Source organism: Ochotona curzoniae, unplaced genomic scaffold (assembly GCF_017591425.1).
Source record: "Ochotona curzoniae isolate NIBS_2020 unplaced genomic scaffold, NIBS_Ocur_1.0 scaffold_3223, whole genome shotgun sequence".
Lineage (NCBI taxonomy): Eukaryota > Metazoa > Chordata > Mammalia > Lagomorpha > Ochotonidae > Ochotona > Ochotona curzoniae.
Genome location: NW_024467108.1, coordinates 10254031 through 10326119, shown reverse-complemented (window position 1 = coordinate 10326119; position 72089 = coordinate 10254031).

The following is a 72089-nucleotide window of genomic DNA, read 5'->3' as shown; positions in this document are numbered from 1 at the left end:
TTTTGTGTACTTTTGAACCTAGACGTTATCCTACCAACTGAACCAGCAATCACATTCCTGTGTATTTATTTAACTGAATTGAATCATATTCAGACAAAATAATACAATGAAATGTAATAGTAAGTTCATAATTGAATGTCTCTTTGGTTCTTCCATTCAATGAAATGAGAGCAAATAAAGGATGGGCCTTAAATTCTACGTTGCTAAGCAAAAAAAAAAAAAAAAAAAAAAACAAGTCTGGAAGACATGAGATTATACCATGCAATTCATATGACATCTTAGAATGGGTTAAAGTGCAGAAATATTAAATGGATTAGTTTTTTGCTGTGATATACGGGATAAAATAAGCATTCAAAAGCTTTATGGTATAGTGTCAGAAATTGGAGCTTGAAATGAAATTCATGTACTGTGTTGTGGGGCACAGGTACCAAAACTGCTGAGCTAAATACTGGCCCCTCATACTCCCACATGATTCACCAATGAAACACTTCTTTTTAAAAATATTTTTCTTTAATTAACAGATGGTAAAAAGGAAGAAAGTAAAAGGGTGGACGGTGGGAGACTGAGAATCCTTGTTCCAGCGGTTCACTCCCCAGATGACTGGGACAAGGCCAGGCTGAAGCCAAGAGCCAAATGAGTGGATTCTGCAGAATTGAAAGGGATTAGTCATCAGCATTGCACTCTGCCAAATTTTATCCATGGATTACAATCTGTAACTATTATATATATAAAACTCAGAATTAGACAACTAAATTATGGTGAATATTGAACACTTTCTCATGGGGGGGAGTGACAATTTTACATGAGCAAAGGGAGGAAGTCAGAATGAACCACAACAGAATGTGTTATAATTGTAGGTACTGGTAAGGAACTACATTTAACTAAATGTAGATAGAGAATAATGCAAAGAAATATTAATGAGCTTATGACTATAAGCTGTGCACATACACACATACATTTCCTGTCTTCAGACCAGGGCCACTAAAAACAATGACATCTCAGAAAAAGTGAACATGCACAGTATCCAGATCTTCTTTTCTCATACCATCCTTCAGTAGAAAGAACTGGGCTTGCTGGAGAAGTGGTTATTTTTAGGACCAGGTCCAGCAAAAATACAAAAGGATTCCTGAGCACCTTGCCGTGCAAATGCAAGGAAATACTCAGAAGAAAACAAAGCTCACACTGATGCTGGATTCCAAAGGTATACAGAAGCCAAGTGAAATAGTTCATGTTGTCCACAAGTGGAACATTGAAGCAACAATAGTGTAATATTAGACCATGACCTAAAGAGTAAAGTACATGCTGATATAAATAGATGGTTGATGAATGTGCAAATAAAAGTGAGAAAAAAATCTATTCAGGGATACATTAATAATTAGAAAAATATTCTGCTATTCTGCAGACTCCTTTTATGTGTGTTGCAGAATTACTTTCTTCCAAAGTATATATGAGAAACTGTTGTTGGAGGAATGTCTTTGCAATGCAGAAACCTGCACACTACCACCTCAGGTTAACATCAGGTCGTAAATCATGTTGACAATGTGTAACCTTGATGCTGTATAATGACAGTTCATCTCTGTGATCTTTATTCTGAAATGCATAGCTACAATCTTAAGATATACATAAGATGGATATCAGTTGAGGGATCTTCTGCAAATTACCTGACCTGACAGCTTGTGAAGGTGACCAAGCACAGGAAAAGCCTGAGAAAGCATCATGGTCATGAATATCCTAAGTAGACACACTAACTACATGCAATGTGGCGTCTTGGATGCAATCCTGGGAAACAAAAGACAACAGTTTAAAACTAAGGAGATTCATCAAATACTTCATGATCTTAGATCAACTTGTGCTCATTAATTGTGACAAACACCCTGTATGAATGAAAGATATTAATAATTCGGGAGGGTGCAGTTTAGGACACAGAAATAGTACAGTCCTCACAACTTCCCCACCATTCCAAACTACCATAAAATTTAGTGGAAAAAAGGCACATTTGTAAGTCTAGTAATATTATTACCTAACCATTTTGCAATTTGCATTACTACTAGTAATATGTGAATATAATTGGTTCATGATGGCTTCACCAATAGTGACTATTGTTGCATAAATATATTTAAGCCTTATCAGTCTGATAAGAAGTGGTATCTGTGTGTAATGTTACTGTCGTATTAATAATTACTGTAAATATTAAAATTCAGTTTTATACTTTCTGAGTGTTTAAAACATGATTTGACCTTATTTCCCCTGACTCACCTGTTAGTAGTATTAGCCTTTGAATGTGTTATATATGTTGGAAAATTTTCTTCTGGTTTGCCAAATTATGTGTTTAATTCTATTTTTAAGATACAGAATGTTTTATTTGTTAATTTTTATTATCTAAAGTTTTAATGTTTTATTTTATAACATCTGTATTTCAATTTCAGAAAGTTTAGCTTAACTGGACCAAGTGCTCTTTGTTAGATAGAAACAAATTAACTCCCTCCAGAGTTGTGAGTTTTTTCTATGAATTTGTTACAACAGGTTTTTGAAACTTTATGCCCTTATTTACTTGGATGGCCATGTCACTTGCAATTAAAACATTACTTATTTATTTCTAAATATGTGCATTGTTTCTTTGACTTGCAAGGAGGTCCAACACGAAATGAATCAGAAACTTTGAGAGTGCCTCTTCCTGCCTTACATATCTAGCTTATGGAGGCTGCCTTCCATTTTCTCATTGAGTGTGAAGCCAGCTGTCCAGTTTTTGTCAACATTATTTATTATGTTGAGGAAGCTTGTGGTTCATGTATGAGAAGAATCCCAGAAATTGAGGCAACTTTTCTAGGTGTTTCATCCACTGTCCATCTCATTTATGGAAATTTTGTGGGGACCATGAAAAGGAAGTGTATCTGGGACTCTATGGTTTTCATGTATCTCACAATTTTCCTCTAAGAACTCCTTAAAATTTCATTTTTCCTACTAGTCCCTTTGTGACTTCTGTATTTTCCTCTAATGTTAAGGAAAAATCAGTCAGTGAGTACAATCTCATCTCAAAAATGCTTGTTATATTTTGCAATTTAATTCAACTTGTTTTCTTAAGACCTTATCTCCGTTTATTCTTAAAAAGGGACAATGGCTTTGTAGGTTATTTGACTCTTCTCATTGCTAGTTTGAAAGTGGAAGAACTGACAGCAATTATTTATTCCCCATACAGTTTTCATTTTCAACTCTGTGCTGATTGAGATGCTCTGGTCCTGATAGAATTAAGACTCCTATAGGAATAAAAAATTTTGGATCGGGTTTCAGTTCTACATCTTTTCATACTGTCTAGGGAATCTGAACTAGCCATATAGTCAGCCCGTGTCTCCCTTTGTTTCGCCACAAAACAATGCTCATTTTTTGTGTATATAAAAATGAAACACATATATGTAAAATGACTTTGCTAGTAACTCCTTCATTTGTGAAACTATTAAAATTATATTTACAATTTTCTTTGTACTTTAACGCTACATGGTCTGAAAATTGTTATCATCATCACAGCAACAACAAAGCATTAAAGTTAGTAAAGAATTATAAATTATTTTGAAGCTTCTCTAGTCAGTAACAAGAATCATATCTTGGATTCCGAGAAACACTTTGGAAATGGTGAAATTGAAGTGAAATTACCCTGTCCTTGTGCATTATTTATATATTGGACACAAATGGAAAAAGGACTGCACAAATGAAACAAAGGTAATGGGATTTTCCACCTGACACAAATCCTCCTGAAAATATCAAAACAGGTAGTATAAAGATTTATTGCACAGAGTTGCTTGATGATAAACATAATTTAAAAGCAAAAGGAGACCTTTAGGAAAGAACATATTTCTAAAGGCAAGAAACAGAGAGCCCAGAGAATTTAAATGTTATATTCAAGATTTCGCAGTAAAATTGCTATATAATAGATATAACTTCTCAACTATTTAGATAACTGGTCTTGTGATCTTGTCACTGCATTACATTGTACTTCTGTAACAAGACATATTTTGTTGTCTTACTATTTCAAATCAATTTTTATGTGAGTTAAAATTTCAAGACTAGTATATACATACATATATATAGTCACGATTTCACTGTGTATTAATATATTGCATTAGATTACTGATAATGTTAATATACTATATATTTGCTTAAAAGTAATAGAAGTGATTCAGAATGTCTTCTTCATGAATAAAGAATCAATGTTTGAGGCTATGGATAAATTTATCCTAATTAACCATTACACTACATATACAAATGTTTTGGCATCTTGGCAACCTATCAAGTAAGTAATTTCTGTATAAGTTAAAAATTTTTAGAAAATTAGAAAATTAAGCTGATTTCTGTATTATAATTAAATACTGAAATTTATTAATATTTCTTTAAATTTCATCTCATATCTTGATTATACTGTACTTAGATCTCCCACTGGAGCCCACATTATACTTAATTACAATGTCATAGAAACCCGTTGGCTGTGACAATTTTATGACTCCTAAATTTATAGTATAATGATTTAGAATTTTGCAGATACAGATCAGGTAGCTTGATGTGCAGCTCATTAAAATAGGAAACTGGTTAGGAGGACACCTCCCCCCCACAGAAAGCCCCATTGCTATCATCTCATATCAGGGATATACACTAACAGTCTGATTTATAGCTCTTGAATTTAGCTTTAAAATTAGAGACATTTAGTGTTGACTAAGAGTTTTTACTGTAAACAGTAGCTTTCTTTCTAATTTCCATACTTTGATGAGAAAGTCCCTATGTGTGGCCCACACTAAACTAAAGGAGAGTGATGTTACAGTTTGGAAAGATTGGAATATCTTCCTTACTTATTTGGAGTCATTCTTCATGGGAAACTGATTTCTTCTCCCCTCTCTCTTACATATTCATTCATTCATTTATTTTTATCAATATTGATGTGTAGGTATTTTATGTTATATTTTATAATCCAATATTACTTACTTATTATTCAAATTGTTTCAAACTTGCTCATTGAAAACTTGTCAATCATTTCCCGAGTCTCATTGACGACATACTTACTCTGTGTGTGTGTGTGAACGCTTTCAAACTTTTTCACAAGATTCTTCAGGTTCATCATTTCTGCTGTGATTCTAAAACCACCATTTCTCTAATTATCTTTTTTATTGCAGATTGATATTAGAAAACAAATCAACACATGGTTTAATGGTAATTAAAGAATTTGTTAAAGTTTAGAATAAATATCTAGTAGTATCAGAACCATTAACATGTAATGTGCCTAGAAATTAATTGTATCAGAGTGTTAACTTGTTATTGACCTTTTTTGTGTTTGTTTATTTGTTTTACTCTTTTTTTTTTAAAGATTTATTTTATTTTTATTGGAAAGGCAGATATACAGAGAGGAGAGACAGAGAGGAAGATCTTCCGTCCGATGATTCACTCCCCAAGTGAGCGCAACGGGCCAATGCTATGCCGATCCGAAGCCAGGAACCTCTTCCGGGTCTCCCACGCGGGTGCAGGGTCCCAAAGCTTTGGGCCGTCCTTGACTGCTTTCCCAGGCCAATAATAACAATATTATTAATATTGTTATTTTTTCCATAGGTACTTATCCTTAACCAGATTCTTCACCTTGCCATTCTTTCCACTGAAATGCACAGTTGTTACCCTTGAATCCTTGTTATGTGATGACAAAATATGGGAGAGGAGTGGAGATCTATGATTTTTCATGATGTAATTATTATCTTTTAATTAGCTTGTGTACAAGGGCATGGACTTGCAAATATAGTTTATCAATTTATCCCCTCTCCTCTCCAGCCTGGCAAGAGGTGTTCGAAATGAAAATCAGGATTCTCCCCTCTGACATGGACACAGTTATTGGTAGTGCATCTTTCTCTTGCAACGTAGACATTTGTATAGAAAATGTGCTGAAGGTAAGTAATAAGGATTGCTCCTTCTTTTCCTTTGTCAAAACCAAGAATAAATATTTATTGTGGGCATCTGGTCAAAGCACTGAAGGTGATGACCATCCAAGTACGAGGCCCTTCTAAGACTAAAGACCTCTAAGATTTCTCATTCTCAGGTTAGTTCCTGCTCAGGATCTATCAGTGTGCTATCATTGTGTAAGTTCTTGCCTACTTTGTATCCAGTGACTTCCTCTATGGGAAAGCAAATCGTGGATGTAGTTCCTGACCTTTTTATTTCTCTAGAGTTCATTGTGCTGGTTTTCCTTACATTGTTAATTTTATGATACTTTCATAAAAATAATTTTCATTTTATTCTGCTTTTAGTGTTCTAAGAATGGAAGTGATGGCATTAGGCTCTAGTTGGAAGCGTAAAGCTTGGACTATCGTTGCCTTTTCCCACTGATAAAGAACACCTTAGAAATGCCTTCTATTACTAACTGCTGTGCATTTCAACTTTTTTTTTGCTTGTTCTAGTAACATTAGTTTAAAAGCTGTTCATCCTGGGGACGGAGTGTTGATATATCATGCTAATCCTCCACCTGCAGCACCAGCATCCTAAATGGGCTCCATTTCACGTTCTGACTGTTCCACTTCCGATCTAGCTTCCTGGCAGTAGCCTGCGTAAGCAGCAGAGCATGGTCCATGGTGTTGGGACCCTGCTCCCACGTGGAAGACCCGGAACAGGCTCGTGGCGACCAAAAAAGCTCTGGCCACTGCACCTGTTTAGGAACTGAACCAGAGGGTGGCAGAGCTTTTTCTCTGTCACTCTCCTTATTCTCTGTAATTGTGTCTTTCAATAATGTTAAAAAAAATCTTTAAAGAAAATGTCCACTTTGATGATTCACACAATTATTATATAAAGGTGAGAGAATATGTTAATGATCTCTTACATGATTCTGAGTAAAATGTGGCCATGTATACCATTTTATCACACTTCTCTTTCTCTCATGCATTTCTTTTTTCTGCTTGCTTTCATTCTCTGTCACATAGACTTAGACAACCCTCTAGGTTATGAACCTAAAAACTCCTTATTTTTTGGCTGTCCCTGGAACATTGCAATTCCATGTCTATTATGAGCAGTTTTGAAGAAGGCAAAGACAAGAAGATATGGAGGGCTTATATTTTTATTAACAGAATGAAGTATAGAAAATATTTAAGACCAAAATGCTGATAAAGTATGAAGCCACAAAAGATTTCAACTAAAGTGGAACACGACAAAATGTAAACTAAATATTTTAATTTGGTTGTTCTGTGCTGAGTCTGCTTTTGAAAAAGAGGTAAGCCCAAGAAGATTGCAAGCCATTTAAGAACTAAAAAAACAAAAGGTTTGGAGTGTTAATATGTTATTCCCTTGTGCATATTTGCATATCAAATATTATAATTTTCTAAAATAAAATTGACATATTTTTAAGTTTACATAATTATTACTTAAACAACTACCCTTCTTACATAACAATTTTCTGATTCCTATAACTAAGTATTATTTATTAAAAGAAAGATTGAAATAGCTTTCTAGCTCGGTAAATATAGTAATTTTTAAACCTTTAAACTTTAGCACATAAAAGATCTACAGTTGTCACTAGCATGAATGAGATTTATTACCAAGTGTTTTAAATTTTTTAAAAATGCATTTTTTCAAAGAATATTAATGATTCTTCTTTTCATGGAAGAAACATGGTTTATAAAAGGCAGCCTCTTGTGAGATGCTCTTATAGTTGAAACTTTATTACTCTTTAGAGCAAGATGTGGTTTGATGGGCGTCAGAAATTAAAATCTAGGTTAGTGTTTTATAGTTGCGCACTCAAAAAGTAAAACAGACTTCATATAATGACAAATGGGATGGGTAACAGAACAGAAATGATCATCTTCAGAGGTCAGTTATGACCCACATAGAAAACACTGGCTTAGAGTGTGGAGACTTGGCTTATGAAGCAAGTTGTGGTGGACAAGATGCTCAGCCAGGAATCGGTAGTGCACTACCTTGGTTACATGTCATCAAATATAAAATAGAGTTGAACGATATAACATTTTATAATCATCAGGAGGTATCAACTAAGAATATTGTCTCTGGAAAAACGTTGTTTCCACTCTCATAGCAAGAAAAAAAAATTGCACAAAATCCTATTTTTTTAGAGTCCATTAGAGACCTGCGATGGCAAGGTAATGTAAGGACATATATCCACGTGAACTATTTCCTCTAGGAAAGGACAGTAAAAGAGGGCAATAGCATATAGAAATGAATGAGAAAAAATAAATACATTTTCAACAAATTCTTAAAGGTCAAATGTGATGCTTGTGACAATTTGGAATCCCACTGGAACTCCAGATGAAACAGAACTTTGTACCAGCTTAGCATGAAAAAGATTTAGACAGGTCATTAAATATGACAAACTCTTTATTAACTGCAGGAGAGCCAGCCTTTCTAAAATTTGAGGAAAATCAAAATGAACCTATCTGTAGTGGTCTCTCTTTCACTCTGTAAATCTCTAAAAATATATTTATATATTAATATAATGTATTATATATTTACATATTAAAATATATAATATATTATATATATGCAACAAGCTGACCATCTATATTTAGGGAAGCAGCAGAAAAATCTGTTTTCCTTCTGTACTCTGGACCAGACATTGTGTAGAAGACAGTATTCCTGGAAAAGGAATGCACTCTGAAGACTCCACAGCATGCGAGTCAAAAGTCTGTCCACTAGTGGAAAATGGGCAAGAATGCACAGGGAATCCACCTACAGAGGTAAAGGCACATGGCACTTGACAAAATATAATATCACACAGAAAATTAGCAGCTGGATTCCAAATCCCTGTTAATTAGGACATCAAGCTCTTACACCATGAACCAAGAAAGCAACATCTTCTTGTGAAGAAGATGTGTTAGACTGGAAAGTCCTTTTCTGCAGCACAGGCCAACAGGGCCTGTTGACATCTTAGAATAGAGTGGATCTGTGAGAAAGCCTTCAGTGCTACAGGTTTCATACTAAATAGCCTACCGTAAGTAGCTAAATAAAACTATGGCAAAAATCAACAGGACAGTTAACTGGTGTTCGTTTCTTCTACCAGAGAATCATTCTTGATTTCCCATTTCTTACATTCGTGCTTCCTTTACATTTATGCTGTTGCTCCACTCAGCTTACATGCACACTGGTGATCGCAGTTGCTGGGTCAGTTATGTCTCCAGCCACGTCCTCTAACTCTAAGCAAGCCGATGCGTGTTGCAGCCCAGCCCGGTCCCACTCGCTACACATTTGGCCACATAAACCAGTGGGAGCTGCAGCCTACTATTTTGATCAGAAATGTTTTTTGTACCAACATAACCTTCTAAATTTTGTTGATGATTTTTACATGCTTCGAGGGCTCCGCTCAAGTGGTTCTGACAATTCAACAGTTCTAAATTGCTCCTGATCTCGCCACGCCAAGCATGATGAAATCTTTCTAGAATCCACTGGTTGACATAGTCCACCTTAGAGTCTCTGTTTGCCCCGATTTTCACTGCTAACACTTTGCCAGGGTAGTTGATCAATTTGTTCTGTCCTCCATCCTCTATTTTGCTACCAGAAGTCCTCTGCAGCTTCTAATGTACCAACATCTCCTTTACGTACAAATGCCCATGCAGGGTAGGGGGCTGGTCTGGTGTGAGTTATTGGGAGTCACCCCAACTAGGCTGCAGTTCCCACTGGTTTATTAACAGCATCATGCTTTTAAAGACTGAGGGTCATGCATGCATGACGGAGGAGGGTTTAAGTGATAACAGCAAGAGGGAGTTCACTTGAGACTATGGCTGTTTCCACACCCCTGCCTGAGAGATGAAGCACCATTTTTTGATCCATTATCTAAACCTGGAGATTAGGGAGTTCCTGGTCTGCATTCCCATATCAACTGCTCCCAGAGCATTTCTGACAGGATTGCACCTGTCCATTGCTCTACACTGGCAAGGCTTCCCAATGTCCTCTCTGAATCTGTTATCTTCCTAAAGATCTGATCAATTGTCCTCTTATACAGAGGAATTAAGGCACTTCTCGTGAGATAGTCAGTTATTTATTATGAGAACATGTTGTTATGAGAGGAAGGCTGATCCCTTGATTACTGTGTGTGATCTCCTGATATGACCTGTTTTCTCTGCTACAATTATCATGAGGTAGCAGATCCTTATCAGTAGCCAGACCAGATGGGGCTAACAGTCTTTGAATTTCTGGCTGCAAAGTAAACTAAGCAGACCACTGTCCTTCCTGAGTACTCAAATTCAAGGCACAGAAAACTGCTGTCCAAGAGTGGAGATACAATTAATAATGCATACTTCAAGTGTGGAAGTGTCTCTGGAGATGAATGACAGGCACAGGTTCTACAAGTTTGGAGGAGTTAGCTAGGAAATCATAGAACATTATAGTGTCTAACGTGATGGGAACTAGCGTCAGATGGAAATGATGAGTCAATTAAAGATTGAGGATATTTTTCTGGCTATGGAATGAGTATCATAAGGTACTTTCATTCATATTTAAAATGAGATTCAGAAGTAAAACGAAACAGAATGTAAAGATGAAAATGTTTCAATAGTACCAGAAAAAGAGGGCAAAGGTAAGCAACAGTGCCTTTGAGCTACCAAGCTAAGCAGATTAGCTTGGAAGGATACATGTGAGCCGCTTTGATCAACACAACAGGGGAAAAAGTCTCTAGAGCATCACAATAATCTTTGAGGCCAGGCTTCTCATTGCAGGCTCAGAGAACGTTCAAGTTATTTCAGGAAACACCTACATTGTAACCATCGTGGCATTCCATTTCCCACAGGTTCAGAGTCTTAGCAGACGTTCCTCAACAGGCAATACCTAGTGACAGGGACCCCAGAAAAGTTGAGCTATGAGCAGAATGAACATCCCACGAGGAAAAGAGCACACATCAGAATGCCGCCCATGAAAGTAGAGAAGCAAACCAATAAAGACATGTGCTGCATTGTCCGAAGGATGAACCTTGGGAAGCAGAAGCAGGATAGGATGGTTTGGATATCTTTTGTCTCCCAATGGTTCATGAATTTGAGGCTTGATCCTTAATGTGGCAGTGCGAGGTGGTGAGGACATCTCAGAGCCTTCTACGACTTCTGATATTACAATGTGATTTCTCATCATTGCATGCTATCATATCATATTAAGCCATGCTGTTAGCTCCCCACTAGAGCTGAGCTGATGACAGAAACATACCTTTGAACCTCTAGACACAAGAGCTAAATGAAGATCTTTTATTAGTATTTACTCAGCCTCAGGTGTTTCATTACGTTAATATGGAACACCATTTAAGGTATTCATTCAAATATTGCAGGACTTGCATACTGGTAATCATTAAGGGCATTTCATTCTGCATACTATGAAATGTACAAGCACTGGAAAACTTATTATAATGCTCTTAAAATGTTAAGAATTTGGGGCCAGCATTTTGGCACAGTAAAGACAATGCATGTGCATTCCATAGGAATATTGGTTGATGTCCCAGCTGCTCCACTTTTGATCTGGCTCCCTACCAATATGTTTGGGAAATAATTGGTGGATGATTTAAATACTTTAGTCCCTGACAGCTACACGGGAGATGCAGGTGGAGTTCCAGGCTCATGTCGTCAAACAGCCCAGCCCTGGCTGCTATGGCCACTTGGAAATGACCATCTGTGTCTCTGCCTTTCTCTGACTCCCTCACTCCCTCCGTCAGTGCAATGCTGCCTTTCAAATAAGTAAAATAAAATCATTTTTAAAAGTTAACAATTAATTTGCCTTACTACCCAGAAATTCTACATATATAATCATTGAAAGAGTAGTATATGTGGAAAAGAAATCTTGTTCAAGTTTATGAATACAAACTTGAAAGAGTTCAAATGTCCAGCAATATGAAAAAAAGACAAAAATAACAGTATCCCATTCTGGAGGAAAAAAGACATTTCTGACAAATGGGAAATAAATAAGAGATGAAACTTCAAAATATCATGTTAAGAAGCAGAATACATTGATAAATATATGCTACTTTATTCCATTTATAGTAAATTGAGTAACAGGCAAAATTAGCCTCTGGTGTAGAAAATTAACTGGGAGGGGGCTTAACTAGAAAGATTCATTAGTGGTGTTGTCCTAAAATCATCAAAATTGATTAGGTGGTTCAGCTAAGATGTGAACATTTCCATGTATGATATTATCTGAAAAAAGGTCATCTCCAGCAGTTGTTTACACATGTGGTTAAAATGCTCAGGTTCCATAGCGGAGTAATAGAGTTCCATTGCTGACACTGGCTGCTTACTTCAGCTTTCTTTCATTGCGGACCTTGGCAAGCAGTGATGATGGTAGAAGTAACTGGATTCCTGCAAGCCACATGAAAAAATTTACTGTGCTCCTGGCTCATGGTAGAACCTGAAACTAACCCTGTCCATTAAAGAGGTTTGTCTCTCTTTCTCTCCCACTCAAAATAACTGAATAATTAAAAAAATATAAAAGCTTTAAGACTAAGTTCTTCCAAGCTCCATTTGTCCTGCAAAGGATAATTTATTTTACTTTAAAGATAATAAAGTTGTTAGTGTAATTTATATTTATAAAATATTATCATTTTGAAGCAAGATAACCAGAATAAATCTTTATCCAAAAGTTATATGTAATAATTTAGAGATTTTTTATTTGTATCATTGTAATAACCAAAATGATAATTGGTGAATGTTTATGAGGACAAAAACACTCATTTTGATGTAGGGTATTTTCCACTAAACAATCCAGATTAAGAAATGAGATCACAATTCACTCACAGCTGTTGATATCACTGGCAATCTCAACATTAATAGGAATCAGAGAGATGCTTTTGACTTTATGCATGTATTTTTGTCCCAAAATTGTTAGAAATAAGACAGCAGAATGCTGTGGTAAGTTAGGAGTAGGAGGCAAACAGGGAAGAGGGAGAGGAATTCAGCTTTCTCTTTACAAACATTCCACAGTAGAACATGATCTAGAGATAATTCATAGCCTAGAAACTAGCACCAGATGAATCACACATTTGGATCTAGCAAGAGAAAACTGAGTCATTTCTGCGGCATAATGAATCTGGCAGTAATTTCCTCAAAGCAGGCTGCTTAATTACACAAGAAGACCTCTCATCCAGTGTAATTAAGCTCATATTTGTCTATTAACTGAAACTATTGGATAAATGAAAAATCATATAATATAATCCATATCACATTTAACTTAAAATAATTGCACATTTGTTCACTAATCTTTTCCTATATAGACAATATTTCATTGAACATGGATCACACAATTACAATTTGGTGTTTTTGTTTAGTTGATCTTGTGTAAAATGTTTAACTTTTTAAATGAAATATATCAAGAAATAAAATTTTAAATGATTTCTTTCTAGAATTATATATAGTCACAACCAATTTCCAGTATGTTTAATTATTTAACTCCATTTAGTTTCTCTAAGTAATCTATTAGCATAAAAGTGGTATTACAATGTATGCACCTACATTTTAAATATTACTTTCTTTTTTAAGATTTATTTATTGTTATTGGAGAGGTAAATATAAAGAGAGAAAGATCTGTCTGCGGATTCACACTCCAAGTGGCTGCAACATCCAAAGTTGAGCTGATCCGATGCCAGAAGCCAAGAGCTTTCTCCAAATCTCCCATGTGGGGACAGAGTCCCAAGGCTTTGGGCCACCCTCTACTTCTTTCCCAGGCCACAAGCAGGGAGCTGGGTGGGAAATGGGGCAGCTGGGACATGAACTGGCACCCATATGGGTTTGCCAGTAGGCTATTATGCAGGTCCCAATGTGTTACTTTCCAGTAATAAGTACTAAGCACTAGAAACCAATGACTAAGCTTGTCTGGTGGGAGAATTAGGAATATACTCTATAACACTATCCCATTTTTACATAGTTCAGCACAGTATTTGTGCCTGTGATTGTTTGGTACAACAAGGAGAATGATATTTTTGCTATCTTTGTTAATAATTTTATTAAGATAATTTATTCTAAAATAATAATCAAATAATCAACTCATGTACCAACAATATTCACAAATACTTAAGTCCAAACTCAATTTTTTCTGAACCCATGATCTTTCCTGAATCATTATATTTAAAGATGTCTTTTAACTTTCAACAATTCAAATCAGAAGTAGGAACTTCCTGTAACTTCTGTGTTTTCACACTTTTAGAATCAATCATAAAATGAGACCTGATAGTTTTTCCATTTGTATCTCAGCCCAGAGTCTAATCAATTGTCTTCCCGAAAAATCATAGACCCACAGGTGCATACACATGCAAAGAACGGCTCAAAAAATATCTCTATTCAATATCTATTTATTTCTTTGAAAGGCAGAGTTACATAGAGAAAGGGAGAGGCAAAGAGGAGAGAGAAAATATTCCATCTGCTGGCTCATTTCCCACATGGTAGCAATGGCCAGAGCTGAGCCAATCTGAAACCAGGAGCCAGGAGTCTCTATAAAGTCTCCCACGTGGATGCAGAGGTTCAGGATTTGAATAATCCTGTGTTGCTTTCTTTGCCAAAGGCAGAAACCTGGATCAGAGATGGAGCATCTTGAATATGCTATCCATTTGGGATGCAGAATTCTTTTTTTATAATTTACTGATTTCATTGAAAATCAGGAAGAAAAGAGAGAGAGAGAGAGATATCTTCCACCCACTGGTGTACTCTAAATGCTTGCACTTGCCAAACCTGAGCCAAGCTGAAGCAGGAACCAGGTACAATGCGTCCAAGAGTCCATGTGCTTGAGTCATCGGGTACTGCCTTCCCAGGAACATTGCCAGGGAGCTGAATCAAGAGCAGAATAATTAGGAGTCCTATTTGGACTCTGATATGGGCCATGCATTCTAAGCAAGAACTTATCTTGCCATGTCACAACACCTGCTCAAGAATAGCAATTTTGTGAGTCCACTACCAGTCAAATGTAAAGCAAAGCTATACATTACAGCCTTCTGCCCATGGTAGAGACCATGTTCAGATGTAGCTGTTGTTGTGAATTGAAAAGGGAATTGCAGGTAAAGAATAGAATACAAAAAAGTGTAAGAATGAAACTTCACATTTTCTGACTTGATTATTGTGTATAGCCCTTGTTTATATTTCTGTATTCTTTTCTACTTTTCATTTGTTGAACCTATGGTTGTTGGTGTATTAAATCTGTGATTATGAAATTGAATTATATAAATATTTAAATTGAAATACTGTCATTACAAAAATTAAATGAAAGATACCAGAAGGAGAGGTGATTGAGAGAGGAAAGGAAGGAGAGAAGTAAGGCTATCGTTTTAGAATTTTATCTATGATATGCATAAAGGCTATTTTCTTTACCATAGTAAACATTTTTTTAAAAATCCTATAATCCATGATAAAGTAGCCATAAACTAAGAAAACAGTTAAAGGTTACCTTTGAAAAAAAATACTTAAAATGCAAAGCAATGAAACTGCTATTATCCATAGCAGATAGTTGGTATGAATGAGGTTTGGCAGAAGCCCACTGGCAGATGAACAGTGCACTGTTGTTCACCACCTGAATTATAGCTGAGTTACAGAAGTACAGGAACATTTAGTGACCAAAAATTCATGAGTTACAAGATTTAAAATGGATTCATTTTATTTTACTTAAATCATAGACTAAGACTGGGCTAGGCTAGAACTTAGGGAACACCTCTGCTATGCTACAGCTCCAACTGGTGAGATCGAGTGCCAGGGCTGGGAACAAGCCAGAGCAGAGTGGGCTGTAGCACCCATTGGCGTATCTGTGAGCCTGATTGGAGAGTCAGTCCACAACACACACCGGCACAATTGAAAGCCAGGATGGGGTGCAGGCCACGCTGAGTTGGACAATACTGGCCGTTCATACAGGAGACTGGGACTGAAAGTGGGCCAGGTTGAGATAGGCTGTTGCACCTTCTGGGAACAGCTGGAGTAGGAGGTGGGTTGCACTGAGTCAGAATGCTGCCAAATGCTAAAACTGGGGGTAGGTCATCTCAGAGTGTTCTGGAACACACAAGACCCAGGGTTGGGAATAGGCCTAGTAGGAGAACCTTGGGAACTTCCCTGCTGGGCCAATACATCCAAGGGAGAGCATGAGAACTGGGAATAGTGGCAAGCTAGTCTGGGCTAGGCTGTCACACCTACTGCTATGAGAAAGAGCCAGAATAGATACAGGCCAGCCAGGCTATCCTGTAACACCAGCTAGCAAATGCTGGAAATGGGTGTGAGTCATGTCACATGGGACCACAGTACCCCTTGGCAGGTACAAGATACAGCGTGGGGAGTGGACCTGGTAGGGGAAATGTGGATATTCCTCTGCTAGGCTATAGTTACCACTGATAAACATGAGAACCAGGGTTGGGCGCAGATCAGGCTGCACAAGTAGTGCTACTTGTGAGCACATGTGAGGGTTAGATCTGGTGGCAGTTTGGGCTTAGTTAAGCTGAGGCTCCCATGGGCATGCATGAGAGTTGGGTAGGATTTGGACTGGGCTTGGTTAGGCTACAGCAGAGGCTGGCATGCACAAAACCAGTGCTGAGGGAGGGCCTTGTGAGGCCCCCATACCAAATGGTATGCATGAAAACTGAGTCTGTGGTGGTGCCTGGGCTGGGCTATAGCACTTGTTGGTTTGCATGAGATATGAGACGGGGGCAGAACTGAGCTGGCACCTGCATTTACCAGTATGTGTGTTGGTTGGTGCAGGGAACAGACTGAACTTGACCCTGCATCGACTGCTGTATGTAACAGTCAAGTCTGAAGTCACCCCACATAGGTGCTGATTTGTGTCCATGGCTATTCCAACTTCTGAATCAACTCTGTGGAACTGTGCCTGGGAAAACAGTAGAAAATGGCCCAAGTGTGGGTCCTGCACACTTGCACAAGACCAGGAAGGCATTCCAGGCCCAGTCCTGACTTCTGTGGCCACTTGGTAAATACACTGGTGAATCAAAGGTCTCTGACTCTGCAGCCCCTTCTCTCTGTACAAATAAGCCTTTCCAATAAAATAAACATAGAAAAATTAAATAACTCAAGCAAGCATGAAATAAAAGTAAACTTAGAAAAAGAACAATAGTGCTAGGCATAATAAAATCCAAATGTGGACTCCAAAAATTAAACGACTGAAAAAAACCAAAACACAATGATCATTGTCTGTTCCCTTTCACCCTGACTTGATATCATTTGCTTCATCATGAGGGACTCCTGGCAACCATAGCCAGAAAAATGCACAATTGCTGCCGAGTTTACATGAAACTTTACTGGGTTAAGAAAAGAAATGATCAAGATTTTTCCCCTATCAAATTTTAATATAATATTTTAATGAAGCCATATAATATTGATAAACTCTACATAATGATACTTAGCTTTAATCTTGCACAATTTAAACAAGAGTATGCTGTTTTCTGCAAGATAATTATATAAAACATCACCACTTCCTTTGAAAAACATATCTAAATTACACTCAGAGGAACAGCAAATATTGGGACAATACAGTATATAGATATGAATGAACTCATATGTGTGTTTTATAAATTTTCGTTAGTCTAAGAATATAACACAAAATGGATCAATATGGTTAAAAAGTTTGGATTTATGTGTTTACTTTTTAAGTTTAAATGCACTTTATTTTTGGAAGCCGGTGTGACAAAATTCTTGCTCCTTAAAAACAATGTCTTCACTTCTTCAAGTAAATCAGGTTGAAATAAATGAAGAGCTCAAGATAACACGAGGCCCATTTCTTGTAAATCTTGATGTCATTTGGATGACACGCAGCAGCTGATTATCATGGGCAGTAATAGATCCAAATTGCCAATTTTGTTAACATTTTTCACACCGTCATTAAGGAAACCTATAAATGGGATCACACGTCATTTTCAAGGTGGACTGGCAGAGCCACCATGCCATCTGGATTCCTGTTTTTCCCAACACAGAACTGATAGTTTTTGAAATGAGCCAAATGTGCCCATTTTGTTCTGTAAGCCCCTGTCATCAAAGCTTTTACTCCATCTGGTCTCTGTTCCTCAGGTTTTCCTTTCACGGTTTAAAGCAATCTATGACATGTTTCTTAAAAGCTATTTTGGGGGATGTTGGTCTCGGGCAGGTGACGGTTCATGGCAGTGTCAACACCAGAGATTACTCAGCTTTAGACACTTTCTCCTGCCAATCATGAGTGCTTCCCTCTATCAACCATCTTCCTTTCCACATCTAAGCACAGCCTACCCAAGAACTCCAAGATCTTGTGCCTATTAGAGGACGAAGATCTGATAACGATTGAAGAATCCCAGCTGGAAGGAGACCATAAGGGTGCTGGATTTACAGGAGCTTGGATGCTGGAGCCAGTGCAGTACCCTCAGAGTGGTCCTCATGACGAGGGGACAGTGGGTGAAGAATGGATTTAGTTTCAAATTCAAAATTTGTCTGGTTTTTCTCTATTGAGTGCTTCAGAGGTAAAGAGGTTTTGAGAAAGTTTATTTTCCTGTTCTTACAAGAATTTATCTTTCAAAAGATTGATTTTTTTAAATTGTGAAACTCAAGAGTTACAGGAAGAGGGAGAGAATGACAGATCTGATAATTAACTCCTCAGATGGCTACAATAGCCAGAGCTGGGCCAGACTGAGGCCAGGAGCCAACAGCTCCACTGACTCTCCCACATGGGTGGAAGATGGCCAAGCACTTGGGCCGTCTTCCACTGTTTTTCCCAGGCCATTAGCAGAAAATTATGTTGAAAGTGAAGTAACCAGTACCTTAACCATGCCCACATGTCATGGCCCCCATATGAGATACTGCTGCTGCTGGCAGCATCTTTATCTAATGCCCACAATGCCTGGCCCTGAGATGTTGTTTTGTGATGGCTTCTTTCTTTTCCAAACTACTCATCAAAATATCCTGTGATACAAGTGAGAAGTTTAATTCTAATCTTTGCACATGTGAATCTTGTTTTTTATTAGTATTAAAATCATCAGCTTGCCTCCCAGGAAGAAGAATCAAATGTATATTTTCTGTAAATAAATTGATTCCTAATTCATCTTATTTCATCATGCTTTGCTCAAATTAATTAAGGACACAGAGAACCTTCTTTTAGGCTGCTCTTGCTTTTCCAAATATTTACAAAGTGTTATTATCCCATTCACTTGTGGGTCTCTGACGGTGTAGTCTCTGGTGGTCTAGGCTGTTCTAAAGGCTCTCTATAGCCCTGCTGTGAGATACTACTGACAGAATCATATGCTGTAAGACTTTGAGAAAGACTATATTTCCTGTGAATGACTGAACAGATTTAACAGGTATTCAGTTATGGAAAACCCAGCATCAAACATTATTATATCAATGTCCTTTTTTGTTGCCTTGGCATGTTTCTGTTTAATTCCCACTCTTTGCTTTACTATATGAGAGATGGGCAGTTCCTGGTTGCCATTCTTCTACTGTTTTCCAATTTTGATCCATTGTTAGACCTGACATAAATATTTTCTAAAATATATTTTGTTCATAGTATTAATGTTGTTTTGCCACAAGATTTCTTATTCACTATTGCTATTCTGTGCTTTATCTGAAAACTAGCATATTCCAAAAATCTGTGCAGAACTGCTCGGGGAGTTTTGTTTTCACGCTAATACACTATCGTCTGACAGTCCAAACTGCTTGGATCTTTCCTAAAGAGTCTTCTTTTCCTGTTGCTGTATGGATTAGATCCTCAGCATTAGAATGTCTGGTTCAAGCCCTCCATCCCACTCAAGGCAGTTTGAAGTTTATTTCTCAATTTCCAACTGACTGCAGTATGGCATACCACACTGTGGCTTGGTCCAAGGTTGTTAATGTGAGGATTACCAACTGCTGGGAAATCTGTATCATGACAGCAAACCATAACATGAAGTTCCATGAAAAATAATCTGTGACTTCTCAGAAGATTACAATTTATCAGCAGGTTTGTATGAACTTAACAGGTTGTCCAGCTTCCCAGAACATTAAACAAAAGGAGTGAATGAGCGTGTTGAATCACATTGCCCTTGAGGGAAAGAAAAGTCAATAAATTTGGAGAGTGGATAACAGGGGAGTTATGGCAGAAGATCAGCAACACTGCCATTTCCCCATCAGTGTCACATGGCCACCATGGTCACAGACACTGTGCCAGGCTCTGTGTCTCAGAAACCCCAAATGTATTGCAATGCTTACCACTTCATCCTACCAAGCAATGTATAAGTAGAGAAGAATCCTGCCCTAGAAAGGCTCTCCATTCTGCATGCAGAAGGGAGATAGACAGTAGAGCAAAAAGGATATCTTAAACGGATTAAAAGCCACATTCCCTAAACAAACCTGCAAGCACACACCTCTTTTGAGAGGAAAAAGAACATTCAAAAAAAAGATTTCTGAATCTGTGTTGTAAATGTGGTCATCTAAAACTAACCAAAAACCCGCATGTGGTTGCTTAACAGGAACGGAGTAAAATTACATGTTGCATATTCTCCTGTGTTTGACTTACTACACCTAACGTAATAGGTTCCAGGTCCACTTACGTTATAGCCAAGTTGCATTAACTCACAATTTATAAGGATGAATAATATTCCTCCTGTTGTGGGTGTGATCATTTCTTTATGTATTCGTCTGTAGATGGACATTTTGGTTGATTTTATCTTGTGGCTATTGCAAATAGTGCTATAATAAACACACAGTGCAGAAGTCTCTGGCATACTGACTTCATTTTCTGTAGATTCACTTGCTGTACTAGGAGTATTGAATTCTATGGTAGCTCTATTTTTTTCAATATTCCGAGGAAACTCCACACAAGTTTTCATGATAAAAGTTGAGCATAAAACAGTAGCTACTGGAAGCTGGTAAGAGTAGTGAGAGTGGGAGATATAAAAAGTTTGGTTAACAGATAAAATGTTACAGTTAGGTAGGAGGAGTAAGATTGGTCTTCTGTCCCAAAACAGCATAACTGGAGCTGACAATAATGCATTATGTATTTCAAATATCTAGACAAAACATTTGAATAAGTCAACATAAAGAAATGATGAAGAATGACGGTAGAAAATATGCTAATTATCCTGATTTGATCATTATGCAAATTACACATGAATAAAAACATCATATTGTGCTCTATAAAGATGAGTTTTCAGGAAAAGATGTAATTCAGACACATTGTATTGGCCCATTTTTGGTTTACCATGGTTTTTCATAGTCCCCATTTTCCACAAAATTTTCAGGATATCTTTTATTGCAATTATTATATGGTAATGAAATGTGTTATATTTTAATAACTTATATGTCAATAAAACTTATGTGTTAAGAAAAATTGCAGAATAGAGAAAGAGCAGATTCATTTTTGTGACACAGTGACAAGTTGTGTCAGAACTTGCATTGATAACAAGTCACAAGTCCTAAGATTTTTTCCTTTGATGCATTCTCATGACGTTTATCCTCCAGTTCTAATATGATTCTTGTATCAATAAACAGTCGATCCATTGTTAACTATGAGCAAGAAAAGAAGGCAAAGAATGAGAGGAGCATGGCAGATAAGTTCTTTGTTTTTCTTTTTTATTCCTTTGTTTTATTTTCTAAGAGACACAGAGGGAGTGTGTGTGTGTGTGTGTGTGTGTGTGTGTGTGTGTGTGTGTGTGTGTGGTGAAAGAGAGACAGAGAGGGAGAAAGGGAGAGAGAGAGGGACCTTCCATGGACTGATTTGCTTTCCAAATGGCCACAATGTCTGGGGCCAGGCTAGGCTAAAGCCAGGAGGCAAGAGTTTCATGGAGGTCTCCCAAGTGAATTAAGGGACCCAGGGACTTGGGTCATGCTCCACTGTTTTTGCAGGTACATTGACAGGTTGATGAAACGGAAGTGGAGCAGCGCATACTAGAACTGGAGTCTGATGTGTCAGTGTCACAGTCTCTGGCTTAACCTACTGTACCACAGTGGCAGCTTTTTGTTGTTGTTCCTCTAAAGTAAATTTATTTATTTATTTGAAAGGCAAAGTTAGGCAAAGAGAAAGAGATCTTGTATCTGCTCTTTCACTCTTCAAAAAGCCACAACAGCCTGTGTAGACCCAAGCCAGGAGCCTAGAGCTCCAATCAAATCTCACATTTGGTGGCAGGGGTTGGTTAAAGTTCTCAGGACATCTTCTGCTGTCTTTGCAGGTACATTGCAGAAAGCTGGAGCAGAAGTGAATCATCTGAAACTATAAATGACCCTTGCACAGAAAACTGTAATCACAGGCCACAGCGTAAATTGCTGTGCCACAACTTCCAAGTTTGTTCATTTCTAAAAAGTACCTGATCACTCCCAGATTCAGTAATATCTACTTTTATTTTATTTGTCAGAGCAGAGCCTCTTGGCCACCATTAAATGTGAGAGATTCCAGGAAGGTAAATAATTCAGTTGGTTATATTGCAAAATTTAATATTGCAATAAGTACCCTGTAGGAAAGAGGCTATGTGCTAGATAAGTAGTTAGAAGTTGCTGTCATTCTAGTTAGTAAGTTGCAAAGATTTACTGTAGAAGATTTTGATCACTATTAAAAATCAAGTGGGGAAAAACAAACTAATGAGACTAATCAAGAAAATCAAGTAAAAGTCCCATTTGAATACACAGAGTAAACACACAAAGAGAAATCATAAGCACAAATATGTGAGGCTTAAGAATATGCAGAGGCATTATCAGTGATTCATAGTATTATACAAAAAGACAATAAGTAAATTCATAACCAAGAAATATCTTTATGAGTTGAAGAAATATATTATTTTGAGACCAAAATCATTCATCTATTACTTAGCAATAATCCAAGCAGAGAGAACATATTACTTACGTAAGAGAAATATGTATGTGCTAAAATTATTCAGTTAAAATGAAAAACCCTTTCAGAAAAGGGGAACAAAATAAGAGGCCAATTGAAAACTATGTGAATAAATCTTGATATTAGGCTAAAAGAGAATATCATATATTCTTGCTGGTAAAATGAAATTGCTTAGTACAAATACTTTCAGGATGAACAATGAAAGCTGTTCTTGAAGAAAAATATCTGGTTCCAATTGCCTTCATTGTAAACAAAGAAGAAAAACATAAGTAGACAACATAAGACGTTGGAAAATAAGTGATAGGAAAAGATCTAATAAAAATATGAAGAGAGAGTAAGCAGGGGTAAAACCTGAAGTTACTGCCATGGAACTAATTCCATATACAGTAATAAACAAATTTATATCCCCGAAGTAATAGACTAACAAATCAATAATAAAAATATTCCATGTCAACAATTGCAAAATTTGTAAATAACTGAAGATAATGTAACATTATGCACATGTAATAGGTGAATAATGTTATAAAATAGTGTTGCATAGAGCAAGACTTCAACAAATGGAAATGCATGTTGTACATTGAATTAGAATATAAAATGTTGCCAACTATCAAACATGCATTCTGGTAACTCCTACCTTAACTAAATATATATACAATACTTTATCCTGAAATCCTTTTTCTTGAGTTGGATTTCAAATTTAAGCATAGGGCTCTCTGCAGTAGCCTAGTGGCTAAAGTCCTCACTTTGCATGCAGGTGTCAGCTCGTGTCCAGGCTGCTTCATTTCCCACCCAGCTTTCTGGGAGAGCAGTAGAGGGTGGCCCAAAGCCTTGGGACCCTGCACCCCTGAGGGAGACCCAGAAGAATCTCCTGGTTGCTGGCTTCAGATCAGCTAAGCTCTGGCCATTGTGTCCACTTGGGGAGTGATCCAGTGGACAGAAGATCTTTCTCTCTGTCTCTCTGTAAAACTGTTGCCAATAAAAATAAATAAATATTTTTTTAAATTAAGTGCAAATGTTAACATCTATAACATAATGCCTGGCTTATGTGTAGTGGCAAAATGTTAGAAATAAACAGAATCCCCATCATTAAGGAATCATAATATTGTAATACATAGTAAAATGGCATGTTAACATTGAAATAGTTAAGTAGCATTATGTTATATGATAACACAAATAATTTAGATTAACCATTATTAATCATTCCTTGAGTAAGATATCAAGCAAAATGAAATGTGATAGTGAAACAAACCAAGCACAAAAAGGCAGTGAAAAATTACGTAAACATATATTAAAATATAACAATTTGCAATTGTGACAAGTTGGACATATCTGTTAGTAAATGTTAAGACATATTAAGTGCTTTATCTTACAATAACATGGCAGGATCTTTAAAAGATCTTTCATAACTAAATGATATATAAAAGCTCACAATATGAAAACACACATGATATTTCATAAAGAAAAAGATTTATTTTTTTGAAAGAAAACCATGTAATTGTATCCAATTGCCTTTTTAAGCCAAGGCAAAATAAATTTTTTCATTCGGAATTTATTTTATCTTAGAAGGAACACTAAGCCTGAATATATAACAATACTTCTTGACATCGAAGTTATATTTATAGATTAATATGGTTCCATGGAGATTGTTTGACACTTAAAACCATTCTTTGCATAATCAACTACTAATGTTAAGACATTAAATTGGTGATTAGAAGATACTCTGAAATGACAATATTGAGAACTAAAGATAGCTATCCAGTTAATTTTACATTGAAAATAGAAAGAAGAACTTGGTATATTAAAGAATGGATGGTAAATATGATGGGGTGCCACTGTCAGGATTACTTCATTCTCTCGCAGTGGAAACATTTCTAGAGACAACACTGCTCTCATCTACGTGGGCTCTGGCTGGGAGGTGGGTTCTCTGCTCCTGGGAGGCTAGTGTTGCCCAAACGTCCAACTTTCTGTAGTTCTCAGTGCCAGCTAGGGAAGGGGTGAATCAGAAATAAATGGGTACCAAGTAAGACGAATGAGAAAAAAGAAGAAATCATACGCTGCTTCCTCGCCCGATAACTTTACTAAACTTTATGTAGTTACTAAGTAGGAGTAAACCATACAATGAATGAAAACAAGCAGGACAAGCAAACAAGCAAATTGCTAAAATGTCACCTGGATTATTATTTATCTGCAAAAAAAGGTAAAGCAAGGAGACATAATAAGTATATGAAATGTATGTAGCAACTGACATTTCAATATTTATCTTTAGAAACAATAATTTCACAACTCAAGATAAAATATCATGTCCATCAAAACAGCAAATATGGCAGATTCTTTTTGTTGACATCAATATTTGCCCCCAAATATTCTGTATAATACAAAAAGTTAAAACAGAAGAAGCAATGCACATAATCCAGAAAAACAAAGTACATAAAGTTATACAATAAGACTAATTAATTGACAATAAAATATAATAAAATATGATGTCCTAATTTTTGAAATTTTAAAATTTACAAAAAGAAATATGTATTTTATATAAAGTTATTTTAAAAATTTATTTTATTTTTATTGGAAAGTCAGATATACAGAGAGGAAGAGAGACAGAGAGGAAGATTTTCCATCTTTTCCATCCAATGATTCACTCCCCAAGTGACCATAACGACTGGTGCTGTGCCAATCTAAAACCAGAAGCCAGGAGCTTCGTCAAGGTCTCCTATGTGATGCAGGATCCCAAGGCTTTGGGCCATCCTCCACTGCTTTCCCAGGCCACAAGCAGGGAGTTGGCTGGGAACTGGAGCCACCAGGATTAGAACTGGCGCCTACATGGGAGCCCGGTGCATTCAAGGTGAGAACTTAGCTGCTAGGCCACCACCCTGGGCCCTAATGGCTATTTTTTGTGAGAAAACTTTTACCTAATGAAATATTCTATAAACCACTCTTGCATATAATGAAAAAGAAAAACATTGTTTTTAACTGAGAAAACACAATAAAGCTGATATTGTAATAATGTAATCTTAGGGGACTGCACTGTGGCAGTATAAGCTCAGACTATACCTGTAGCACCAACACCCCAATGGGTGCTGGTTGGTTTCTCAGCTGTTCCACTTCCATTCCATCTCCCTGGTTATGACCTGGGTAAAACAGCTGCAAATGTGGTAAGTCTTTTTGGAAATGAACCCATACGGGAAGTTTGGAAGAAGCTCCTGGCTTCTGGCTCTAGATTGACTCAGCTCTGGCCATCGCAGCCATTTGGGAAGCAGCCCAATGGATAAAAGATCTGTCTCTCTAAATAAAAATAAAATAAATTTTAAAAACCATGAAGTTGTACTGTTTGGAGATGAATGCATTTCTGATATCTGTAAGTATTAGGGCCATTTTGAACAACCAAGAAAAGAGACACTGAATTTCTCCATCAAGCCAGAAGTACTGGAGATACCAAACAAGGCATAAAGTAAAAGTTAAGGAGATAAACTTTATTTTCATTGATCACTCATTATATAGACAGGAAATAAAGAGCAGAAAACTATCTAGGACAACTTGTCACATATCTGCCTTGGAATATATACATGCTGCCTTTATGAGAGTCTGAGAATTAAATAAAAGCTGATATGCTAAGGAAAGAACAGTGTGTTTTTATATGAGAATTTTAACACGTGGTGCTTTAAAAAGTTTGCTATTCCTTCTAGGAAATAGTATATTGATTCTGGATCTAAATAGAGAGATCAACTCTAAATATACGAATTTCAAAACCATGTAAGTATGCTCAATGTATAGAAAGCCAAGAGATTGATAATGACATGTTGGGAAAGAACCAGAAACGAAAGGAATGTTAAGATAATAAGGACCCAATCAAAATGTTCTATTTCCCTTGTGTTAATTTGTTACAACTTCTTATGACTCATGGATTGAGTTGCACTCAATTCCAGATACTCTTCTTGGCTAATCCCGCTTATTCAGAAGCTCTTATATTCCTGTGGAATAATTTAATTTTCTAGTATTCTAGCAACATAAAATCCTAATTAGATTCCCACAACACAGGGAATGTTATTATAGAATGCCTGAGGTATAATGCTGATTTGGAGGGACAGAGGAAGAAAGCAATGGTGAAAAGCAGACAAAGTGGCAACGCTGAAGCAATTTAGTAAAAGTCTAGAGTGAAGGAAAACAGAGAATATGTACACAAGAAAACATCAGAAAGTTTTCAAGAAATGAGAATAAAGGTAAGTTTATTTAGTGCAAAATATTTTGAAATTCCTCAGTATTTTTCTTGTAACACTCATTTTCTATGACGTGATGAAAACCATTTGCATGGTATAAAATCAGTACAATATAATGAAATGAAGATTCTATGGTAAATTATTGTCCTCTGTAACTGTCAGCAAAATTCAGTCATAAGCCCTCGTCTAACTGCAAAGATGTGGTGTTCAACATTAAAACTTAAGCATAAAGAGTTTTGTTAATTTCATTTTTTAAAATTCTATTTTTAAAGATTAATTTATTTTTATCTGATAGGCAGATTTACAGAAATAGAACAAGAGACAGAGAAAAGAACTTCCATCTGTTGATTCACTCCTCAGATATCTGCAGCAGCCACAACTGATGCAGAACCACGATCTAGAAGCTCCCTCCAGGTCTCATGAGTAGGTTCAGCGTCCTTCGTTGCTTTCTCAGGCCACAGGAAAGGAGCTGGATTGGAAGTGGAGCAGCTTGGACTGGAACCAACACTCATGAGATGCCAGCAGTGCAGGTAGAGGATTATCTTGCTAAGCCACTTCCTTGGCCCCAACAGTTAATTTCTCAAAAACTAAACAGAGCAAGCAATGGAGGATAATGCAAGGTATTGTATGTTTTATATGTAAAAACCTACTTCAAAAGAGCTTAATTTTTTCTTAATGGATCAAAGAAGAAATAAGATGGTTGCAGCAGCTATTATGCACTGATAGATATGGTCAAAGGAAGAACACATACTAGAGACTAGGAGAGTAAGAAGTTACTATTAATTATAATTGCAGCATTGCCTGAGCTATCTTTAGTTATATGTCATACGGAGGTGAGATTTCAACATGTGGAAATAACAAGTGAATACATTCCCAGAGAGATGCATCCTTCAAGCCGGGGGTTTCATCCTCCAGGTAGGGGATCTTACTGTTTGTAAAGCTACTGTGTATGGACACTGAGTTAATTGGATAGCTTTCCCCTCCCTTTATCTTCTCGAAGTTGGGTGAGAGGAACTGTCTGAACATCATAAATCTCTATCGTTTCTTATACTGTGCTAGATGTTTAATTGCAAGTAGGTAGCATATGAGTTGTAATGATTTATAGTTTTAATCTTTTCTACAAATTAGTGTGGAGGCTAAGCAATGGGATGCTATTTACAATGAAAACAGCAGATAAATAAATAAATAGTTAAAATATAGACACACAGATAATCATAATAACTTTGATATTAAGATGTCATGTTACAAGACAACTGAGGTTGAATAAATGGGCTTTAAAACCATTCACCTGAATGGCTAGTAAACTATTATTTCAGAATCCACAAATATTTATGAGCAAAGGATTGGAAAGATACAGGGATTTTTTTTAAATCCCTGTTGCACGGCATTTGAGCATAGCCTCTATCTAAGTGCCTAGCACACTATTTCTAATGGATTAAAATATTAGAAGAAAGGCTTGTATCTCAAAAGATACTTTGGGTACATTGGATAATACTGACAGAAAAGATGTTAAAGTAAATCAGGTAGACAATGTTGGTTGAAAAAGTCTTCTACACCAGATTAATTTGAGAGTAAAGCCTAAACTCAGAAGCTACTGGCCAATGTAATGTCTTCTGTGTCATATATTGTGTTAAGACTCAAAATAATATCCTTGAGAATTTTATATGAGTACTATCTTTCAAAGTAAGTGTTTTCAACACAATTTGGACTATTTTTTGAATGCTTGTTATGGACACCATGCATATTAATTAGTTTGTTGCTAGGACCGCATGAATAATCTTGTTTATTGGAGGTATTTGTTACACTCATTAAGGTGATTTTCAAACTTTTGAATTACTTTCACTTTTCTACTTTAGAGGTCATAGTTACTTACTGCTGTTACTGCAGCAATTATTCTGACCCAGAACACTAATATCAACACACTATTTCAACTCACTTTGTATAGGGAAGCATACAAATCCAGGTTTTTAAAAACATTTAGGAAATTATGCAATAAACACTTTTAAAATAATATTTAAGTCATGACATAAAGGTGAAATTTTAGCCTAGAGATGAAGACCATGATGGAGATGTCCCTGTTGCATGACCGAGAGCCTGGCTTTAAGTCACATCTCTGCTTTTTTTTTTTTTTAATTTATCTATTTTTATTGCAAAATTAGATATACAGAGAGGAGGAGAGACAGAGAGGAAGATCTTTAGTCCTATGGTTCACCCTCCAAGCGACCACAACAGCCAGAGCTGAGCCAATCCGAAGCCAGAAGCCAGGAGCCAGGAGATTCTTCTGGGTCTCCCACACAGGTGCAGGGTCCCAAGGCTTTGGGCTGTCCTTGACTGCTTTCTCAGGCCAAAAGCAGGGAGCTGAATGGGAAGTGGAGCCACAAGGATTAGAATCGGCACCCATATGGGATCTGGGTTCATGCAAGGTGAAGACTTTAGCCGCTAGGCTACTGTGCCAGGCCCCACATCTCTGCTTTTCATTACAGCATTCTAAACAGCATCAAGCAATGGCTCAAGCAGCTGAGTCATTCACATGTGAGACTTGGACAGTCGCCTATTCATAATTGTTACTGCTGCCTTTTCTCCTCCTTCTTCACAATGATTTATTTACTCATTTCTTACAAGGGAGGAAGAGGAAGGGTGACAAGGAGAGAGAGAGCTATCTTCCATTTTCTTTACTCTTTCAAATGGACACAAGCCATTTGAAAGGCAGGAATCCAGGAACTCTAACCTGCTCTTCTCATGGGTGGCGTGTTCCAAATTACTTGTGCCATCAGCCTCTATCTTCCATTTGTCTTCAAATCCCATAATGACCTTGCTCACAATCAGATTAAAATATTCCATCTGCTATTGGTATATTATGTGCTTTGGTGAGCTTTGTGTTGATGTTGTTGATCATGGATTGAGAAACTGCTGTTTTTTCTTAAACTTAGGAAATTTGCAACCTCTTTTTTTGTGTAAGCTTTATTTCCCGTGTCCCATTCTTTCTTCTGCTTTTGATTCTCCAATTACATTTATGACATCTGCTTGACATCTGCCCTCAGCTTTTTGAGACATTGGTCATTGTTCCTTCCCTCCTTTCCATGTATTTCTCAGAGTTGTTAATTTAAGTGGGTCTGTCTTTCAGTATACCAGCTCATTCTTCTGTCTTTCTTATTGGTTATGTAGTGATTACTCATTTGGATCTTTCTTTTCAGAATTTTTCATTTTGTTCTTTTTATGATTTCAATATCACACGGAATTGAAATGTAAATACATTTATGTCATGGAAGCTAAGCAGGTAACAGTGTTTCCAGTGGCTTTCAATAGTAGGGAGTAGAAATGGGAACTGAGAAAGGTTAATTTCTAAGTTCTTAAGTTTTAGTTAGGAAGAAGAATTTCTGACTTGTTTCATAAAATGGTGAATTTCAGTCATAATGTGCTATGTTTATCTTCTTTAAAAAGAAGAAAATGTTATTTCACTTTAAAGAAATGTTTAAATGTTTGAGAAGATAGTTATATTTATTTTGGTCCAAAGTTAGGCAATGTGCACATATATCAGTTGGAGTATTCTGCTTTGACAATCTGAGACCATCTTTGGATCTATGTGTATAATGATCACCCAAGTAATTGGATGAATTTTATGCACAAATGTTGAAGTTTACTCTTTCTAGAAACATGCTTTCCATACCTCATTAACTGTATGTGTTTTCTACCCTCATTGATCTCTACTGTTTGATATATCACACCTGCAAAATTGTGTGGCATCTTGCAACCAAAATTGAAAATTATATATTTCCTGGGGGAACAGACTGCAAAACCCCAAATCACATATTCCATAGTGTATTTTTCAAGACAGACTTTTACATTTTCTGCCTGATTTGGGTCACATCCCAGTGATGATATGTATTCTTAAAATCTTGTTTGGATTTTTAAATTATCACAGGCAGAAAGGTTGGAGTTGTCAGCTGCTCCAGCATTGCTACACTGATGAAAGCAGGTTCCCCTTCCTTTAAAATTGAGACTGCTTTTCCTTTAAGATAGTTATATTGAAATTTGTGAGTCTAAATCAAGATAGTTCATGTAAGATGTAGACTTAGTAATTTATAAACAACAACAAAAACATGTTTCTCACTTTTGTGGATGAGGAAAATCATGAGATCAAGACACCGGAGAATTGCCTGTGATGGGAGCCTATTTTGTCCTATATGAATAGTAACATTGTCCTCCATTCTCAAATGGTAGAAAGACAAACGAGTTCCCCTGGGCTTGTTTTCCACCCTCCTGACCTAAACAATCGGAAAAGCCTCACCTCTTAATACTGTTCTGTTAGTGATTATCAGCATGTAAATTCCGGGACGACATATGCATTCATAGTCTATCAGATGACCTGCAGACAACTAACTCTAATTCTGTCTGATGTTGTCACAAAAGTAATGAAGAGATTTTGTCAGGAAATAATGAATAGAAAGACTGCTTTCCAGCAGGAAGAATCCACACTACATTCAGACATACGATCTTCAGGAATAATAAAGGGTTGTGTATCTGTATTCAGGATATTATTCAGACTAAACTTCTTAAAAAACTTATTATGTTGAAAATCAGAGTTATATGGAGAGGGAGAAGGAGAAAAAAAGGGAGTAGGGGAAAGAGAGAGATCTTGCATTTGTTGGTTCACTCCCCAGGTGACCTGAATGAATGGCCAGCACTGGGCCACATCAAGGCAGGGGCCAGGAGATTCATCTGGGTCTGCCACAGGAATGACAAAGACCCAAGCACTCAGGCCAAGTTCTGCTGCTTTTCCTGGGCTATTTGAAGGGAGCTGTATCAGAAGTGAAGCAATCAAGCTAGGATAGCAATCAACACCCATATGTAATGCAGAGGAGCCAGGCAGCAGGAGTCTTTTCCCACCCAAACTTTATTTTTTTTTTAAAGATTTATTTTTATTATCTTTTCATTGGAAAGGCGGATATACAGAGAGGAGAGACAGAGAGGAAGATCTTCCGTCCGATGATTCACTCCCCAAGTGAGCGCAACGGGCCGATACTATGCCGATCCGAAGCCAGGAGCCTCTTCCGGGTCTCCCACGCGGGTGCAGGTTCCCAAAGCTTTGGGCCGTCCTCGACTGCTTTCCCAGGCCACAGGCAGGGAGCTGGAAGGGAAGCGGGGCTGCCGGGATTAGAACCGGCGCCCATATGGGATCCCGGGCGTGCAAGGCGAGGACCTTTAACCAATTGCGCCACCGCGCCGGGCCCCAAACTTTATTTTTAATCAACAACTCTATGGGAATGTCAGACTATGACAAGAACAGGCTATTTCAAAATTGTACAATTTCTCAGTATTTTTGGTTTATCCCCTCACAAACTTCACAAACTCAGTTTAACCTGATATAACTAACTCTTTCAAGACTGAAAAACATTTATTTCTAAGTAATCTATATTCTTTTCTTTTAAGATTTATTTATTGGAAAGTCAGATATACAGAGAGGAGGAGAGACAGAGAGGAAGATCCTCTGTTCCATGAGTCACTCCCCAAGTGAGCGCAATGGGCCAATGCTATGCCAATCCGAAACCAGGATCCAGAAACTTCTACCGGGTATCCCACACGGGTGCAGGGTCCCAAAGCTTTGGGCTGTCCTCGACTGCTTTCCAAGGCCACAAGCAGGGAGCTGGATGGGAAGTGGAGCTGCCGGGATTAGAACCGGCGCCCATCTGGGATCCCAGGGCGTTCAAGGCGAGGAATTTAGCTGCTAGGCCACACCGCGGAGCCCAGCAATCTATATTCTTGAGTCCTTTGAAAACCATTCCTCCAAAATTGGAGACTTTTTACAAATTTCATGTGTGCTGATGACAATTTTCTTACATTTTAATTTTAGTAGATATTAAAGTACACTTATTTTGAACAATTCATATTTAAACTTTAAAAGTATTTCTCAAGAATCTTCTGAGTAAAACTAAGATTAAAAATTTTTGCTACATTTATATAAATGAGTTTGCTTTTGCTTCAATACTTGGTTAAGAACAAAAGAGAACTACACAGATTAAGACACAGAATATAGATTTTATTTCATTGGGTTTCAAAAAAAGACAATAATGATGTCCTTTGTATTGGTCGCATGATTTATTTTTAGTGTGAGTTTTTGAGTCATATGATATCTGGAGCTTCCAAAATAACTCTTCTGATATAAAATGCATTTGCCTTAAAATAAGCCCATTTTTTATTATCTTCAGGTTAGTTGTAAATGTGAAATTGCCTATTTGTTTGATTAAGTAGGCAAGCAAAGGAGTAAGAATAGCATCAGTTCGTTGAAAGAAATTTTCTACATATTATTTTATAATCTGTATTTAGAAAATTATTATTAGGTTTTCCATTTGCACATTTAGGAAAAATTAAACTGTTTTTAAATATAGAAATTAAGAACTTTTGCAATTTCCTTCTCCTATGATGTTTTCCTTCTGACAACAATATTTCAAGGAATTTTGCCTTTAACCACATTAAACAAGTAGATTAATGAACACTGACTACCAACATTGATTCTGAGATGATTGCTACTTGTTGTGAGGCATCCTATACTGTGGGGTTTTGTATCCAATCCATCTTCTAAGAATTTGTCTGGAAAGACATTGGGTGTTGGGATGATGGTTCAAGGTCACACAAATCTTATTTTGGAATTATTCAGATAAGAAATTTAATGTATTGTGATTTCGGTTGGTATCAACCAGATGCTAGAACCTATGAAGCATTTGTATGTGCAGATCTGCTTGCAAGTCACCTGCTAAAAATACCCCTTCTAAATGCCTGATTCGCAAAACTAAATACATTTAAACTAAACTCATAAACCCCATCATAAGTTCAGCTTTTAACTCTGAATGCCTGCTTTTGTAAATATTTGCAAAATTCTGATATGACCGTAACTTTTCCATGTGTCTTTTAGAGTGTGAATCTCATACACATAGATGCACTCTATGCCGGCCGGATAGAGACAGCCATTTATTAGATACTGATAGACGAACAAAAAGTTAGTATCTAAACATATATATCTAGGTGGAAAGACATTACCAGAAATGTGTGAAACGGCACAATGAACTCACAACTTAAGTCTAGAAGATTGTTTCATTAAGTAAAGAACAAAAATGGTCAAAAATGATGAGCTGAGACTCTTGAAAACAGTAGAAGAAAACTGTTAGGTTGCAAGTAAAATTTGGACATTACTGCAATGTATACTCACAGAGCATGTCTCCTCTGCTGGCTTCATGTGATGCAGAAACAACAGATGTTCCGGCTAGCATATTGCACAAGTAGTCTCTATGTGACTTTCCATTTGAAAAAAAGAACTCTTGATGCTGTGCTTTAAACATATGAAATTTCAAGTTCAATGTGTTACTACCTAAAAGCATATGAACAGCCTCCCAAATCTTCAATTGCTCCTATTACTGCTGCCTTATAAAAACTTAACACAAAACTAAGAGATTAATTTTTGAAGGCAAAGTTCAGTTAAGACATTCCCTACACAGAACCTCAAAGTTTTTATTACCATATTCAGGGCATTGCATCAGGAAATCCTCAACCAGTTTTTTTTTTTTAAACACAGTCCAGAATTTATTTTCATCTAATTAAACATATCAGTATTCAGTTCTGCTCAAATATTTTACAGGTATTTTGTTCTATTCCTCAATCAAAGCTCATGGATCTTTTTTCTTTCAGTTAACATTCGTTTTGCTTTGTTTTTTGTTTGTTTTTTTGTTGGTTGGTTGGTTTTCTTAGAAAGATCAAGATCTACTCCTGTGCTATAGCAACTGACATTCCACCTATACGTGTTCATAAGTGATTTTTGTTCTTAGAACCATTTTCACAGAGTATGTATACAATCGAAGTTGACTAATTCATAAGCTTTGAGAAGGAATTCTCTTGTGTCTTGGATAATTGAAGTAGGTGTATCTATAGCTAATGTGGCAGGGGTCATATTTATAACCACATCTATAAAATTACATTCAGTATGATGAAATAAAGCAGAAATCAGGACCAGGTAATGTCTGAGTCCTGAGTTCTAATCCCTGAAATGTCCCAACTAATCACAGTTGAGACATTTATTTCTTTAATTTTGTGAACAGCTTCAATATATTTACAATGAATGATTTTTTCTTATATGTGTAAGCTACTCTGAAGGGAATTTCATTTACAATTTAATATTCTGACAAATAGATTCGGCTTTTGCTATAGTGTCTCCTTCTGTGCTACCATTGCCTCCCAGGCCTCTAAAGAGTAGCAATTTAGACACAATTCACTAACTCCCTCTGCTTCAGCTTTGTTGCTGAAAAAGTAACGATAGGCTACACCTCTGACATCTTATTAAATTATGATTCTTTCCATTTTTATCCTGCTTTTCTAAAACAGTCACACTGAAGCCATCACCCAGTGGCACTGGGTTCTATAACACTGGAATAACTTGCTCACACTTATGCAAAAATTAAAGATTCAGATTATCTCATAATATTCAAAATGTATGGCTTTTTTCCATTTGCTTCACAAGAAACTCCAGCTACTTGTCTCTATACTTTATTGGTAAAAAATAAAATCCGGGAAAAATATATGCTTGGCATTGGAAGTTGTTGGGACAGATGAGAGTGAAAATATTGGCAAAGCACTTTGGTGAGTTCTTAGTGTGGACTAGTAAAGTAACAAATATTTCAATGGTCTTTATACTAAAATTATCAAGTAAATAGTGAGTTTTAAAATAAAACTATTTTTATCCTCAACCTCAGGTGTATTTTCCTGACTTGATTTTTCTTTATTCTTTATGTAATTCACTCACAGCTTCTCTGTTCATTCATATATCACTGAGCCCATATTGAAAAGCCTTTGGATTCAAAGCATTCCCTTTAAATTGCTTGTTATGAAATAATTTAAAATCATTTCTTGTCAACCAAATGGACAACACAATATTCCTATACTTGAGAGAATGACTTTATATATCCAAAGTAATTTACAAAAATATAATCAAGGAGGAAAAATGATTTTGAAACAGCTACAGGCTATATTCATCAAAGTATAGACTAGAGATATTTTCATTTGATTTTCAGATCTTTGAATTAATAGCTGTTCATTAAGTTGCAATTTATGAAAGCTGAATGATGTTATCAAAAATGCAAGCCTTGGGGATTTTATACAGTGCATTTAACCTATTCAGAAGAAAGCTTCTGCTGTGTAATGTTAAGGGTATTATTCAATATTTTTGAGTCTTAGCTCTTGTAGAGTAATGTGACATGTTATATCTGATTATGAATTTTCTAGTTTCCTTCTAGCTATATATTTGGTATAAAAGGGAGAGTTAGAGAAGAGTATATATCTGTATTCAGGCATACAGATTATTAAATGAGAAAAGATGTATTTAAGGTGAAATTTTATCTTGGTATAATTATATCCTCCCTACTTTTTTTAAAAAGAAAACATTTTCATTTATTTAGGGTATATAATATGAGAATTAATGCTCAAGATGCTCTTTCCATTTCTATATTATTTTCTCTGTTCAATATTAACTATGACATACTAGGAGAAACACATGCTAATTGTCTTAGGGGAACTGGCTTGTCTCACTGAGCAAAACTTTTTTTTTTATTAAATACATTGCATTATGTGACATGGTTTCATAGGTTCTGGGATTCCCCAACCGCTCCCTGTGCCCTCCCCCCATGGTGGATTCCTCCACCTTTTTGCAGTATTACATTCAGTTAGGTTTAAATTCAGTCAAGATTCTTTCTTTGCAAACATATACCCAGCATAGAGTACAGCATCTTATTGTCCAGATAAATTCAACAATTTCTTGAGGAGACCATTTCTGGTCTGATGGTAGAGCTGGCAGAATATCATCCTGATCAATTAAAAGCCCCAACACAACATTAACAACAATTTACAACATTATGGAATTAATTGACATGGTATTGAGTAACCAATATGTTAAAAAAAAATGCAAGTTCTTAACCACATCCTGTGACTACTTCATAGACATTTCAATTCTAGTTTATATACAGAACCAGCTGCTATACACCTTCAAATGGTTATACGGTACTGTTCAGCTGTCTCGTGTCTATGTAAATTTTAGCATTTAGTAGTTTATAGTGTTGAAGCATAATTTTGCTGAACTTGGCAGATAGTCTAAACTGGCTTATAACTCTAACAAGGCATTTGTCAACAGTTGAGGTGCAGAACAGTTGTAGGAGGGATGTGCAGAGAAATCTTCAATACCCTACTGAGGAGTAACTAATCTTTGTGTCCTACCAAGTAAGGTATATGTGAACCCACGCTAACTGTTTCCTGTCTGGTTCTATGCTTTCTTTGTTGTTCTCTGTCTATCTATTCTATTTTTTGTTGTTTGCTTGCTTTTTTTTCCCTTTTTTTTGGGGGGGTGGGGGGTGAGCAGCTCCAGAGTGACCCTGATGGTCATTGCAAGATAGGGTGGGGATCCAAAGTTGGAATTAAATAAGAACCAGAGAAATCTCCTCTCCCTAGTCCCGAAGGAAGTTTACTGCTCTGGTTCTGTGGACCACTCGGGACTCCTGGCTGTTGTTCCGATGACCTTGGATCCTGCAACACAGGATTTGGGCTTCTTGCATGCGATGTGGTAGGTCCAAATGGGGGTGGGTGACCTCAAAGTTGTTGGTCTCTGAAGGCAATCCAATTCCCCGTGGTTTCCTTGGCAGTTGGAATGTAGTCCTTGGTGCCCGTGCTGATAGTCCTTGGTGAGCATCCGAGAGTCTTCAGGGTTGGGATATAAGCATCCTCCTGTCCACCTGCTCTGTGCATATGACCTCCTGTTAAGAGGTTGTCAGGATCACTCTTGATTCCCTCTATATGTCTTTGTAGATTTACTATTGTTTAATGCTAAGTCTGTTGTCTATGAGTTACTGTTATGTTCTTTATAGGTTACACTTCACGTCTTCCTCACATATTCTAAGGAGATGGATGATTTCTCTGCTCTCAGTTTCACTGAGGTAGACGTGTGTTCACACTCAACAAATTTTATACATTAATAGATGCATATTTTATACATTGATTATTCTTCAATAAAAGTATTAACCTGTCATAAATACTTTGAGAATTTTCAAGACACTCTTTTTTTTATTAATTTGAAATACAAAGTAACAAAAACAAGTGAAGAGACAGAGAAAGACAGTTAATGATGTAATCTATGAAACATTTAAGCACAAAAGATACACACGTGATATACAACATAATTATGCAGTGGTAGATATGTGTACTAATGCAATTATCGAAGTTACAGAATTTAAAATACTAAGAGTGAAACTTGGCGTAAAAGCTGGACTTTAGGTGATTATTGTGTGTCAAACTAGGTTTATCAATTATAGTAAGTTGACCGCTATTCGAGAGATTGGATAATGCAAGAAGCTATGTAGGTACCAGAAGAGAGCAGCACATATGGGAAATCCTTGCAACTTTATCTCAAATGCGCTGTGAATTTAAAACCAGTTTTAAAGGTAAAATGCTTGTCTAGAAAACTTAAAACCTAGGGTTCTGGGATGATCAGGATGCTGCGTATGGCCTGCCCCCTTTTCTTTCCCCTGCGCCCAGAAATGGAAAGAAGAAATAGAAAGCTTGGAAACAATGATCACACTCATTCTTCCTAACTCTAGATCCTTCCCACCCTGATCAACTATGTAAACATCATCTAAAAGAAAAATTTAAATTAAAACTTAAGCCAAATAAAAATAAAAACACTACATGTAAGAATTTTGGGAACTCAACAAAAGCAATGCTTGAAGTAAAATTTGCAATGTTAAATGCAAATATTATATAAGAAGCAGTGTCAATTAATCTAAACTTTCATTTTAGAAACTAGGGAAAGAACTATTGAAGCCTAAAGTGAGCAAAATAAATTGAATGAATAACCATAATTTCATCAGATGAAAGTGAAGCTAAAAATAAGAGATTAGGAAAAAATCAATAGTAAAAGGTTATGAGAACAATTTGTAGATTCATTAAAGATTTAGAAACAGATCTACTATATGACCAACCGTCTTGCTCCTAGGAATTTGCCTAAACAATATGAAATCAACATACGAGAGAATTATTCGTACACCATTTTTACTGAAATGCAAATCACAATACCTAGGACATCAAATCCACCCAGATGTCCATCAACGGATGGATGTCTCTGTTACACTTCACACTGTCTCTCTTTCAAAATAAACAAGTAAACGAAAAAGAACTACAGACTAATATACTTGATGAACACAGGACAAAACTTCTTGACAAAATATTATGAGGTTAAATCCTATAATGCATACGAATAATTTTGTATCACAATCTCCTGGGATTTACTCCAGATACACAAATAAAGCTGGTTCAGCATTTGAAGAATAATTAATGAAATCCACTACATTAACATGCTAAAAAAGGAAATCATGAACACATAAATTAGTGTATATTTTATAAACACAATACATATCCATGCCAAAAATTTGTAAGTCAATTAGTAACATAGTCTAGCTTCCTTTGTTCAAAAATCTGTAAAACATTTACAACTAACAATAATATTTAATGATGAGAACGCAAATGCTTTTTCCTAAAATCAGGAAAAACGTTACCCATGTTGTGTCTTTCAACACTACCATTTAATATCATACTGGTTCTGCCAGGAAGTACAAGGCAAGAAAAAGAGTTCAAAGGATCAAATGTGTGTCTCTGTGTGTGCCTTTGTGCATATGTGCAAATGCATATTTGTGCAAACATGCACACACGTGTAAAAATATGAAGGAGAAAACCTTTGTTCATAAATGACATGATTGTCTACACAATCTAAATAATTGGTAAATGCGCTTGCAGAAATAGTAAATACTGATGGTATGAATTTAAGAACTCTAGCAATATCTGAAAGTCAATTACTCTTCCATTGATGCTGTCATTTAGAATACCAGGAGGAAATGCAGATTGTTACAGAATAATCTAATTGAATTATTTAAGTATGTGACAACTCCAGTGGGAGCTGGGAGAGATGATGGATGCTTATTTAAGTAACTTTGTAAATGAGCAGCATCTGTAAGATTAAAGTCAAAGGGAGTTTCACATAAATGCTATATCTGGTTCATGGAGCCATTTGCCAAAGATTTACGTACTGATATATATATCGGCATGGCAAATAGAGGAGCTGCATTTCTGCTTGGTGGGCTAAGGATTACCATGTAGCAAGGAGAGTAAGCATTTTGATAATGACTACTTAGACTCAGAGATTTATATATAGGAAAAGTTACAGATATGTGTCATAAATTAGACATGTGACATAAGTTAGAATAAACAAAAATTTACCCTCTGCAGAGAAGTTCTAAAAGAAACAATACTGCAGTAAAATTGAGTATGCTCTACCTCCATAGATGTATAGTTTCTGATGCTATATTCCAATTATTCTGATGCTATATTCTAGCATCAGAAATCTGAATCTAGAATATAGCATCAGAATAACTAGAAACTATACTCATAGTTTCTGATGCTATATTCTAATAAGGAATAAAATATTTAAGGATGAAGGATTGTAATGTAGGTAGGAAAATGAGAAGGGAAGAGGAAGAATCGAAGTTAGGGAGGGAAGAATAGAGGGTAGAAGTAAAGGCGAAAGAGAGAAGAAAAACAAAGGACTTGCTAAGAGTCAGATAGCATGCAGAACATAACATAAAAATGCATTCACAGAACAGCTTCTAGAAGTAATTTGACAAACTCTGATGAAGTATTTGAGAAACTGCAAAGACAAACTAAGATCAAATACAGGCTGGAGAACTCTGCCGTTGACGAAAGCACAGCACAGGTATCAATAGTTGAACACAGATTTGAGACATCTGTGTTCTTCCACTTACGGCATTCCAAAGGATGTTTCACACATGATGTTAAATCCAGGGGCTCTGGAGCTACTTTACTGCACTGGCTTTTCAAGTATTTTTTTCTGATGTTCTGAGTGGCTGCTTTTGTATATATTCCTTGGCTTGTATTTTTACACTAAGCAAAGGCTTTGTCTATCTATGGCATGCACATAATCCACAGCTTCTGATCATTCATCAGATTCGGTTTTCCAGTTTTCTGCTTACTTCGTGTTGAAACCCTTTACCTGAGGTAATTGCCATATTTCAGGGCTGTACAATGCTCATATTTTCTACAATATTTTGGCGATCTTTCACCATTTTTTTCTGAACTTTACCTTGGTTATCGAAGGTGACGAGGGAACTACTTTAAGTTTATTGTTATCATATTTTTCAGCTGAAACCTGTTATAATAGGTACTGCAGGAATTATTACGGACTTTTTAAATGGATTTTTGAAGTTAGTACTAATGGTTATTTAATTTATTTACAAGCTGTGAATCCTTGAGTGTTGAAAGATCAGACTTGCTTTCTAATTCCAAATAAGGTGTTAGTAACTAACTTGTGATGATGGCACGAGAAACATGTGTGATGTCAGTTTGCTAGGATATAATTATGAAGGATGACAACGCTCTTAACCACTCTGGATTTATTAATAAGTAAAACATTGTTCTTTACTTTTTGTCAATATCTACAATGCTCTTATGGACTCAACAAAATCTCATATAAGAAATAAACTGAGAAAAATAAGTATATTTATCTTTTAAAATATTTTTTGTAATCTAGATTAGCCCATTAAAACTGTTCAGAGAAGTACTTAATATATCCTCAACATTTGTAAAGCACACAATGAATATTAATTAAACCCTCTCTCCTGCAGAGGAAATTAAATGTTTATTTTGACATCAGGGAAATTTTGAAAGTACAATTATTCAAAGCACTATATGAAATCTTCAAGCAGAAATGCAACCTAAATAACTAAAAAGCCAAATTCTTCAAAAGTAGCTTATAGTCACACACACACACACACACACACACACACACACACACACACACACACACACACACACACACAAAGAGAGAGATAGGGAGAAATGGAGAGCAGGAAAAGTACTCTTGTAGACATTACAAATAGGACTGATCCAGTCAAAAGCTGGGAACAAGGAACTCTACCTGCCCCAACATTGAGGGCAGGGACCCCACTACCAGGACCCTCGGTCACTGATGTCTAGAAAGATCAACAGCGAGCTTGAGCAGAGCAGAGGAATCAGGATCCAGCTGCCACTCCAATAACGATGCTGGCATTGTTCAGTGCTGCGCCACAACTCCAGCTCCCAAGCAGAGTCGGGATGTCCTGAAATAATCCTATTACGTATTCCTGTTTCTTTCTAAAAATGTGTAATTAAGCTAGAAATCAGAAAGTATAAGATAATTTTACACATAATCAATTAGAAAATGGTTAAAATACGTGCAAACTATAGCTAGTTAGGTAGATTATAAGAACTCTTTTTTTTTAGATTTATTTTATTTATTTATTTTTATTGGAAAGGCGGATATACAGAGAGGAGAGACAGAGAGGAAGATCTTCCGTCCAATGATTCACTCCCCAAGTGAGCGCAACGGCCGATGCTATGCCAATCTGAAGCCAGGAGCCTCTTCCGGGTCTCCCACGCGGGTGCAGGGTCCCAAAGCTTTGGGCCGTCCTCTGCTGCTGCTTTCCTGGGCCACAGGCAGGGAGCTGGATGGGAAGCAGGGCTGCCAGGACTAGAAAAACTTTTTAAATGTCTAAAATTATATGGACTATAAGTAAACATCTGCTTTTTTAACATGAATATGATGCTGATAATTTGAGAAAATGTAGAGTTTAGTGGTTATTCTAACAAGGGAAGAAACTACTAAAAACTAATAAATACATAATTATATCCAATAAATAAAATAGTAGGAAGTACCAAATCTATGCTTATGAGCTGAAGAAAAAAAATGGAAAAAACCTTCTTTTTTAAAATTTAATTATTTTTATTGGAAACACAGATATGCAGAAAGAGAGCCAGAGAGGAAGATTTTCCATCTGCTGATTCACTCCCCGAATGGCCGCAACAGCCAGAACTGAGCCAATCCAAAGCCAGGAGCCAGAAGCTCTTCTGGTTCTCCCACATGGGTGCAGGGTCCCAAGACTCTGGGCCATCCTCGACTGTTTTCCCAAGCCACTAGCAAGGAGCTGGATGGGAAGCGGGGCCACAGGGCCAACTTCTTGGGCCTGGAACATGCAAGGTGAGGACTTTACCACTAAACTATTATGCTGGGTTCAAGAGAACTTCTTAAAGATAGTTAATTCCTATTCTGGCAAAGTAAAATACATAGAAGCACAAACAAAAGCATATTACTATTGACATTACCATACATGTTACTGAATTCTTAAGGATGTAATTCTAAAAATGTGCTTATACACATATGTACATGCTGAAGAAAAAAAAAATCACTGATATTTATAAAAGCAAACAGCGAGAACTGTCATTGGTGACCAAAATGCATTAAAACTCAACACTGTGATCAGTATAGGTGTACTGGTTCAGGTCGCTAGTTCCAATCCAGACTCCTACTTCACATCTGGCACAGCAACAGAAGATGGGCCAACTTCTTGGGCCCCTGGCACCTTTGTGGGGCACTCTGTTGGGGTTCCTCGCTCCTGGGTTCAGCCTGGCCCAGGCTCGACTGTCATAGCCATTTGAGGGTTGATTTGATGGGTAGAAAAAAATCTGTTTCTATTTCTTCCTCTCTTGTTGTTACTGGTCCTTTCAAATAGATAAAACAAATATTCTTTAAAAACCGACAGACCTAACAATGATCATGTTCAGGAAGACTTAATTCAGAACCAGCGCTGTTTGTACGTAGACCTTCAACAGTCTTACAGTACAGACCAAGGGAAGGAAATTACAAAGAGAAAGAAAGAGGCAAAGGCAACTGTGGGAAAAACAACCAAAGTTCCTGCTGAAGATAGGCCAAGCTGATTGCACAACACTTGGCAAATGAGAGAGGATGAGGAACTTTGCCAGGTATCCCGTGGGCAGGAAGAGAGGGGAGCTCTTGCTGAACTGTCTTAGGACTCTTTGGTGTAACTGGGTTTTATAAGGAACACTACAGATGGACCTATGAGAAGTTTTAGAGCCTGGACCGAAATTTAGCCAAACCAGATTTGAAAAAAAATATGTAACGACTTCCTTAGAAAGGTTTAAAAAGGAAGAGAAATTGAAAATTCCATTAAGTTTGATGAAGAAGCTGAAAATATCCCTCAAAAAGAAATAAAGGAACATTTGTTAAAACATAAGAAGTTTGTGCAAATCTCCTAAGTTGGAGAAACAAGATTCTCTTCATGTAAGTCTGTGATTAAATCATCCTGAGCAGCACAACTTGTTAGGGTAGCATGAAAAAGGGGCATGTAAGTAGATCTCTCATGAATAAATTTCTATAATATCCCTGCAAGATAATATTCAGAAAAATCCCATAAGAAATAAGAGGTCATAACTCCTAAGAAAAATTATATTTATCATGGCTGGTGAGATAGGCTAACATTAGGAAATATAATAAAGAAATCCATCACATTAACTGATAAAGAGAGAGAAAACATGCTTTTCTGCATGGACAGAAGACGCATTGATATAGTAAATAAACACAGCAAAGACTAATCCAAGATATCTTTATTAATAACACGTAGAAAGGATTTCCTTAATCTTACGGCATGATAGCAAAGTCGAATCCTAAAATAAGGATGATTGAGATGCTTACAAACACTCTTCTGGTTAAAAATATGTCAGAAGGGCCCAGCGTGATAGCGTAGTGGTTAAGGTCCTTGCCTTGCACCCCCGGGATCCCATATTGGTGTCGGTTCTAATCCTGGCAGCACTGCTTCCCATCCAGCTCCCTGCTTGTGGCCTGGGAAAGCAGTGGAGGATGGGACCCTGCACCCATGTGGGAGACCTGGAGAAGGTTCCTGGCTCCTGGCTTCAGATTGGCACAGCACCGGCCATTGTGCTCACTTGGGGAGTGAATCATCGGACGAAAGATCTTCCTCTCTGTCTCTCCTCCTCTCTGTATATCTGACTTTGCAATAAAAATAAATAAATCTTTTTTTTAAAAAAAAAAGGAGATGGCTTCTCTTTATATGTGAAAAAAATCAGTGCAAAATCATATGGAACATAAAGAATTAGAAGAATATGACAGAATTAAAAGAACAAGCTAACCTGTCCAATAATTGTCTCTGAGGAAATAATATATACTGATTTATGGAAGAAACTGGCTATGATATAAAAATAGGAGGCAGCATAAACATTTCACCTTTGATACGTGAAGAAAAACAAGACAGAAGACCAATAAGGAAATAACTGACTTTAACAACACTGTGGAGCAATTGGACCTAACAGTTGCATGTGAAATATTCCATTCAGAGCAGCAGAGTACTCGTCCTTCCAAAGTGGATAGAATTCTTTCTGTAGCATGCATACGCAAGTCCCACATACAAGTGTTTGGGTTGGAGCTCTGTCTCCAGCTCCAAGTTTGAACCTGCTACTAATGCAGACCCTGGCAGGCATTAACATGACTCAACAGTAACAGCCCAGAAATCAATCGATTAAAAACTGTTCCCTGAATCACACATTAACTCACAAAAAGTCAAATATTTAATCAGACTGAAATTCTACTAAGCATCTTTTCCAATCAAGATAAAAATAAAGGTTTAGGGATCTTGACTCAATAGCCAAAAAAATTTTACAACCAAGATAATTCTACCAAATATTTTAAAGAAGAATGAACTCTGTAAATTTTTTCTAAAATTGAATATGTGTAACACTTAAACAGCCAATTTATAAAGTTGGATCACACACTATCTAAGCCAAAAGTATTATAAGAAAAGAGAATTGGAACCATGTTTGGCATAGCAAGTACACAAATTGTCTGCCACAACGACATGAATCCCTGGTTTGAAACAGACCCAGCTCCTACATGTGGTCATTTGGAGAGCAAGCCAATGACTGGAAATTTTCTCTCTCTCTTTGTCTCTCTCTCCTCCCCACCTCTATCTGTATAACTGAAGCTATAACGCATATAAATCAATCTTTAACAACAGTGAATTGACGTCCAATATCTGACAAATATCAATAACAAAGATGTCAACAGTATACTAGCAAACCGAACTCAAAAGTACACTGAAAAATACCCCAGATATGGAAACAAATGAACTTTCCATCAACAGGCAGCAAGATAAGGAAAATGTACACGGTTTGCTACTTAGCCTTAGAGGAATCAATTCCATGACATGATGCCATAGGTAAATTCTGAAGCCATTATTCCAAGTAAAATAAGCTAATTGTAAGACAAACACTTCATAATTCTATTTACAGTGAAAAGTCCAACTTGATAAAAACAACAACAACAACAACAACAACTGTACAACCTGGCGTTGCGGTTGATGACTCAGCCGGCCAGCAGGGCTGCTCTTTCCACCATGGCTCTGCAGTTCTTGGAGCAGACATTGTGAGAAATCTCTGCACATGATCAGTACCTCCAGCTCCTCGATGTTGTGCACCAGGAAGTTGCACAATCCACTGGGAAGCATGTGCTTGGTCCTATTGCTCCCGGAATGCTGGCCTCAAGATCTGGCCCTCGAGCCTCTGCCACAACCTGCTATCAGTGCCTCGGGGAGTCGGCCAGTTCCACTTGATCTTGACATAGTGGTCAGAGTGGTGCCAGATGAACGTCTTGGTGCTCTTCTTGAAGATCTTGTGCCCCAGGGTCTGAGGGCGGCCATGATGCTGGGGAGAAGGCTGCCACCACAGGAGGCAGCATTAGGAAAAGTGGGAAATGACTTATTTTTCAATTGTTTCAATTGCAAATTCAAATAGATTCTTGATAGCTATTGAACATTTGCTTATAGTTACAATTTTGTATGCAAACTTACTAAGGTTGTAAATCTCTTGTTCAGTATTCTTACAACTATGGAAAACACATGCAAATGAAATACACTATAGGGCTAGCATTTAATAATATGTGCCAACACCAACAGGATGACTAATAATCCCTGATAAGCTGGAAAATTCAGGTGACAGCTAACATTTAGCAATACATCAGTTCTCTATCACAGAGAGCTAAACAGTTTCACTATATCATACAAATTGCAAAATTATGGTTACCTAGCAAGCTGTCATAATTTACTATGAATCAAAATACAATATGCCAAACATCTCCAGCTGTGTATTTCTCTCTCACTAATCTTGATATGGTTTTGGCATCTGTGAGAAGATATATATTTACTGATTTCATAAAGAACTATTTCTACTGCATATTTTGATGCCGTAAGACTAATAAAACTGTATTTGATTTGCAATATTTTGTCCCAGAGTTTGTGTAGCCTTTGAAGGGAGGTTGTTTTGATATGGGTACTAATTGACATAACCTCCCTAATAACACTACTTTTGCTGCATACCATACATTTTAATATGCTGTATTATCTTCTCCATTCGTTTCCAGGAGCTTTTAATTCCTGGAATTTTTATTTTTATTTCTTTTAATGCTTTTGGTTTTTGACAGGTTTATTTATTTATTTGAAAAGCAAACACACACATGCACACACCCTCAGAAAGAAAGAGAGAAGACAGGAGATCTTCCATCCATTGGTTCCCTTCCAAAAGTCGTAATAGCAAAGGTTCAGTTAGACCGCAGCCAAGAACCAGAAAATGCTTCCAGGTCTCTTATGTGACACATGGGACTGAGTTGTGCTTGAGCCATCCTCTCTGCGTTTGCAGGCACAATAGGAGAGAGCTGGATGGGAATTGGAGCATCCTGGAGTGGAATAAGTGCTGCTAGGGTATGAGGTGCTATAGATGAGGCTTTATCTTCCATGCCAGTCTAGCTCCGTTGATTTCCTTTTTATTTCCTTGTATTTTCCATTGTTCATTCAGCAGTAGGTTGTTCAATTTTCATGTCTTTGCATATTTTCTGCAATTTCTTCAAATGTTTATTTTCCAAGTAATTCCATTGTGGTCAGAAGAGATGTATGACATTATTTGTATATCTATAATCTGCCAAGACTTGCTTTCTGGCTTAGCATATTGCCTGTCCTGGAAAAGCTCCTGTGCTGATAAAACGATGTGTATTCTTTAAATGTGGGATGAAGTGTGCTGTAGATTTAAGCTAGGTCCGTTATGGGGTATGGAAAGAAAGAAATGTGTTTTTTACATTAGGTGGGTACCCAGCTGCTCGCTAAGAGTTCAAGCCAGACTCCAAATCAGAGTGGTCTGAAAAGCCATATCACCAGTAGAATAGACTGCCTCAGTCTGCTCTTACTTCCATTTCAGTTAGATTAAGTTCATGTTAACTCTATTTATTATTTATTTTTACAGTTATATTGCTCACTCTCCCTGCCCATGCCATAATGCTATGGAATACCTTTCTTGGTACTTTCTCATTCTTATCCATTAAGTAAACTTATTCTCTAAAAGTCTCTTAAGTTGATACATTAACTATGAGTGAAACATGGCCAATCATCCACATATTTATCTGAATTCATTCTGAAGAATAAGCATAAAAAATACAGTAGGGTGGAGCAAGGGCTGAACCACAGAACAAATAGTGACTGGGAAGAAACAGTGATGATCAAGACATTCTTGAAGATGGCATGAGTATGCTGAATACTCCTTCCAGAAGCAGCGAGTATTACCACTCAAAGCCTGCTAGAGAGAAGCAGCAAATTCACACAGAATCTGTAAGAGGATCAGAGCTGTAAGGCACTGCTGAGAACTGAAAGCTAAAAGATATTTTGAGCTGAGAAGAGGAGGTAGTTAAAGGCCTTCTTAGAATGTTGTTTAACAACCCCATGTTGTCTCCTGCATCTGAGACAGATGTAAGATTTGTTATCTGACTTTATTAAGTAATCTTTCAACTTATACTTAAAGGTGTAGCAGAGTCAGAGAAAATCAGAAGACCGAGAGGAGGGCCAGTCAGTGGAAGTCAGTTTTGAACCCAAAGCACTAGTTATCAGGAAGGATAACTGGAAGATTCTCAGAGAGCAATTGAATAATTCAAAAAAGAGATCTCCAGGTCCAATGTTTAAAAATTATTCAATGAAAAAATGTGAGCTCTCCTTCAACTATTATACCAATCAACAAACTTGCCTACACATGCTGACTCTAAATCATATTTTCATTCTCACTGTCTCAGAATTTTAAAAACTAATATAAAGATAAACCTTTATATAAAGCGAGCTTCCACCACGGTGTAGAAAGTAACCACAGAAAACAGGCACTCCAAGGAAACAAAAGGATGTGAGTGGCAGGAAATCTATAAGCCAATCTGTAAATAATGTGCTTAGAGAATTTTAAAAGAGATCTTTCCATAATTAAGTAATACATTACTAATTTCAAGATAACAAAATAACAGTCCAAATGAGAAAAAATTAGTTTAAATTAAAATATAAATGGCAAAATTTAAAGGGGAGATCATAAAAGAATTGAAATAATGATTTTTGAATTAAAAGATCTCAATATCATTACATTAAAAAGAAAGGAAAAATTGGAGAAAAGAAATTTAAAAAAAAATAGGTGATGCACCATTCAACTGATAGACGTTCTAGAAATATATATGGAAGCCTAAACCATTACTATGATGATGATTCCTTCAAGTACATTAGTGAGTACCTGTACAGGTGCTACTGATATTGGGCATAATTACTACAGATAGTGCTTTAAGAACAAAGATGTTCTCTTCTTCCCTCCCTTCCCTCTTTTTCTCCCATCTTTCTATTTTCTGCTCCCTTCCTTCCTTCCATCCCTTCCTTCCTTCTTTTCTTTCTTCCTAAGTTTTCTGAAATGATATTTTTAAAATTTTCATTATAGAAGTGCTTAATGCTACAGATAATGTCAAAACTCAGAAGCAGATGGAAGTTGTTGTAACAGAGCCTAGAACATTAAAGTCAGTATTAGAGGAAAGAAATGATGGGTTTTAAAGCCTATAGGAAACTGTACTTGCTAAGGGACTTAGCTGAGATTAAAAAAGAATATTTATTTTAAAAATCTAAAATATCAACTCTTCTTCTGACCCTTATAATTGCAAATGAGTTCCTTTTTATAGGTTCTGTCGGCGGCATCCCATATATCCTCTTTATGATAGTGTTGATCACATGGAACTGTAATTGATTATTCATGTTCCTGCTACTCTCATAACCTGTACTTCACTGTGTGATGCCTGTTGTAAAATTATATTAGGTGCATTTTTCCTGAAATTACCTTTGGTCAATGTTCATTTTTGCCTTTATTTCTTTCCATCCTTCCCATGTTTTATTTTAATTTTTTTCTACCTTTTTGTGCAATCATAGAAATAGAACCAGAAACTCTTAGATAGTTTTAAAATCATTCCCAGGGAACTAGTATCTTGTCTTTGGATTCATCTTCATATTGTAGTGTAAAGGGCTCACTGGTGGCTGGTATCTTGCTGTGATAGGTTAAGCTCTGACTTGTAATGTTGGCATTCCAATTGAGAGTGCTGGTTCGAGTTCCAGCTGCACTAATTGCAATGGGCCAAAGCCTCGGCTACTGCCACTGATACAGGAATCTAGAATTAAGTTCCTGGCTCCTGGCTTTGATCTGGCATCTACCTGGCCATTGAAACCATTTTGGAAGTAAACTAGCAGATTGAAGCTTTCTCTCTCCCTGTTTTTCTTTCAGTCTCTGTCTCTAACTCTCTCCTTGTTGCTTTGCCTTGCAAATATTTAAATATATATTTGTTAAAAAAAACCTTCTGGACAATATCAGTATAGAATTATCTCTGCACCCCCAATTAGGTCCAACATAGGCAAGTTTTTTTTTTCCCAGAAAATATTAAAAATATATCACAGGCTGAAACCTAAATGATAATATTTCTGTCAGTATTTATTGAAAACATTTCACACAATGAACCCAATTGAGGAAGTTTGAATTTACTCATTGATTAGTTGTAACCATGATGCAAAAATCATGAATAATCCATGTACGTTTTTAGTTAGTCAGAGAATAATAGTGTATTGACAGCCCTTTAGACAACTCCGATTACAATCACAGGAGAGCCAATTTTCAAATTCAAGTCGTTACTTCTTTCTATACTTGCAATTTTAAAACTACTCTTGAGCCAGAAACAAAATTCTATTACTTGCAGATTAAATCTCAAAAATTATAGTCTCATATGTATTTAGCATCAACATCCATTAAATGCTACACACACACAAAAAAAAATTTAGCCAATGAATTTCAATTTGGTATTAAGAAAACTAAGTATCTTTTGTTTTAGCTTTAGGCTGTTTTTTGGAAAAAAAGAATAAAATATTGATTTGGAGGAAATACTGAGAATTAGTTTCTCTAAGAACATGGAGCAGCTTCAACATGGACTAATAAAAAGACTTGGTGGAATCACTAAGAATTGCATGATGCTTTCCTAGGAACATTTTTACACTCAATCTGCACAGAAATATTAATTTTTAACACAGATGTAGAGCTAATTGGCCAAAGGATGGAGAAAAAGACCATGGAACTTTCCAATTGTGAGCTGGGTTAGCAGGAGAGGAAATGTAGCAAAGGCAAAATTGGACAAGAAACAAAGTACAAATTCGAATTTAAAAGAAGTGTCAAGTAAAAAACAGTGGTATAGTGAATAATTATGGGATGGCAATTGCGACCAATTTACTCTTCAGTTCTATATGAATTAAATTCAATCCATGTCTGAAAGCCATTATGCAGAAGCACTTAGAGCTAAGTGGAAGTTAAAGATAAAATGGTCATTCCTTTCTATGTGATTCTTTTTTTTTTTTTGATTGACAATCATACCATCATACCAATGCATTTTGCTTCACATTAGAATTGGTACCAATGAAGACTAATTTATTTTGCATTCAAGAATTATTATTGGACATGTGTGTTAGGATAAATGCATGCTGGAGGGGTTTTTTTAGCTGATATTTTGTCTCTATTAAGGCTCATGACTTCAGTTGCTTTTTTACATTAGAAATCAACTTGTAGAACTGAGAGTAGGGCAAGATGGCATACATTTTCAGTATAGTCCTGGAGGTCTGGAGACCAGATTTTTATTACAGTTTTGCCATGTTATGGCTTTAATAAAATCACATTCATAGCTTCAAAAGTTTCATCTCTAGATATAAAGCTAAGATCAAGCATCCTCTGAAATTTGGCTAAGTTCTGAAATCAAATCTCCTCTGGTTGCAAGAGGTAAAAAATATATAGATTAGCAGACATGGCATGAAGAGAGAAAGGGGCAATACAATGAATATCTCCTATGTTCAAAGCTCTGCACCGCAAAACTCATTCACAATCAAGATGCATGTGAACCCTGTGATCAGCTTGCTACAGTTCTTAGCCATTGGCTAGATGTGTAAATTCAGGAAACTCACTCAACTTCTTTGTCTTGGTTTCCACACTTACACAGTGGGGACAGTTATAGCAATACTATTTGATTAAATGGGGTAATTAGTACTGTTCTCAAAATTTAGTTAGTAAAGTTAAATGAGATAGCCTACCTGAGGGGCTTCTAAGATTGTTTCTCACACAATGCAAATTTGATACTATCAGTTGTATATGTGCAGTTTATATATTTTTGTATCTGTAGTGATACAAGTCTTTGCTATAATTGGAAAATCCCATTTTCTCAACTCTGTTTACTTGATTTTTAAGATAAGGAAATAATTCAAATCTAAATATTTCTGTCGGTGCCTCAGCTATAGAAGAAATACGGAGTGGCGTAAGCCTTTAAGACATTCATGTTCCATATCATTGAATTTTGATTTGAGTACTGGCTCTGGCTCCTGATTGCAGATACTGGCCAACAGTGACCTTGGGGACACTGGTGATGGCTCACGTAAATGTGCTCCTGTCCCTCATTTGGGATTCCTATATTTAATTCCTGACTTCTGACTTCTCCTGCCTCCAGCACCAGCTGTTATGAACATTTTGACAATGAAACAATGAATGGGAGCTTTTTTTTTTTCATTTTTCTGTGCTTCGTTCCTTGCCTGTCAAGCAATGTTTTTAAACAGATTCATTCATTTTTATCGAAAAGGCAAATTTATGGAGAAAAGGAGAGGCAGAGAAAGATTTTTGTCTGCTGGTTCACTCCCCGGATGGCTGCAAGGGCAAGAGCTGAGCTGTGATAATATAAAGCCAGGAGCCAGGAGCTTCTTCCAGATCTCCCACACAGGTGAGGGTCCCAAACACTGCTCTCTCAGGCCATTAACTGAGAGCTGGAACCAAAGTGAAGCAACAAGGTTAGGAATAGGCACCCATATCCAATGCCAGTGCTCACAGGTGGAGGATTAGACACTGAAGTCACTGCACTGCCTGCTCAACTAATCTTTTTGAAACTGATCAACTATATATTTTTTAAAAAGTAAATGTCTGAAAAAGCAATATATTCTGTGAAGAAATGAAAAATACTAGTACCAAAAGTTCTTTGGGATATTGGTTTCCATCCACCTAAGAAAGAGCGACAAAGATGAAAATGTACACTGTTCGAGGGAAGGAAAGGTGTCTTTCATGTTTTTATAATCTTTAGACAGTATCATTCTCTTTCTTCTCTCTGGGATCAAAATAACTCATTGAATGTCCAGTTAACTTTGGGCTTTAGTGCCCCAATATTTACATTTAGAGAAATTTCTGCCTGTCTCTCCAGGTCTGCACACTTACATAACATAGAATTGCAGTTGCTACCGGAAAGGACTGATAAACACTTACTACTGGATTTATTGATATTGTAGCACACTTGCCACTAAAGTAAAATCAAGGCAAATAAAAATTACAATAAAACTCAGTGTGACTAGCTGGCAGTGATATTATACTACGAGTGGAACTAATCAGCAAGCTAAAATATGAATATATTGCTAGGTAAATACACAGGTGTGGCCAAATAACAAAATCACAACAGATGTTTGAGGCTGTCCACGCCCATGAAAATCTTGTGTTAAATCAAGCAGCAAGCCTTTTGAACCTGTTCTGAGGCTCTCATTTTGCCGACCAATGTGTGAGTATGTACTGAGTATTGGCTAAAAGATAACCTTTACATCCTGAGAGGCCAGATCCCTCAGGAAGAAGGGGAACTTAGCATTCATCTGGAAACCCACCATTTGTCCTTTACCAAGTGGTCAGGAAAATCATACTTTCAAACGGGCAGCACAGAAATTACTCAACTATTTCCTAATTAACTAGAGAGCACCAATGGGAAAGACTTTCTGCAGGATCTAGCCCAGGTGAACACCCAAAAAGAGCATCCCTGCACAGCCAAGCAACACAGTGAGGAGTCAGGAAAACCCTTAAAAACTCGGGACAAGGGCCTAGTGTGGTAGCCTAGTGGCTAAAGTCCTGGCCTTGCACATGCTGGGATTCCATATGGGTGTCATTTCTAATCCCGGCAGCCCTGCTTCCCATTCAGCTCCCTGCTTGCAGGCTGGGAAAGCAGTCAAGGATGAACCAAAGCCTAGGGACCCTGCACCTGCATGGTGTACCCAGAGGAGGCTCCTGGCTTCAAACAGCTCAGCTCTGGCCATTGCAGCCACTTTGGGAGTGAATCATTGAACGAAGGATCTTCCTCTTTGTCTCTCCTCATCTCTGTATAACTGACTTTCCAATAAAAATTAAAATAAATCTTAAAAAAAAAAAGGAAAACACACACACAACAGCAACAAAAAACAAACCCGAGACAAGACACTGCCTGGAATCCTTTCCTCCCTGGTTTCCTCCCTGAGATGCTTTCCCTTTAGCTCTTTCATGTTCACTTGTTTATCTTGCAAATAAAACTTCTCTGGAGCCTGCACAATGGCTTAATTAGCTAATCCTCCCCGCTTAAAGCTCCTGGATCCCATATAGGATCCCATATACTCCCTTTTCAAAAACCAGGATTCCATATCGGATCCCATATGGATGACAGTTCCTGTTCCAGCTGCTCCACTTCCCATCCAGTTCCCTGCTTGTAAACTGGGAAAGTAAGAGAGGATCACCCCAAAATTTTGGACCCTGAAATCACAAAAGCAACCCCAAAAAAGCTTCCTGGCTTCTGGCTTTAGATCAGCTCAGCCCTGGCCATCAACCACTTGGAGAATGAATCAGCTGATGGATGTTTCTCTTTGTTTCTCCTACTCTCTATAAAATCATATTTTCCAATAAAAATAAGTAAATCTTAAAAAAAAAAAAACTCATTTCTGCCTACAACCATTTTCTGATTTTTTATTTCTACAATAAGTTGAGAGAACAACTCACCGAGCTTTGCTGGCAATAATATTCTCATTTCTTTTACTTGTTGCTAAGCTATAGTTACTGTAACAATAGTCACTATCAACTTTTTCACTAATAAAAAACATATTCCTTGCCAACTGCTGTGGTCTAGCGGCTAAAGTCCTTGCTTTGAATGCACCAGGATCCCATACGAGTGTTGGATCTAATCCCAGCAAGTCCACTTCCCATCCAAGTCCTTGCTTGTGGCCTGGGAAAGCAGTCGAGGACGGCCCAGAGACTTGGGACCCTGTACCCATGTAGGAGACCTGGAGAAAGTTTCTAGCTCCTGGCTTTGGATAGGCTTTGTGCAGCACCAGCCGTTGCGCTCACTTGGGGAGAGAATCATCGGACGGAAGATCTTCCTCTCTGTCTCTCCTCCTCTCTGTATATCTGACTTTACAATAAGAATAAAATAAATCTTTTTTTTTTAAAGATTTATTTTTTATTATTATTATTTTTTTTTTATTGGAAAGGCGGATATACAGAGAGGAGAGACAGAGAGGAAGGTCTTCCATCTGATGATTCACTCCCCAAGTGAGCGCAATGGCCGATGCTATGCCAGTCTGAAGCCAGGAGCCACTTCCGGGTCTCCCACGCGGGTGCAGGTTCCCAAAGCTTTGGGCCGTCCTCGACTGCCTTCCGGGGCCACAGGCAGGGAGCTGGAAGGGAAGCAGGGCTGCTGGGATAGAACCGGTGCCCATATGGGATCCCAGGCGTTCAAGGCAAGGACGTTAACCACTTGCACCACCGCGCCGGGCCCAGAATAAAATAAATCTCAAAAAAATTCCACAAAAATTTGAAATTTCATCAGTAAAATAAAGCAGTATTACTTTTATACATGTTATTTTTGTCGAAAAATTATTTTTATTAGAAAGGCTGATCAGATTTGCAGAGGAGAGACAGAGAGAAAAATTCTCAATCTGATGGTTCACTTCCCAAATGATTACAATGGCCGGAGCTGAGCCAATTTGAAGCCAGGAGCCAAGAGTTTCCTCTGGGTCTTTCATTCAGGTGCAGAGCCAAATATTTTACATCTGTTTTTTTTTTTTTTAAGATTTATTTTTATTATTTTTTCATTGGAAAGGCGGACATACAGAGAGGAGAGACAGAGAGGAAGATCTTCCGTCCAATGATTCACTCCCCAAGTGAGCGCAACGGCCGATGCTATGCCAGTCCGAAGCCAGGAGCCTCTTCCAGGTCTCCCACGCGGGTGCAGGGTCCCAAAGCTTTGGGCCGTCCTCCACTGCTTTCCCGGGCCACAGGCAGGGAGCTGGAAGGGAAGCGGGGCTGCTGGGATTAGAACCGGCGCCCATATGGGATCCCGGGCGTGCAAGGCGAGGACCTTTAACCACTTGCGCCACCGCGCCGGGCCCCCATCTGTTTTTTTTTTTTAAGGTTTATTTATTTTTATTTGAAAGGTGGATTTATACATAGGATTTATACACAGAGTTCTACCATGCATTGGTTCACTCCATAAATTGCTGCAATAGCCAGAGCTGAACCAATTTTAATCCAGGAGCTTATTCTGAGTTTGACAAGTGGGTACAGTGGCCCAAGGACTTGAGGCACCCTCCCTCTTCTGCTTTCCCAAATCATGAATAGGGACATTTTTCAGAAGTGGAGCAGCCGGGTCACAAATGGCAAGCCTTATGCAATGCTGGCACAGGACACAGGGAATTAGTCTGCAAAATCCACATGTGGGCCACTTACATATAGGTTTTATTTAATCCATAATGACAATAGAATTCATTTTACTACTCAACTTTACAGATGAATGGACAAAGACTCAAAGAGTTTACATTGTTCGTGTTCACATGTCTTGGAGATGATACAGGTCTAAGGGTCAACGCAGTGGAGCAATAGGTTAAGATTCTGGCTCCTGACTTCAGATCAGCTCAACTCCAGCCATTTGGGTAGTGAAGCAGAGGATAAAGATATCTCTCTGTCTCTCCTTTTTGCAACTCTTTCAAATCAATTTATTAAATAAAATTTTAAAAAAATCTTTAAAAGAAGACTTTTAACCCATATTATCTATGTCATTTTCAAATTCACAATTATTTGGATTAATCTTTGGGAACATCAAAGAAAGATTTGATACAAATTACAAGGATCCTAGAATCCAATTGAATTTGGAAGAATTGTTTTGTTGTAGTTCAAAAATGTGTTTTAGTTGATTTTTATCAGCAGCACTCAGTGAACTTGACTTAATCATAAGGATAGCAGATTATGAATGCTTACCCTGTATCAATCACTGAGCTGAATTCCCATGAATACTTTTAGTTACTTTTGTAATACAGCATTATTTAAATATATATACTCCTTAAAATGTATCAACACAGATTGGATTTAGAAACAGATGTAAGAATTCAGCTGCCCCATAAATTAAAGAGGTCTTGGGGTCAGTGTTATGATGTTGCAGGTAAAACCACTGCCTGTAATACCGACATCCCATTAGGGCACTGGCTCACATTGCTGTAGTTCCAGTTCTGACCTAGCTCCCTAGTTAAGGCCTTAGGGAAAGAGAGGAAGGGGGTGCAAGTGTTTTGGCCACTGCCACCCACTTAGCCTAGTGATTAAGACACAGGTTAAGATGCCTGTGTTCAGGATCAGAGTACCTGAATCAAAGCAGTGCTTGCTGAGAATATACTTTACAGAAGGTATGTATGTACTCTATTCTTTGTTTTAATTAACATTAACAAGAATCCTTTGAAGCAGTTACAAATATCTAGTGAATTTTCAGGAGAGAGTTGATACTAAGTTGTCCCTGGGCTATGACCATAGTGCTATGCTCCCAATGACACATTGCATGCTGCATTTCTGAGAACAAGAGTGTAGCACATAGTCTGAAACTCAGGTTATATACATAACACAGCCACCCAACCAAGGGACTGCGCATAACACAAATAATGACTTAAACTCACCCTTGAGGAAACTAGTTAATGTCACTCTAGTTAGAAGTAGCTTTATAGCAACTTTTCTAAGGGATTTTGTTTAATTTGAGATGTCCTTCAATAACTATGCAAATCAACTTGTATTAGACCAAAACAATTAAATTTTGAGATAATATCCTAAATAATCTTTACATACATGACAATTGCTAACACCCTAAATACATTATCTGATCTTTGTCTACATGTTCCCATGTACTTCATATTTATAAGAAAAGGTAAATAGACAAGCAGTTTGTGCACTTAGCTGTAAATTTGACCAACTATAATATTACTGGGTGTGTGTGTGTGTGTGTGTGTGTGTGTGTGTGTTTTGGGAGGGCAGATCACCTAGATTCTTAAACCCCAACTTCTTCATCTATAGAAAAGGGATATCTCAAAAAAAAATTCTTACATAAGGAAATAAAAACATCAAAACAGTCAATTATTTATATTCATCCACATCAACTAAGATATAGACAGTGAATCAATGTTTCCTTTCCAAAGTCTCTTTGCTCATGTTTGTCCAATCAGATTTTGACATCTCTTTCCACACTTCCAGGAGTTGAGATATTGGTGATGAGATACATTCACTGGGAACACATATGAAAGGAAAGATAATGTGTTTCCTTGGACTGTGAAAAACTATCTATGACTGTTGTGACTCTAATTAGTGAGGGACTCTAATGAGCTGTGCAAATCCTATTCACACAATAACGAGATACAGCTCTGACCCTCTACAGACCCACTCTGGATCTTTTTAGGAAACAAATTCATTGTTGTTTCCTGTCCCTTGTAATTGGTCCGGTTGTGCTTTTTTCTCAAATTATGACATATTTCTACTTTATTCTGAAAGTTTACTCAGTCCAATCAATGATCTTTTGAATGTCTGGTGAAATGATGTAGATAAAAATTCAGAACTTGGCTGGTGCTCGGAAAGAATAGGTCTCAACTTGATTCTTCTATTAACATAAGGCAGCTCAAAGATAAAAATAAAATGTTGGCGTAACTGAGAAACACTGCAGCTTTCAGTTAGATTTCATTACTCTGAGAAGTCAAACTGGAAATGAGCAGCAAATGAAAAGAGTTGATTCCTTTTCATGGCAAGCCTAGTGTTTAAAGTGAGCCTAGAATCAGTAATTAGTGTCAGGCATTCTAAAGCAGTTTCTACTCTAACAAAATTTGTGGCACAAAAATAAAATGATTTGATCAGAACACAAACTTCCAAGCTGCCCTGAATTATCCAATTCCCTTTTTGGATTTTTGGATCTTAGTTTTGTATAATTATAGAGATAAGAGTTTTGAAAGTAAATTATCTCTGGGCCATCTTTCAATGTGAAATTATTAAATGTATAATTAAATCTTTCACACAAAGGATAAATAAAACTTTTTTTGCAAGTAAAAGTAAATTACCAGTATATATTTTATGTATAATATAAATATATTAGCTTTATTTATTTATTTATTTATTTATTTATATTGGAAAGACAAATTTATAGAAAGGAGGAGAGACAAAGATCTTCCATCACTTGATTCACTCCCCAAATAGCTGCAATGGCTGGAGCTAAGATGATACAAAATCAGAAGCCAGGAGTTTCTTCCAGGTCTCCAACATGGGTGCAGGGTCACAAGGCTTTCGGCCATCCACTGCTGCTTTCTCGGGCCATAAGAAGAGAGTGGGTTGGGAGTTAGAGCAACCGGGATATGAACCCCATGAATTCCTCGGATGGAATATTGATACTTGTAGGTAGAGGATTAGCCAGTTGAATCATCACACAGCCCATATGGTTTATGTTAATAACCGGGAACATTAGGTGCATTATACAAATTTAGTAATTCTTTTATCCTTTATGAAAGATAGCAATCATTTTCTTTCCTATCTTTCATGTTTCACTATTTTCTTCTCTTTAGGTAATTTAGGTTAAAAAAAGTGTCTTGCTTCAAAAGCTGTATTATCTACATTTAATCATATGCAAGTTTTTACAGAAAAAAAAGATTTTTCTTATTTTGCAGATGAAGATTGAAAGAAAGTAGAGGACTTGTTTAATATCATTCAAGTGAAAAAATGATAAAACAGAAACTTGAATCTCTTGCCACCTAACTTCAAAGTCTGCTTGCCTAGCACATCTAGCTACACTGCCATGGGTATAGTTACTTTCAGCGGCATTAGGTCGGGTATTACATGAAAATTTGCTAATATAAATGATCTTTAAAATTTATCTAGTAATGATTTTCTGAGACCATATATGCTTTCTATATGGATCACACATTCTATAGCCATGCTAAACTCACTTTTTTAGGTCTATGTGATGGTTAATTCTATGACCACAATTTATCTATGCTAAGGAATATCTAAAAACCCAGAAAGCATTATTTTGCTTGTTTCTATGGAGCTGTTTCTGAAAATTAGCATGTGAGTCTTAGATAATGGAAAGGAGTGGTCTCATCGTGGAGCAGCATTGTAATTTTCTGGGGTCTTCCTAGAGAGATTTAATGTAGAAGGCAAATTGGTTTCTAGCTATGAGAGCTTGAACATACTCTCCTGCTTCACGTGCCAGTTACCGGTCTTCAGATGCCAGAAACCATGTCTGTGGATTCCTGGATGGCATTTGGGCTTGTGACTTCCCTGGTTCTAAGTTCATTAGATTTGTATTAAGCCACATTACTGGCATCCCGGAGTCTACAACCAGCAGATGAGCTAACATGGGATATTTCACCTGCAGTAAGTTCTCTTTCCTATCAATTGCACACTTCTGCAAAACCATGACTAATCCCAAATCCCAAAGGAAAACATTCAATTGTCGTCAAGCTTTATGATAGCTATTGGTTTTCCAAGTTGATCTTTGATTTATTGTCTTTCGATTTCTAGTATGATAAGAGCTTTAACAAAGGTTGGTATCTAATTTTGCCAAATTATTTTGCTGCATCTGTTTCACTGAGTATATACTTTATAAACTTTGTAATATAATCAATATATTAATTGATTTTTAAAATATTAAACCAATCTTAACTTTCTTCCTAAAATAGTAATGCAACAATGTTTTCAGATACTGTTGAAATAATTTTTTCTTTATGTAACATCTTTGTAACACTTGGTAATAGTGTAATAGAAGTCTCAGGGGATGTTTTGTGAAAATTATACTCTTTTACCATTTTGAGTAAGAACTTAGGTAGGCTAGGAATAATGTATTTAGATTTTAACAGAAATTACAAAATAAGAAATCTGGAGCAGTAGATCTTTGTAAGGAAAACTTTACACTAAATTTCTTGATTGAAGGTTAAACTTTTCTTGTTATACACTGAAACTTTGAAATGTTCCATTTTTTGAGGATTTTGTCCATGTCATTATGAGTTACTGAAATTATTTGAGGTTGTCCTTTATTGTCTTTTAGTATGTTTTCCCTTTACTGTTTTCAATATTCAGATCTTCACTACTTTATTCTTCATTAACACGGACATTTTAATTTCTTCTTAGTTACATAGACTTGGTAAAAATGTGTGATTGTAATTTTCAAATGCTAGAAGATTTTCCACGAATCTGATCATTACTGGGCATTTATTTCATTATGTGACATGAACAAATTTAAATTTCTGGAAATCGTTTTACTGCCCAGAATACTTTTTATCTTAGCAAGTTTTCTGCATGCCTATTTCAACCTAGACAGAATGTGCACTCAATTGCTGTATTTTGCTATGTGATGCATTCTACTTATGTCAATCAGGCCGGCTTTGGTTAACTGCACTACAATGGTTAGTATATGACATGCATTCTGTTTGAGAAAGTTGTCTCCATCTCTGTCTCTAATTATGGACTTTTTCTGTATTGTTTATAATTATATATTTTTGTGTTTCATGCATTTTAAGCTCTGTTACTAAATGCATTAATTTTAAGGGATTTGTTTATCAATCCTATACATTTATTTATTTTACTGGTTAGTTTAGGATTTAGTATACAAATTTAACTTACCACAGACAGGAAACAAAATGACATCACTGTACATAGAGAATTAGAATTCTACAATGTTATATTTGACTTCTCACCTCCTGGCCTTTATATTGTTATATGTTAATATTCCATATATTATAATCTCCAACCACCATGCCTTGTTCCAAGCATGTCAAACTTGCAGCACTATTACACTGGCATTGATTTTTTCTTTTTCTTATGTTTTTATCAACTTAAAAAGGATGCAACTTGTTCTCATTTTTCAAATATTTCTTATTAATGGAGTTTGTAATTTATACTTTGAAATTATCAAATCTTCACATATTTCCTTGTATTTCCATCAAGTATTCTGATTACTTCTGTGTTAAAATATTTCTTGTTGTGTTAGAGAGAACACATATTCTGTTTTTACTCATTTCTTTTCTTTTGTTTTTTGGATGGAATGTGTTTGTCATTGTATCTTCAAATTTACAAATCTTTTCTTTGAGTGTTTAATCTGCAACTAGTCCTGCTTATAAACTGTTATATTTAATCACAAGCAATGTAGTGTTTGTCACTGAAAATTCAATTTTGGTCCTTTTCTTTCTTCATATCTCATAGTGTTTTTTTGAACCTATGAAATGTAATTATAAAATCTCTGTGATTACCCTTGTTACTTAATTCTCATAACTATGTGAGTTCTGGTTAATTCAGTTATTCATGAAGAGTTTAATTTTTGTTCTTTTTTTAAGATTTATTTTTATCAGAAAGATAGATTAGATTTATGGAGAGAACAAGAAACAAAGAGAAATGTCCATGTCAATGGCTGGAGCTGAGACTATCCGAAGTCAGCAGCCAGGAGCCTCCTCCAGGTTTTCACATAGGTGCAGGATCCCAAGGCTTTGGACCATCCTCTTCTAGTTTCCCAGGCTACAAGCAGGGGTTTGAGATGGAAAATGGAGCAGCTGGGACAAGAACTGTAGCCCACATGGGATCCTGGTGCTTGCACTGTGGGGATTTAACCAATTGAGTCATTGTACCAAGCCAAATTTTTCTTGTTTTCTTTTATGGCTGATAATTTCCAATTGAATGCCAGATGTTTTACCTTTTTGGTATTTAACTATTTTTATAATCATGTAATTATTCTTGTATTTTGCTAGAGGTTTTGCCAGAGCTGAGTATCTTATAAATAATTATATATTACTATTGGTAGCACTGATTCTATTAATTTCTCCAGTAATGGAATTCCTTCCCCCCTTCTTCCAACAACTTGCTTCTTTATTATGGTGATGCATAGGAACAAAATGATTAATCTGTATAAATAAAGGGGGTTAATGATAGCTCTGATATTTTTGACCTTACCCGTGTTTGTCCAGATGTTGAATTTCATCCTCACCAATAGTTTTTTATACTAAGTGACACATTTATGAATAGCCCTCAAGAAAGAGATTTCTTCTGATGGGAGGCAAATGATATTTGTATTGAAATATAAAAGGACTCTGCTAAAATTAATGTGCTTCCCAAAATGCCAAGGCAATTAATAATAATTAGCAATTTAATATAAAGTGATGCCAACTGGTTGAAAGCAATAGATAAATATGCCTGAGTTGTGCTGTTCTTTAGAATGATAATTCCTTTAGGAGTCAAATCTGTGTATAAAATTATCTATACTGCGAGGAAAACATATATAACAACTGAAGATCAAACACTATAAAAATATAAACAAGAATCCTAAGAATCAGACTACGATACTCAAAGGCTCACATAAGTTTCACTTCTTAATATTTCTTTTGGCCATCTCTTTGAGCTATGAGCACTAACAAATAGGCAAAAAGAAAGTTTCCAAGCTGAAGTCAAATACTTGAAATCCTATTACACTTGTCTATGAAAAAAGGCAGATAGTGTTATGAAATATGTGAAGTGGTAAAGGTGACTTCCTAGGAATAAATATATCTTTGTGAACATCCTTTTTGTTTCTTTATCAGCGATTTTCAAGGTGATTCCCAGAGCAGAAGTAGTAACAGCCACACAGGTAGGTGATCAGCACTACAGATCATTGGATGCCACCTACACACCTGTTGGATCAGAGATTCAGGAACATCTGCCAACAGATCCTCATTTCAACCCACTCTCCAAATGATTTTGAAACTTAGTAAATATCAGTGCCACTATTAGCAACTGAAAAAAAATAGCAACAAACAAACAAACAAAACCCAGAACTAGTCCCTGTCTTAAAATACAACCAGTGATGAAAATGGGATCCCACTGCAAGGCTGTCTGTGTATCCCATAGTTTTTTACCCTAGTCAACTACCTCCAGAGGAAACAGAAGGAAGGTCAGAAATAGGCTACCTGGCTCAAAACAGATTCAGGCCAGGATTACTTTTGTATGGCAAGAAGCTCTAAGATGGACTTACAGCGAAGGTGCCCTAGTCTTTGCCTGGAAGGAATCCCAAAGGTGATACTCAGGACTAAAGTACTAGAAAACAATGTGAGTAAATCAGAATCAACGCAATTAATTAAAATCATGACAGAGTTGAGGGAAGCCCACTGCTGATCTAGGGCCAATCATGGGTCCAGATCTTAATGAAATAAGCAAAGGACATTTCACTTCTTCTCTTCTAGGTGAATACTATTTTAAGACTGCTAACAGAGCCTTTGCAATTATTACATGAAATATGATGCTCAAGCTGTGTATGATTATGTAAAATATTTCAAAGTTGCATAGCTGAGCAATGTCAGGTATATGATGAGCAAAAATGAATACTTTGTCTACTTCAGTGTTCTGGACAGAAGATAGGTTTATCAACACTTTAGCAAACTGACAATTTGAGATTAATCTGAAGCTCAGTGAAAATCAAAATCACCAAGAAACCATCCAGGTGTCCTTAGTGAAAGCGTGAGTATCACATGGAATGTGCTTGCTACAGATGTGAATTCCTAATAAAATTCTTGCTGTTTAAAATACAAATCTGAATTATATACTTAAGTCACCATTATCATTACTCTGAGATTATGATTGTATCATGTTTCAAATATAATAATGTAATTCCAATTTTGTTTTCATCATTCTACTTAACATCATTCTATTTAACACATTATTATGAAAGAGGAAAACACTTCTTAGTATAGCTTCACACTAAATACTAATGAATTTGAACATTTTTGAATTCTTGCATATTTTTTCTTTGATTATTTTTATTACAAACTTTATGTGATTTTTTTTTCAGGGAGAATAGTTTTATTTTTTTTGTCTTAACTGATGCTAAATTTAAACATGTTTGAACACATTTGTGTGTCTTTGTTTATATCATTTTTTACCCTACACATTATAGATAGCTGTTTTTTGTGTCATCATTTTTGCATAGTTTGGTAATTTGCTTTTCAAGTTTTCTTTGGGATTTTTGAAGATTTTCCTCTACATCCTATCAATATATATTTTTATATTAATTTTCATTTTATTACATTGTCTCATTCTTCAATCTATTTGTAGTGTATTGCTTTATCATATTTAGAAGGGATTAATGTTTTTATTTGAATAATTCTTAATCAGCCATCACAATGCCATTTATTAAATAAGCCCTTATTTCTTAAGTGAATTCAAGCAATCTTCAGAACTTAAAATGTGAAAAATGTTTCTGTGGAAATAAAGCTGTTAGATCAGTTATACAAGTAAATTAGTGTATTATCTCACTCAAAGAACTTGGGTACTTGTTTAAACCAATGTGCTTGGTACTGTATTTCCATCGGCTTCCCAAATATATACAGAGAGAGTGTGCTCATTAAATTGCTCAGTTGAACTATGTTAGCAACTTCTATTGCAAACCTTAAGGACATTTAATAATGAAATAGTGTAAAAATTGATCTAATGGGAAATTTTTTTTTTCTTTAAGAATGAAAGATATGTTTGAAAGAGTACATTGAGTCTTTGATGTCCCAGTTGAGTTTGGGCTTTGATTTGTAAATCAGAAAGGAAAGCTGAAAGTGTGCCACCTGTGTGTGCAAGTAATTACAGCTATGAAAATTCATTTGGAAATTGAGCTTAATGTATTACCATATCAAAAGTTTTGAAATGGGAACTTGCTTAGACAACCAGGAAACAAAGATGTCAACCTCTAATTATTTTCAATTTGTTTTTGCAGAAGACTGAGACATCACCAGGGGAGTTTAAAGTTCATGAAAAGCAGAAAAAAAATATTTATTTTTGTGCATAAATTTTTGAAATCCATGTGCTCTCTCCATGAACTTTTGGAAGATACCTATACATATTATATTACAGTTGAAACTACTAAGTTGAGGAACATTGAGGAATACAGATTTTATGTTACCTAGGTAAAACTACAAAAAACCTGAATTCAGCATTTATTAGAAGTATGAACTCAAGCAAGCTATTAATCTTCTATAAATCTCTAGTGCTTGAATGTAAAATGTTGTAAATGTTCACTACAACATAGAACTGCTGTATATCTTTACATGATACACTACAGGGAAAGTCCCTACCATGTGTTAAATACTTTACTATCATCAGCTTAGAAAGGAACCCAGACCAGTTAAAATGTAATCAAATTTATTTTTCATTTGATTCCTTAATATATAAAGAAATGCTAGACAAATATTAAGGAAATAGTTAATTGTAATTAAGTAAAAATGATACTAATACTTTATAAGTTTTGGCAAATTTATAAAATGTTTAAAAATGCATGTTCATTTTTAATGCCCAAAAAAACTGATTGAAAATTGTAGTTTTACATTCATAATAAAAAAAATACTGTGACAGCATTATATGCAATCAGTCCACTAGGATTTTACACTGCTGTGTGTCTTCTGAAATTTCAAAACATAGTCTGTGTAGGCATATATTCATATAACCAATGTGAGCCTGAAATAGGTGTGAGAGCTCCTTTGCTAATCCTAAAAAAGATAGGAAATAGGTTAAAGGCATGTAGAAAAACGTTGTTTTTGAATCTTCAGAACTACCAGACCACTTTGCTTATTTAAGTTAATAAGCATGAAGTATTACAGAAGAACATGGTTTTAAGTGGGGGTCCTTTATACCATGACAGCCATTAGCATAATTTAACTTAACATGTGTTCTGGATATTCATGGTTCTTTTCTTCCCCTTCACAATGTTGGGGCTTTAAATTACTGCTCAAGAACTAGAAAGCAGGATGGGGCTATTAGATTTAGCATCATATATTTTCCCAAGTGGTATACACAGCACTTTTTAAATATGTATGTAGCCCATTTTAGACTGTAATCTCTTTTCAGTTATTTATACCACTGACAGGCTTTAGAGCCTTACTTCTGACACTATAATTTAACGCCATGACACAAACCCCAGATTTACAGCTTCCCCTGTTGGCCTGAGAGTTCCATTCCACTTCTCTCTGATATAGTGAAATCAGGGGAGTTTGCAAAAGGGGATTTCATCAGGAGGATTTTGCCTTTACAACAAACTTTCGCAGATTCAAGGTTGGCATCTCTGCTTTCAGAGAGTTTTGATACAAGACTTTGAAGCACATTTTGCAGATTCTAGTTTTCCAGAACTGACATTCCTTTGCATTTATCTGCCCAAGTTTGCATAGCATTTACTAAAGCAACTCTTTTGTTATTGTTGGAAATAAATAAAATTTACATATAAAATACTTAGAATAATATCTGGTGCATAAAATGTGGGGCTTCAACAGATTGTTTAACATTGTGAAGCTGAAGGCTATGTTCTACACCATGCTTTTGGCAACAGTCTCAAAAATTGTGATATGAATGGTGTCTTCTGGAATCATGTATTATGAGGTTACCTCTTTTGATCTAGAATTTCTGAGAATATACAACTAAAAAAAGTAAAAACAGAATAGATGTGTGTGCAAATGTGTGTAATTTATTTTCATTTGATGAAGTAGCAGAAACAACTGAAATGTCTACCAAGACAAAGTGACTTAAACAAATCATGTTGTATACAAATAATAAAATAACATTCTGTTGCTGTTATAAAACAATGCAAAATGATCTGAAATGGCATTCTACATTTTCCAACTTAATTGACAGACTCAAATTACAGACTGGCATACACATCATAATTCAATATTCTGATACATATTAATTATATAGTAAAGTATTAAATGCTGATTTCAAGCTACTCAATATACAATGATAATATCTAAAGAATGGGGTTACAGAAATCTATCATTCGTTAAGTAGAAATTTGTATAAAGGCTTGAGAAAAAAAATTGTGGAACAAAAATGTTAAGGAATATTTGTCTGACAATGTAGTATTTCTACTTAAAATTCATTAATTATTACCACTTGCCTAGTGAAGTTTATAAGAGTTATAAATTGGAATCATGTCTGACTCTCCAGTATCTTCCCCCATTATTCATCTTGCCATATATTCCCAAGTGACAAAGCACAATCTTGATTCTCATCAATCACAGTGTTGGATAACTAGATGTTTTGTCTCATGCTTGTTTTCTCTGCCTATATTGCATACTTTGCCAACGGAATTTATTGATGTTATCTATTTACATATCCATCTCTCTATTTTGATCTTCAGCAAATGTTCTTTAAGCTAAAATGAACTATATGATGTGTTGGGAAGTTTAAATCCAATGTGAACCCATAAAATTTCCAGATTTGTATGATGAGTAAAAGAAGGAAACTCAAGCTTCCAACTGTGAAGTGAAGCCAAGCAGAGGCAGTTGTAAGTCACCTGGTTTTGATCAGTACGTTCTGTACACAATTGCTAAAAACTACACTGCAGTTCTTAAAGATGCACAATTATGGCTACAAAATTCCAAGATGTATTGTTTTGTTAGCTGAAATTTGGCAGAAAGTAATTAGCACGTGACTTGCAAACGATGTTGAAGCAAGCAATGAATAATTGCTTGACATTATGGTAATTCATCACTTTTATATTGATACTCCAATCATATAGCAAATAAAATATGCATGTGAAAGAATATGAGTTGCTCAGTGCTAACACAGGAATGAGTGGACATTCTTGAACAGAATGGTAGACTTACAGAGAATGCTGGGAATGAGAAAAACACCAAGAAGTTGAATATGAGGCAGAACTAACTTATGAGATATTGGGCACAAATAATACAGCTCTATTAATATGAGATCCACCATCGAAAGTACAAAACAAAAAATAAAGGTAAATAAGTACACATGTATGACTTCACAAACGAAGGATGTAACTGAGACCAGAGTACCAGTAATCAAAGAAAACTGACAGAATACATTTCCATTATGGAATAAAAGTAACTCCCAATGAACCTTCTAAATATGCCTAGATGATAAAACATTAGGCTTTCTGCCATTGCCTGTACCAACAGTGTCATGAGCCATGTAGAGAGCAGAAAGTTGGAGTCATTTCTTGCATGTTTCTGTTTGCTTAATGCAGCTAAAAGTTTGTTTTGCTCATGTTCTTAAAATGTGTTCTTTCTTGTTGAGATTAGTTTTTAGTTTCAATTCCATTTATTTTGGGCTCTGAATTTTATCATTTGTCATTTCCTGTTCATTTTTCTTTTTAAATGAGTCCTTGATGTGTATTATTAGATCATGTGTATGAGACACTTTAATTGTACGCACCTGATGTTATAAATGTTCCTTTCAATACTGTGTTCATGAGTTTTGATATTTGCTTTTTATTTCATTTCTTCAAAAAATTAATTATGTTTCCTTTTTCTCTTGTTCATTTATTCAGTGACACATAGGTCATACTGTAAGATCATCTTCTTCAAGAAGGTTTTTTATTATTTTATTTTTCATTTCTTTAGCTACACATAGGTCATTCTGTAGCATGTTATTCAACTTCCCTTTGTTGTAAATTTTGTACTTTTTCTTTCTGTTATTGATTTTGTTTTATGGTTTTTCATTTTAGGGTATAGCATATACCTTTGTATACATACTTTGTATGTATAGTACTGTGTAATAGAGGTTATGACATCCAGATGTGAAGACACAATGAAATGTGCAGCCATATTACCAAATCAAAGCTGGAGGCCAATGGAACTGTTAAATATATCTTGCCAATAGAATGCTGGACTCTCTGTCATTGTCCATACCTACAATGTCAGGATACACCTAAATGGCAGAGTGATGACTTTATAATTGTTTATGAAGGGGAAGTCAGTGAAGCAAGGGTAGCCGAGGGGTGGGAGAGAAGGGGAGACCCCAGAGCCTATGGAAGTGTATCAAATAATAAAATTAAAATGAAAATGTAACTCTAAAAGAAAAAGTGCAAGATAAGAGAATGAGTCTGAGACTGCTGATTTAGACAACACAGAGAATTTTGAATAGTATGCTCTGAGTCTCTTTTAATTAAAATAGCAGCAGAAGCTTTTTGTAGTAGTTTCATTCCTTTAAATGGGTCTATTAAATGGATGCCACATTAAATGGGAGAACTGATTAGTTATGACACAAACCCATTTTGTTGTTGTTGCTGTTGTTATTTGGAGAATGTATCTATCTTCATTTAGAATAACAGTAGTTAGACAAAAGGATTTTTCCACTTCAGATCTAATTTTTTTAGGGGAGAGGGAGAAGCCTAATTGGCTAGCATCCCACAGATGTATATTGTCATTCATCCAGTGAGGCTACCAAGGCTGAATCATATTTTAGAACATTGTAAAGTGGAGCCTATGAAACTGTATCATAAAATAAATAAGTTTAGAAATAGAAAAAATAATTCTGGGAAAGAAAAATGGATGGAAAATTGACTAAAATAAACTAGGCTCATAAAAAATGAACATTGTACCTAGAAACTTTTGCCAATAACAAAAAAAGTTTGTAGTATGTCCCATTAAATGTGAGCAGAAAGAATAACAATGGATATTCATAGCTAACTGGTGGTCATTGAGGCATGCAAGGTGGTACAATTTTTTCTTGGATTACTTTATCTGTATTTATTTATTCAGTCACTCTTATATCCAACCATCCGTTTATGCTTTCTTTTATTTTTATACTTGATCTTAGGACTAGTCCTGGCTTGAATATTATCAATAATCACCAAAATATTTGTCCAGTGATTTGTCTATTAGCATGTGGACTGGTGATATATTCATGCAATTTATAAAGTAGGATAGTTGTTTCTTAGACTATGTATTAGCAATATGAGAGCCCAAAAGACAGCTTATCTCTATTTGGTAAAGTACCTATGGGATAATATCTGAGGTGGATCTTAAAGGATGTTTTAGCAGTTTAAAGAAGAAAAAGCAAATAATAGCATACACAAGGCCTTACAAGAAAACATTTATGAGTTTATGTATAAAAAGATGATATGTTTGGAGCGGTCTCAAGACAGAAGTTCATGGAGGTGAGTAGACTTCAGTGTGGCACATTAAGCAATTGGCATTTATTAAAGGTTCAAAGCTGCTTTAGGAAGAGAAGAGGCTTAATTAGTGTTGTAGGAAGATGAATCTGCTGGTGGTAACAATGATTTGTAGTGTGGTGAAATAATTGCAGCAAAATTTGAAAAGACTCTTATGAAAGCTTAAATGACAGATCCATGAGTCTAAATGAAGGAATCCTTCATTTCTCTTAGTCATTAGAGTTTTCAACAAAATAAAACAAAACTTACGGGGGCAAACAGAGCTCTGTGACATATGAGGCGCTTCCCTATAGCTGTGGCTTAATTAATTAATTGTTTCTGATATTTAATTAAACAGTTCTATCTTTGTAAAGGATGTGGAACAACCAATTACAGTTTTCATTTTGTCCCTTCAGAATTAATTAACTGTTAAATGTCACAGACTAGTTTATATCACAGATATTTGAGTGTAAGGGAAAGCACCTTTAGATTTCAATGAATTATAATATTTAGCATAGATTATATCTCAACAGGAAAACAAAGCATAATCTGAGATATCCTACAGCTGAGAACTATTCCATTAGAGCTTTGTAATGATGAAAGTTTTCCACATAATTACTGTTCAGTATGGATGCTTCTGTTTCCATGTGAATTTTGAGCACTTGAAACCCACCTAGTACCACTGAGGAACTGAACATTTGTTACTTTACTATACTTTATTATAAAATTTAAATTATTAATTTGAATAACTACATGTAATCGGTGGGTACTAAATTGGATGGCCTAGCAACTGCATATCACAAGGGATATGCACACTTGGGCAACATTGCAACTAGGAGGAAAGAGTAGGAAGG